The 57,407-nt window shown below is 39.4% G+C and overlaps 2 protein-coding genes across 2 annotated transcripts; one reads left to right on the forward strand and one right to left on the reverse strand.

Annotated features, from left to right (window-relative positions):
- Nucleotides 1–10,948: 10,948 nt before the first annotated feature.
- Nucleotides 10,949–25,456, reverse strand: BTNL2 (butyrophilin like 2). Its single transcript, XM_059399000.1, has 6 exons — nt 25,378–25,456; nt 23,346–23,693; nt 21,470–21,751; nt 20,062–20,082; nt 12,257–12,604; nt 10,949–11,238 (listed from the first exon to the last, which is right to left on the reverse strand). Exons 1-6 carry the CDS (start codon nt 25,454–25,456, stop codon nt 10,949–10,951), a joined length of 1,368 nt encoding a protein of 455 aa, XP_059254983.1.
- Nucleotides 25,457–49,106: 23,650 nt separating this feature from the next.
- LOC132017846 (HLA class II histocompatibility antigen, DR alpha chain) lies at nt 49,107–53,377 on the forward strand. The gene is made up of 5 exons (XM_059399957.1): nt 49,107–49,264; nt 51,113–51,358; nt 51,821–52,102; nt 52,409–52,573; nt 53,213–53,377. Exons 1-4 carry the CDS (start codon nt 49,183–49,185, stop codon nt 52,561–52,563), a joined length of 765 nt encoding a protein of 254 aa, XP_059255940.1. The 5' UTR covers nt 49,107–49,182; the 3' UTR covers nt 52,564–52,573; nt 53,213–53,377.
- The last annotated feature ends 4,030 nt before the right edge of the window (nt 53,378–57,407 follow it).

Genomic DNA, 57,407 nt, shown 5'->3' on the forward strand with positions numbered 1-57,407 from the left:
CCCTACTCTGTTCCACTGGTCTGTGTGTCTGTTTTTATGCCAGTACCATGCTGTCTTGCTGATCACAGCTTTGTAGTAAAGCTTGAAATCAGGTAATGTGATGCCCCCAGTTTTATTTTTGTTTTTCAACATTTCCTTAGCGATTCGGGGTCTCTTCTGATTCCATACAAATTTTTGGATTATTTGCTCCAGCTCTTTGAAAAATACCAGTGGAATTTTGATCGGAATGGTATGAAAAGTATAGATTGCTCTAGGCAGTATAGACATTTGAACAATGTTTATTCTTCTGATCCAAGAGCATGGAATGGTCTTCCATCTTTTTGTGTCTTCTTCAGTTTCTTTCATGAGTGTTCTGTAGTTCCTCGAGTACAGATCCTTTCCCTCTTTGGTTAGGTTTATTCCCAGGTATCTCATGGTTCTTGGTGCTATAGTAAATGGAATCAAATCTCTAATTTCCCTTTCTGTATTTTCATTGTTAGTGTATAAGAAAGCCACTGATTTCTGTACATTGACTTTGTATCCTGCCACGTTGCTGAATTGCTGTATGAGTTCTAGTAGTTTGGGGGTGGAGACTTTTGGGTTTTCCATATAAAGAATCATGTCATCTGTGAAAAGAGAGAGTTTGACTTCTTCATTGCCAATTTGGATACCTTTTATTTCTCTCTGTTGTCTGATGGCTGTCGCTTGGACTTTTAATACTATGTTGAACAAGAGTGGTGAGAGTGGGCATCCTTGTCGTGTTCCTGATCTCAACGGGAAGGATGCAAGCTTTTTTCCATTGAGGATGATATTTGCTGTGGGTCTTTCATAGATAAATTTGATGAAGTTCAGGAATGTTCCCTCTATACTTTGAAGTGTTTTAATCAGGAACAGATGCTGGATTTTGTCAAATGCTTTTTCTGCATTGATTGAGAGGACCATGTGCTTCTTCTCTCTTTTCTTATTAATTTGTTCTATCACATTGATTGATTCGTGAATGTTGAACCATCCTTGTATCTCAGGAATGAATCCCACCTGGTCATGGTGGATAATCTTTTTAATGTACTGCTGGACCCTGTTTGCTAGGATCCTTTTGAGAATCTTAGCATACATATTCATCAGTGATATTGATCTGAAATTCTCCTTTTTGGTAGTGTCTTTGCCTGGTTTGGGGATCAGGGTAATGCTGGCTTCATAGTAAGAGTCTGGAAGCTTTCCTTCTGCTTCCATTTTTTGAAACAGCTTCAGGAGAATAGGTGTTATTTCTTCTTTGAAAGTTTGGTAGAATTCCCCAGGGAATCCATCAGGTCCTGGGCTCTTGTTCCTTGGGAGGTTTTCGAACACTGCTTTAATCTCCTTACTAGATATCAGTCTATTCAGGTTGTCTTTTTCTTCCTGGTTCAATATTGGGAGTTTATAGTTTTCCAGGAATGCACCTATTTTATCTAGGTTGCTAAGCTTATTGGCATATAAATGTGATAATAACGTCTGATGATTGTTTCTACTTCCTTGATGTTAGTTGTGATCTCTCGCTTTTCATTCATAATTTTATGAATTTGGGCTTTCTCTCTTTTCTTTTGGATTAGTGTGGCCAATGGTTTATCAATCTTATTGATTTTTTCAAAAAACCAACTTCTAGTTTCATTGATATGTTCTACTGTATCTCTGGTTTCTACCTCATTGATCTCAGCTCTAATCTTGATTATTTCCCTTCTTATGTGTGGAGTTGGCTTGATTTGTTATTGATTCTCCAGTTCTTTAAGGTGCTGTGTTCTGGATTTTCAATTTTTTTGAGGGAGGCTTGGATGGCTATGTATCTCCCCCTTAGGACTGCCTTTGCTGTATCCCATAGGTTTTGGACTGAAGTGTCTTCATTCTCATTGGTTTCCATGAATTGTTTCAGTTCTTCTTTGATCTACTGGTTGATCCAAGCATTCTTAAGCAAAGTGGTCTTTAGCTTCCAGATGTTTGAGTTCCTTTGGAACTTTTCCTTGTTCCAGTTTCAAAGCATTGTGATCTGAGAATATGCAGGGAATAATATCAGTCATTTGGTATTGGTTGAGTGCTGATTTGTGACCCAGTATGTGGTCTATTCTGGAGAAGGTTCCATGTGCACTTGAGAAGAATGAGTATTCTGTTGTTTTAGGGTGGAATGTTCCGTATATATCTATGAGGTCCATCTGGTCCAGTGTGTCATTCAATGCTCTTGTTTCTTTATTGATTTTCTGCTTCAATGATCTATTTCCAAGAGAGGCATGTTAAGATCTCCAATGATTAATGTATTCATATCCATATGACTCTTTATCTTGATTAACAGTTTTCTTATGTAAATGGCTGCTCCCATATTGGGGGCATAGATATTTACAATTGTTAGATCATCTTGGTGGATAGTCCCTTTAAGGATTATGTAGTGTCCTTCTGTATCTCTGACTACAGTCTTTAGTTTAAAATCTAATTTATCTTTTATGAGAATCGCTACCCCAGCCTTCTTTTGAGGCCCATTGGCCTGAAAGATGCTTCTCCATCCCTTCATTTTCAGTCTGGGTGTATCTTTAGGTTCAAAATGGGTCTCTTATAGAACATATGGATGGGTCCTGTCATTTTATCCAATCTGCAACATTGTGCCATTTTATGGGTGCATTTAGGCCATTCACATTGAGAGTGAATATTGATAAATAGGTTGTTATTGACATCGTGTTACCTTTGAAGTCTTTCTTTCTGTAGATTGTCTCTATATTTCTGTTCAATGCTATTATTAGGATTTTTCCTCATTTATAGAACCCCCCCTTAATATTTCCTGCTGTGTTGTCTTGGTTGTTGCATAGTCTTTTAAGCCTTGCCAGTCTTGGAAACTCTTTATCTCTCCATCCATTTTGAATGTCAGTCTTGCTGGATAAAGTATTCTTGGCTGCATGTTCTTCTCATTTAATGCCCTAAATATATCTTGCCAACCCTTTCTGGCTTGCCAGGTCTCTGTGGACAGGTCTGACATTATTCTAATGGGCTTTCCTCTGTACGTAAGAAGACTCTTTTTCCTAGCGGCTTTCGAGAGATTATACCTACAATTATGATTCCTCAATTTGACTATCAGGTGTCTTGATTTTTTTCTGGAATCTATAATCTTGGGTGGAGACCTTCGGCCTCTAGTACATGAACGCTGGTTCCATTTGCGAGATTGGGAAAATTTTCATGAAGAAATTGTTCCACTATGTCTTCTAGACTTCTTTCTTTCTCCTCCCCTTTAGGGATTCCAATAATTCTGATGTTGGAATGTTTCATGGCATCATTTATTTCCCTGATTCTGTTTTTGTGGTTTCTAAGCTGTTTGTTCCAGGCTTTCTCTTGATCCTTTCTCTCTGTTTGTCCTCCAGATCACTAATTCTATCTTCTGTCTCACTTACCCTAGCTTTGAGAGAATTTAGATTAGATTGGAACTCATTGAGAGCATTGTGAACCTCAGCCCTGGTAGCTTTTAGCTCTGCCCTAACATTGTGAACATCCTGTCTGGTCACTTTCAGCTCTGCCTTAATCAATCCTGTTCGGTCATCCATGGCTTTCTCCAACCTAGCTATTTTCTGGATAATTTTAGCCTGAATTCTCTTTCCGACATATTGTCTATGTTGATAGCCATTAGCTCTGTTGCAGAAGGCCCATCCTCTGTATTTTTCTTATGTTGGGCATTCCTCCTCCTAGTCATTTTGGTGAGAGTTCACTGAACGGATGTAGCTGGTTGTATTGACCGTGGTGCAGTCAAGATGCACCCTGGAACGCTTCTGAGCAATCAAAATTCCCCACCCAAATGAGAGAAAAAAGAAAAGAAAAAGAAAAAAAGAGAGAGAGAGAAAGACAGGGAAAAAAGGGAAGATAAAAGAGAAGGTTCAGCCCAAATGGGCCCCTAGGTAAGATTTAGAAAGTATACAAACAAAAACAGACTGACTAACAAAAAGACTGATAAAAGTAAATGACAAGAGAGAGAATATATATATATATATATATATATATATATATATATGGAAATAAAGAAAGAACCTTGTCGAAAAGAACCCCAAATGTAAGATTTATATACTATCAGGACAAACACAAAAACACAGAAACACTGGTGGAAGAAAAAGATGGGAGAGTGGTTATAAATTCTCAGTGTGGGTGAGGAAGGTTGTTTTGATTCTTCCTGGATGTATCTTGATATCTTTGTTAAAGGACTCAACTTTCCTAGGATAAAGGGGGATTAAAAATTGATTTACCTATAGGGGTAGTATTGATTGAGGAAAGGGGGTTACTTTGAAGTTTAACTCTATATGAATATTAGAAAATAAAAATAAAAAAGGAATAAACTAGACTAAACTAAACCTAATTTTTAAAAAAAATCAAAAAATAGAAATGCAAAAGAAAAACACAGGTGTATGTATCAAAAAGTTCAGGTTAGAAGGTTATTATGAAATTTGATGTACTGGACAGCTCGCTGTGATGGTAAATAGGTTAAAAAGTTATCTATATTTTAAAAATGAGCCAGAATAGTGGGAACAAATTAAAAATAAAAGTTGTCCTATGAAATCGTGGTGGTGGTTCTCTTGTAGTCTTTTGTAGTCTTTTTTTTTTTTTCTTTCCTGGTTGGTTTTCTGGGGGAGGGGCCTGCCACGTGGGTTTGCACTCAATGATGTTCCCTGAGTTAAGTCCTCCAGTCCCCCTCAAAGGGGTGGGCTCTGAGGAAACCGTTTTTTTCAGGCTTTTGTTCTCTGGAGGCTTTTATGTTTGTTCACCTTTTTTTCCCCCCTCTCCTCTTGACCGCTTTTGATGGTTTTTGTAGGTTTAGAGGAAAGCAAACTGCACCCTGACCTCCCTCTCAGAGAGAAGCCTCAGTCTGTTCTTTTGTGGGTGTTGCAGAGCCCAGATAAATTTCTGCTTGGCCTCTGGCAGAGCAGGTTCTGAGTTGCGGTCCCTGGGGATGCAGGATCTTCTGCTTGTACCCAAAACCACAGCAGCGGCAGCTGTCTGGGAGCTCCAGCCCTCCAGAGAGGTTCCAAGCAGTGATTGCACACTGAGATTTTCCCGCTGGCCCAGTCTGGGAGTGCCTGGTCTTTCTGGGTCTAAGAGCCCCCAGCTAGCGCGTACCTCTTTCAGGGAAGGCTGTGGGTTGCTCGCGCGTCTCAGGCTCTGAGAACGGGCCGCAAGTCTGAAAGCACCAGGTTGGGCCTTCACGCACTTCTCTCAGGGGAGAGTTTGAGGTGAACGTCTTAGGATCTGAAACAATGGCGTGTATCAAAGAGCGCCGGCTGGGCCTTTATACCTCTCTCAGGGGAGGATGAGGGGCACCCGCATCTCAGGCTCTGTAGCAGGGCTCGCATGTTCTGCCGTCTGGCGTGGCTCCCATCCCCTCACAGGAGCCAGAACCCACGTGATCTCGGTCGTGCTGTCGGTTCAGGGACCAAGACCTGGTTTTTCCACCACACTCTCTCTGGCTTAGCGCCAGGGGAGGCTGTCCTGGGACTGGGCACTTAAGCCCCTGTCCCTAGCCACTCCAATTCCCACAATTTCCTCCCCCCCCAAGATCCTTTGCTCTTTTGGAGTGCTTTCAAACAGTCTCCAAGTTAATGCTGGTCCCCAGACACAGGGCACTCTCACTCCTATTGGGGTATTACTTTCCAACTGGTCATCTCTGGTGTCTCCCTCCCCCTTTTGTTTATCTTCAGGTATCAGTCCCCATTCCCACTCTGCTTTACCTGCCCACTGGCGTCTTCTGCCCCTGTCGAGATTCAGATGTGTATAATTCTTATCTCAGGCTGTTTTCATGGGTGATTGGAGTTCTTTGGTAGATAATCAGCTCACTTTAGGGTACAGGTTGAAAAGGTGCTTCCTCCTACTTCCCCGCCATCTTGTCCCCTCTATAGTTCAGGATTTAATCAGAGATGTGGGGAAAAGTTTACATACAAAATTTGGACATTACCTCTCTGGGTCTGTTTATTCCAAGATTCCCTTCTCATTTTATGGTGGCTATGGTTACACTGAATCCTGTTCTTTGACTCCTCAGGCCATAAAGAATGCAGGTTTTCTAACACAGTTTTAGCTGCTTTGGACCCATGCTACCTGACTTTGGTCATCCTTTAGGCCAGAAGCCGCTCTGGATTTTTCACTCAATTTTGCATGAATCTAACACAACTCTTAAAAAACTTGTCAATTTAAAAAAAAGAATGAAGTATTGGTACATTCTATAACATGGATGAACCCTAAAAATACTATATTAAGTAAAAAAAAAAAAAAAAAAAAAAGCCAGATACTAAAAACTCCATATGTTTTGTGACATATGGAATGAAATATATTATATGAAATATCTAGCATAGGAAAGTTCATAGAGACAGAAAATAGATCAGTGATTGCCAGGAGCTGGGGTAAAGAAAAAAAGAGTAGTGACTGCTTAATAGTATGGAGTTTTCTTCCAGAGTAATAATCTAGAACTGCGTGCTGATGATGTTTGGACAATATTGTGAAGGTATAAATACCACTTAATTGTATACTTTAAGATGGCTAAAATACCCATTTTTTAACTTGATTATCTGTTTTTTTGTTTCTTGGTTTTGCGGGGGAGGGGGCACTGGGAGGGTGTTGTTCATCATTAGCCAGCAGGGAAATTCAAATCAAAACCACATCGAGATACCACCTTACACCAGTTAGAATGGCAAAAATTAACAAGGCAAGAAACAATAAACGTTGGGAGAGGATGTGGACAAAGGGGAACCCTCTTACACTGTTGGTGGGAATCCAAGTTGGTGCAGCCACTTTGGAAAACAGTATGGAGATTCCTCAAAAAATTAAAAATAGAGCTACCCTATGACCCAGCAATTGCATTACTGTGTATTTACCCCAAAGATACAGATGCAGTGAAAAGAAGGGCCACATACCCCTCAAGGTTCATAACAGCAATGTCCACAATAGTTAAACTGTAGAAAGAGCCGAGATGCTCTTCAACAGATGAATGGATAAAGATGAGGGCCATATATACAATGGAATATTAATTACTCAACCATTGGAAAGGATGAATACCCAAATTTGCATCAACATGGATTGTACTGGAGGAGATTATGCTGAGTGAAATAAGTCAAGCAGTGAAAATCAATTATCATATGGCTTCCCTTACTTGTGGAACATAAGAAATAACATGGAGGATATTAGGAGAAGAAAAGGAAAAATAATTGGGGTAAATCATGGGGACAGACGAACCATGAGAGACTGTGGACTCTGAGAAACTGAGAGTTTTAAAGGGGAGTGGGAGGGGTGAGCCTGGTGGTAGATATTAAGGAGGGCATGTATTGCATTGAGCACTGGGTGTTATACATAAACAATGAATCTTGTAACACTACATCAAAAACTAATGATGTATGATGACTAACATAACACAATTAAAAAAAAACAATATAAAAAAATAAATAAATGGCTATAATAATGAGTTTTATGCATTATGTTTAAAAATTTAAAAACTAAGTTAAAAAAATATGTAAATACTAGTGGGAAAATAATACTTAGTTTCAAACATAAACATATGAGTCTTTAAAAAAGAAAAAATACTAGGAGCCAAAAGAGACACTCCAGGATGTGATATATGAGTGACTATGATGGCTGCCGTCCTAGAAAGTAGCAGATTGTCATTAGTAGGTATTCCTCATTCTCATTCAAAATACTTCAAGACTTTTTCCAAGTCTTTCTTTTCCCATATTCTTTCTTCTTCCACTTATAGTTTCTCTTAATTTGTTATAGCTTTAAAATATTTTTACCTATGTTGTATTAATTGCTTCTATTTATTTATTTTGTAATTATTGATTTTAATTGTATACTTTTTTGTTTTAAAAATAAAATTGACATCTCATATATACAATATGTTATTTTTTCTCTTTTTCCAATTTTATTGTGAAACAATTGACATATATAATCCCTATGTAAATTTAAGGTATACAGGATGATGGTTCAATTTGTATATATTGTGATTGATTACCACAATCGATTTAGTTAACATCTATCATCTCATATAGATACAATGTAAAGAAATTAATTTTCTTCTGGGACCAGAATTTCTTTTTCTTTAAATTTTTTTTCATATGTGTGAAGTAAACACACAATGTTACATTAGTTTCAAGTGTGCAACGTGGATTTGACAAGTCTATAGGTATGTAGTGCTCACAAGAGTAGCTACCATCTGTTACCATACAACATTATTACAATGTTATTGATTATATTCCCTATGCTGTACTTTTATTCTCGTGACTTATTCATTCCATAACGTGAAGGCTTCACCCCTTCACCCATTTTGCCCATACCCCTACCCTCTCCCTTCTGGCAACCATCAATTTGTTCTCGATACTTATAGGTCTGATTCTGGCTTTTGTTTGTTTATTCATTTGTTTTGCTTTTAGGGTCCACATGTAAATGAGATCATATGGTATTTGTCTTGGAATAGAATTTCTAAATTTTTTTCCACTCTAAATAGCCACTTTCTTAAAAAGGACTGGAATAGGAATTCCACATTTCATATGATATTCAAGATTATATCTCAGTGATCAGATTTCATCCTTCTATTCAGCTGTATTTTCTTTTACTCTTTAACTGTATTTCTTATTTCCTCAGCCCCACCTTCATAAAGAAACTTATGAATAAACTTCCTTGCATTTCCTTCTCTATGCCTAATTTCATTTCCCATTGGATTTTCTTTGGTCTCACATATCAGGGTGTGATCAGTGGCAGGATATCAGAGAACCTGGGATAAGAGTTCTTTGAAGGGATCAGCCTCCAGATCAAATTTGAAGCCAGAGTGACATTAAAGCATCTTGATTTGGTAGCTGAATGATAGTGTGAGCCCCTTCAAGCAGCTGGGTAAAGAAGACTCAGAGTTGGAATATAATCTTTGTTTCCAGAATCCCAGGTTGTTTTTTTCTCTTTTGGTGTTGTAAAAACTCCTGGGTGTAGGAAAGATATCAGGAGAACCCACATTAAAGAATGAAGAAGGCATAAAGATTATGAGAAGAAAAGTATAGATAGGACACTTGTTGGTCATATTATAAGGAGAGGTGTCCAGAGACTAGTCAAGGAAGATTTTGACCCTTTCTGGAGTCATCATTAGGGAAAGGAGGCTTGGAGGAAATGTAGTTTGCCCATACCCCTACCCTCTCCCTTCTGGCAACCATCAATTTGTTCTCGATACTTATAGGTCTGATTCTGGTTTTTGTTTGTTTATTCATTTGTTTTGCTTTTAGGTTCCACATATAAATGAGATCCTATGGTATTTGTCTTGGAATAGAATTTCTAAATTTTTTTCCACTCTAAATAGCCACTTTCTTAAAAAGGACTTATAAATAAACTGGCTTCTATAGCAACTCATTGTCTGAACACATTCTCAGGTGACAGAGGGATGACTCCCTCCCTATATTGCTCTTGGCAACACCTGGGACAAGATCTATACTGTCTTGTCCCCAACCTCCATTTCTCAGCACCATATCCCTCATATGAGCCCCTCCTGGCCTGGTCCTTTGAGTAAGCTGTTGAATCACCATCAGATGTATTGCTGTATGAATGTTCATGGTTCACATGCTTGTATCCCTCAGAAAGGATAAGTCCTGGGTGAGCTGTATTTGGATCCAATGTCACATTTGCTATAGAGAAAAAAAATAAATTCTGATCATAACCAATGTGTGGAGCATTTTAAAATATAAATTCCATGATAACAACATCTAAACAGGCAAACCAAAGTTTTTGGCGACATAAGAAATTTGAAGTGAAGGGAGTTTATAGGGCACACAAAACAACCTATTGACACATAGAAGTCCTTCATCCACAGAGCAAGAATCATCAATAAGCAAGTCACCATATTTTTAAAGATCTTAGTGAAATGTTCATGCCAACAGAATCTCAATCAGTTCTCATCTCTCAGCTGAGAAAGCATGGATGGCTCTGCTACCTTTTTCTTCATCCCCTTTAAGTAGATAACCTGGGAATGTTCACAGCAGGAACAAATTACTGTCTTTTAATCCTTTTGCTCCTCTTATCACTATAAATTCTGGTATCATTCAGCACAGATCCTCCATTACATGAATGTAAGCCATGGAATCTCATGTTTCATTAATGACTGAATGTTCACTGCATGCCTCCCCCATGTGACTGCTCAAAAAAGAGGCTAGGGAAGGTGCACAGCAAGGTTCCCCCTACAAAGGATGCTCCATACCTGACTATTTACCTGACTTACCTTTTTTACAGCTCTTCCACTTGACCGGGACTACAGTTGCGGCAAGAGATAATACCAAAATAAGCACTATCTTCCATGAAAAACTCATCATGGGCTCTAAAATGGAAAACCCAGAATCCTGTTAAATCATGAAACTGGGAAAATTCCAAGATCATTATTTTTATCTGAGCAGCTCTTGAGTTAGAGAAGACAGTGAGAAGTGGGTCTCTTAAGGAAGAAGCTGATCTGTTCCTCTCTACTCTGCAGAAGTTGAGGGGAGACCCAAAGTTTATGCTAACTTTATTGTTTGCTCCTGTCAGAAACACACACACACACAAACACACACACATTTCTTTCTTGTCTCTTTTCCAATTATATCACTGCCATCGCTGAAATAACAAGGATAGGAAAAGGATAAAATTACCTAATCCACAGGCATGAAGATGGTATTAAGGAAAACTAGTTTTGAATCACAAAGAGAATCCACAATAAGGAAAAGAAAAAGTGATACTGGTTTCACATCAGAAGAAGAGAGTTTGTCCTTGCAGTGATGGTAGAGTCAAGTCTTAGAAGTTAGTGTATATGTAACAATATAACCTTAGGGCTTTAGTCAAGGGATGTCAGTAGGATCTCCACATGTCCTGAAGTGATAGCAGGTGATTTTATAAGAAAGGAGAAATAAAAATTTAAAAATAATTGAGTGTTAAAATAAATAAGTCTTGTTTTACTTTCATATGTATTTCCCAAAGTTGAGAGGAACACATAGAGTCACCAACCTGAGAGAGAAAAAGTTGCCTTTTTCTCCTCGTCAAGAAGGGTGTTGCGAATGGAACAAGTTATGTTCACAATAGAGTTGTTCATGACCAGTAGAGATGTCTCCACATGGAACAGTCCATGGCTGCCTTTAGTCAGAACCTCTGAAAATGATGGTATTATTTTTCCTTCCATGTCCTTCCATTGCGCATGGGGCTCTGGGTACCACCCTTCTGAACTGCATGTCAGTTCTATTTCTCCATCCTTCTGTTCCTTTACAGTGATGAGTGGGGAAGACCCCAGACCTGGAGAATAGAAATCAAGGAACAAAACCTAGAGCATCTGCAAGTGGTTATATCATCAGTAACTTCACTGAGAGGAAAGATGGGAAAGCCCTGGCTGAAAGAACAATGTTTATAGTGGAATTATACTCCATCTAAGGATGAGAGAGACTAGCTGGCATGGCTTCTAGTTTTGTTATGTTAGGCTTATTTTTATTTTTTGTATTCCTAAAGTCATCCTCAATTAAAGTCACAGGAATGATAAATTTTAAATCCAATCTTTTCTCTTCTGTATCTGAAAACAAAATAGCTTTGACCAAGATATGAATCACATGGACAGGATTAAAGAAAGTGAGTAAAAGAATATCCTCAAATATCAGCATTATATAAACATGTTCATCCAGTGGCAGAAAATAAGAGTCCATTTAATTTCTCAATATGTACCCCTGTGGATATTTTATGATTATGTTTATGAATTAAGACCCAAAATCAATGGGACAAACAAACCAATTATCCAAGATGTTGGCCTGTGCCTTCAATGGCATTTGCTGATCTTGAAAAATCAATTCTTACTCACAAATATAAACAGTGGGAAATTATGATGCAAGGAATGATTTTGTCTTTCTTCTTCCATCCTGCCAGTTCTGTTGATGCTTTTACTTTTTCTTTTATATGGATATAGTTTAGTCTTCACATAACTATACTTCCCAGTAACTGTACATTGTTCAGAATTTTAAGAACACTCTATGAAACAATGAGCTTTGTGTATAGTTGTGGAATAAAATTCTCAAATTTTACTAAATGTGTGGTCATTTTACAGAGATCGTGGGAAGTACACAGTTTTTACACCCAGAGAATTATATCTGGTCCATTTGAGTTTGTGAACTTTAAGTATGTACTACAGTTCTTATCCATCAGAGGGTTGAGTATAAATTTGACAAGTGAAAATCCAAAAATTTCAGGTCCCTGGGAAAATTTCTAAAAACTAGAATGTTAAAGCAGTAGGAACAGAGGTTGAATCCAAAACATCTGGAATCCTTACCTACTATCTTCAGATCCAAACTGGCCTCCTGATACACACCGTCTTTTTCAAAAAGGCACCGGTACTGCCCATTATCTGATGTTGTAGCATTGTATATCTGCAGTGTCAGTCTCCCTTCATCAATGGCGTCACTCACCAACAATGTCCTCCCTCTATATTCTGCCATCTGCTCTTCAGTCACATGTTCCCCATCCACATATGTGTAAACAGCAGGATAACGGCGTGATTGGACCCATCTCACCTCCATGCTCTGTGCATTAGTCTTGGGGGACAGGTAACAAGTTAATTGTATGTCTTCTCCCACTCTGACAAGAATGGGCTGGGACGGTCCAATCACTTTTAAGGAAGCTGTGAAATACAATAGACAAAACACAATGAAAGACAAAAAATGGAGCAAATAGTGTCATCAGTAGGAACATCTCCAGTGGGTTTAGAACCCATAGGCATCTCAGTGGAGTTGTGAGGCACAAGGTCATCCTTCAGAGAGGGGGAGGTTTGGTGGAATCAGGATAGTGCTTGTCCCTGGAAAAAAAGAACGATTAACAGAACCCACACCCGTCTCAACCTATTTTATTCAGATTGTAACTCAAAAAATAATTTTGTAATAAATACTCCTGGAATAAAAATATTTTATCACTCCATATCTGTATGACCTCCTTTAACTACTTCTCAATACGTGTATGCCTCAGTTTCTTAAATTGTGAAATAAATAAATATATCACTATCAAAATCCTAAGATTGCTCTGACTGTGCACTGTGAGTGGAGGCATGCAGACTGTGAAACCTGAGGACACTGAAGCCAATCCCTTTGCCTTGATAATGATAAGGATAAAAATGAGTTTCAGGTGGATTTTTAGTAATTAAATGTGAAGAAAGCTTCCCCTGGTTTGATTTTTATAACACCTTATATGTCAGATCCAACCACCATATTTTAGTTCTGTGAGGTCCAACATATGTGGAGCTCTAAACACCCACCAGGTTCAATATCCTGATTATTTTAAGAAACATTATAAGACCAAGAATTGGGGAGGTTGGCAAAATGCAAAACACACAAAAAATGGATACACAAAAAGTCTAATTCTCCCATTGTGAAAAATTGGAGATTTTATCTGATGGCTTTCCTGGACCCAAGCTATGTTTCACAGCCAGTTCATCAGGCTCTAGCCATACCAGTTTTTCTCTGTTCTAAATTGAGAATCATCCTTTCCTATCGAATGGCAAAAATACTTTCACATAAGTTATGGTCATTTATAATAGAAATAAAGGCATAAATGTGTATATTGTTGGATGAGAGTCAATGATCAAAGGCAAAAATGTCCTCATTATGTAGTTAGCTACAATCTGCTAGGTATTTCTTTAGAAAGGAAACTTACCATCAATCAACATGATCCTAATTTTTAGATTAATATCTCCTATACTAGCTAAAATTTGACTCCCGATTACCTCTAGCATTTTGTTTGCTTTATCCTTCAATTTTACCTAAAATAATATATCTGTTAAAATACGAAGACAAAAGTAGGAGTCAGTGCAATTGCCCCTCAGAACAATGTATTACTTAAAATATGAACCCCAGGAAATTTTACTAGTTACCAAGCGCATTTAGATACAGCCTTAAAAAAAACAAATACTGCAACAGGCCTCTGGGGGAGAGGACGATATATGGCCTTGAAGCTGAGCAGCTGGGGATGCCTGGCTTGCTCAGGGCAGAACGTTGCCTGCTTCATGGAAGCCAAGAAGCTGGGAACGCCTGGCCCGCTCAGAGCAGAACGCCACCTGCTTCGTTTTTCCCTTATCTCCCTTTTCTCCCAGAGAGCACCTGTGGCTACTTAGATAAGTCCTTTGAATGAGCTTGTTCAACAATAAACTTTATATTGTACAGACATATTCTGCCCTCCTTCTTGTTTATCTACATGACATATTACTAACGTTTGACCTTCATCGACTCTACTGCTGGTTCCTGTTTCTATCTAATAAAAGCGAGACTGTGGAGTTGCTTGGTGCAGCAGTCTTTTCGACTGTTGTCCCCTGCTCCCAATCTCTTGCAGCTGACTTGTTTGTGCCTCATTCTTCTCCCGTTCGCCAACTGGAAGCGGCAAGTCAGAAAAAATAAACTAGGGATTTGTCTGCTGCTATTTCTTCTTCCATGTATTTTACAGTAAATTACTTAATAAAAAGACAATTTCCTTATCTCCATTACCCATATGAGTAGGTGCGTGATAGATATATGAAGCCCCTGTTATTCCAGAATCCAAGTAAAAAATAAAGTTGAAAGTACAGGGAAAAAATCATGCAGCCCAATCTGTTAATAAGTGATATTCTTCTAGAATACAAGCTCCTTGAGAGAAGCTCTGCATAATCCCCTTTCTTTATATACTTTTATATACACTGTGTGCCTTCTACACAATTTGTGCCCACATTTATTGTTTTGTTATATTTTTGGTGTATTATATGTATGTCGCTAAAATGGCTTCTGAATATTCACCAAAAATTAAATCTTCTCTGGAGTGTGCAGTTTACTGAATAATACACCAATTCCTTAAAACATAATAATCCCATCATCATGTCATATAATCCTTTTTCAATCAGCATATTCAATTTAGTGGACTATCTCATTTCCTCAATATCTTATATTTTTATATTTTTTAATATAATATTAATTATATCATATCATATTCTCACTCTTAAAGTTTGACACTAAATCAAAGATTTAGTCTTTCAAACATACTCATTTTGAAGATGAGAAAAATAGAGACAATGATTTACAATGATTTACAAAAATCTCACATAAGTAATTAAGAACTTGCACTCTTAAGTCAGATGAGATGACAAATAATCACAACTTCTCAGTGGTTTCCTACAAACCACAAATGTCTACAAAATTGTTGCCAGCTATAAAATGAGGGTAAATCTATTAACTTTTATACATATTTTCATCATGTTTTGCTGTGGGCCCAGAAGGTCAGCACAACTAGGAACAGCACAATCAGCACAATACAAGATTGTATTCTGTGCACTGGGTCTCCAATGGACATGTCAACATGGTTCGAATTACTCAGAGGAGTGTCTCATCACCTAAAGTCTTCCTGAAGATGATATTTGCTGTGGGTTTTTCATAGATGACTTCTATGCTATAATAAAAAGAAATAATCTCTGTAAAGCATTTAGCATCAGACTTGGCATATAATTAATATTTTTAAAAACTACTCATTCTTATTTTTTTTATTTTTCTGTTTATTTTTGCAACTTCAGAATGCTTTTTTAAATATAATTAACATATAATGTATTATTTGTGTGAATCATCAGTCTTACACAATTCACAGCACTCACCATAGCACATACCCTCTCCAGTGTCCATCACCCAGTCCTATATCTTCTCCCTCTCCCAGAAGCCCTTAGTTTGTTTCCTGAGATTGAAAGTCTCTTATAGTTTGTCTCCCTCCACAGTCACATCTTGTTTCATTTTTCCCTCCCTTCCCCCATGAACCCCTGCCCTGCCTCTCAAATTCCTCATATCAGACAATCATATGATAGTTGTCTTTCTCTGATTGACTTATTTCACTTAGCTTAATACTCTCTAGTTTCTCACTGCGAATGGCAAGATTTGGGGTTTTTTGATGCCTGCATAGTACTCCATTATATGTGGTATATATATTCCATTAGATGTGGTATACATACCACATCTTCTTTATCCATTCATCTGTTGATGAACATTTAGGTTCTTTCCATAGTCTGGCTATTGTGCATATTGCTGCTGTAAACATTCAGAAGCATGAAAACTAGTCGTTAATTTTATAAGATTATTTGATGAGTGGGCACTTAAAGAGGGCACTTGTTGTGATGAGCTCTGGGTGTTGTATGTAAGTGAATCACTGAATTCTACTCCAGAAATCAATATTGTACTGTATGTTAACTAACTAAAATTTAAATTATTTTTTTAAAAAAGATTATTTGCCAGAATGGGAACTGGAATTCCAGGCCTTGGACTTCTACAGCAAGCTCAGTTTGCCAGCAGCCAACTGCAGTGTGTCCTTGTCTCTGAGTTCTAATTAATGAGGAAAATATAGAGGTAGCTGTGAAACTTCTGGTATCTCAATCAACAGCCCTCAAAGCTCCTAAGGGTGCAGACCTCTAAACGCCACCTAAGAGGGAGCCAGGCAGAGCTCCATATTTTCATCATGTTTTACTGTGGGCCCAGAAGGTCAGCACAACTAGGAACAAAACAATCAGCACAATACAAGATTGTATTCTGTGCACTGGGTCTCCAATGGACATGTCAACATGGTTCGAATTACTCAGAGGAGTATCTCATCACCTAAAGTCTTCCTGAAGATGATATTTGCTGTGGGTTTTTCATAGATGACTTCTATGCTATTGAGGTATGTACTCTCTATCCCTACACTGTGACGAAGGTTTTTTGTTGTTGTTATTTTTAAAAGATTTTATTTGTTTGTTTGAGAGAGACACACACAATGAGAATTGGAACACAAGGAGGGAGAGTAGGAAATGGGGAAGTAGGCTTCCTGCTAAGCATGGAGCCCAATGTAGGCCTTGATCCAGGACTCTGGGATCATCACCTGAGCCAAAGGCAAATGCTTAACAACTGAGCCACCCAGATGCCCCTGTGAAGAGTTTTAATCAAGAAAGGATGCTATATTTTGTCAAATGCTTTTTCTGCACCTACTGAGAGGATCATATAGTTCTTGTCCTTTCTTTTATTATGTAATGTATCACATTGATTAATTTACGGATGTCAAACCAACCTTGTAGCCCAGGAATAAATCTCACTTAGTTGTGGTCAATAATCCTTTTAATGTACTGTTAGATCCTATTGGCTAGGATTTTGGTGAGAATTTTTGCATCCACATTTATCAGGGATATTGGTCTGTAATTCTCCTTTTTGTTGGAGAGCTTTTGTACAACAAAGGAAACAGTCAACAAAACCAAAAGACAGCCAACAAAATGAGAGAAGATATTTGCAAATGACATATCAGATAAAAGGCTGGTATCCAAAATCTACAAAGAACTTCTCAAACTCAACACCAAACGAACAAATAATCCAGTCAAGAAATGGGCAGGTGTGAACAGACATTTCTGCAAAGAAGATATCTAAATGGCCAACAGACCCATGAAAAAGTGTTCAACATCACTCAGTTTCAGGAAAATATAAATCAAAACCACAATGAGATAGCACTCACACCAGTCAGAATGGCTAAAATTAACAAGCCAGGAAATGACAAGATATTGGCCAGGATCCAGAGAAAGGGGAACCCTCCTACACTGTTGATGGGAATGCAAATGGGTACGGCCACTCTGGAAAACAGTATGGATGCTCCTCAAAGAGTTGAAAATAGAGCTACTTTATGACCCAGCAATTGCCCTGCTAGGTATTTACCCCAAAGATAGAAATGTAGTGATCTGAATGGCACCTGCTCCCCAATGTTTACAGCAGCAAAGTCTACAATAGCCAAACTATGGAAAGAGCCCAAATGTCCATCAACAGATGAATGGATAAAGAAGATGTTGTAATGTACATACAATGGAATGTTATGCAGCCATCAAAAAATTTGAAATCTTGCAATTTTTAACAATGTTGGTGTAACTAGAGGGTATTATGCTAAGTGAAATAAGTCAATCAGGGAAAGACAATTATATGATCTCACTGACATGTGGAATTTGAGAAACAAGGCAGAAGATCATAGGGGAAGAGAGGAAAAAAATGAAACAAGATGAAACCTGAAACGTAGACAAACCATAAGAGATCTTAATCTCAGGAAACAAAGTGAGGGTTGCTGAAATGGAGTGGGGTGAAAGATGGAGTGGCTGGGTGATGGACATTGAGGAGGGTATGTGTTGTGATGAGCACTGTGAATTGTGTAAGACTGATGAATCACAGACCTGTACCCTTGAAACAAATAATACATTGTATGTTAATAATTTTTAAAAGTAGGGGAAACATATTGCATGAAAAAACAAAACAAAAAATAAATGGATTTTAGAAGTAAAAAAATAATAATAAATAAATAAAAATTTAAAAATACAAAGTCTTCCCGAGGGACAGAGACATGTGTCAACCTGCCCAAAACACTGGCTTGACTTTCTGACATGTAACTAACAAGTTCTGCCAGTTAAGGTTGCAACTGCCCCTCAGAACAATGTATTACTTAAAATTAACCCCCAGGAAATTTTACTAGTTACCAAGCACATTTAGATACAGCCTTAAGAACAATAGATACTGCAACAGGCCTCTGGGGGAGAGGACAATATATGGCCTTGAAGCTGAGCAGCTGGCAACGCCCAGCCCACTCAGGGCTGAACACCACCTGCTTCGTTTTTCCCTTATCTCCTCTTTCTCCCCAGAGAGCACCTGTGGCTACTTAGATAAGTCCTTTGAATGTGCTTGTTCAACTATAAACTTTATACTACTTGACAGACATATTCTGCCCTCCTTCTTGTCTATCTACATGACATATGACTAACGTTTGACCTTCATCGACTCTTCTGTTGGTTACTGTTTCTATCTAATAAAAGCGAGACTGTAGAGTTGCTTGAGGCAACAGTCTTTTTGACTGTTGTCCTCTGCTCCCAATCTCTTGCAGCTGACTTTTTTGTGCCTCATTCTTCTCCCGTTTGCAGACTGGAAGCGTCAAAGGTTTCTGTCTGATCATAAGCAGATGCTGCGCAGGCAGAAGGGAATCTGACTTGAAAGGTATGGTTTACAGTGGTATAGGCCTCCTCAGTTTATGGATTTACCTTTGACCTTCCTGAGGCTGTTCCCTTTATCTTTATGGCCTGATGGGGTTGAAAGTATCACACTAGACCCTGCCTAGACTAGACTAGATTGGGGTGTGTTTTCCACCCTGATTTTCCTCACAAATTCCTACACAGGCTGAAAAGTATGCTCAGTTTCACCTAATCTGCAATAGGCAAGTGTACACACACATTCCTGTAACCAGTGTCTTGAGAGTGAGAAGGATATTGATGGAAAATGAATGATGCAAGGTCATATGCACGTGGGCAGGCAGCAAGCTGGTTATCATGGGCTGGGAGAAGAGGTCACAGAAAAGAGGAAGATGGTAAGGGAGTAAAGGAGAAACTCAAAGTGGCTCAAATATCAGTTGGTTACTTTTTAAACCATTTATCTATATCTTAGGTACAATAAAATAATACTACAGTTCAACCGTTAAGTTAAAAAAAAAAAAAAAGACCAAAGAAAGAAAGAAAGAAAGAAAAAGAGGAAAAACAGGAAAATGGCTGATCCACCCAGACAGTATCCCAGGCTACATCTGAGAAAAGTAATGGCTCCCGCCCAGTAGTGATGAGGTCAGGATCCACTGGCATGAGGAGAAAGTGCAGAAACCACAGCAAGGCCAGAGGGTTGAGATGGTGGGTGGTGACCTCCAGTTACCATGATACTGTCTTTATGCTGGAAAGATTTTAAAAGGGCCTCCAGAGACCCACCAGTTGTCCTATACCATCCCTTACACACAAAGGCAGCACTCTTTTTCTCCAGCCAGATAGAGCAGAGATTGTCTTCGCCCCTCACAGGCATCCATCTGAGGTTCAGTGGGATCCCTGTGAACACTTAAAGTCATAGGCTACACAGTGCAAATATGCCTGAAGGAAGCTGTGCTTTGCCAGTCCCCTCTAGTACTAAATGAACTTGAGACTTGGTAAGGTCATACCTCTGTTTCTCATCTGGATTACGAATTGTCATGTTAGCTCCCACTGGCTTTGTCCATAGATTACCAATTCCCTTTGGGGCAAGCAGTATCTCTTTTATACTAATGCATCCAATGTCTACTTACCTAGCTCACTCTGGAGTTTCTCTGGAAAAAGAAAAAGAAAAATATATTAAGGAATTTGACCTAAAGAAAATGAGAGAAAATATTTTAAAAGAAAAGAAAGCTCTATATGTTACTAAAAACTCAATTCATCACCAGGCTATGGGTACTAAGGAGGGCATGTATAGCATGAAGCACTGTGTGTTATACAGAAAAAATGAATCATGGAACACTATATCAAGAACTAATGATGTACTGTATGGTTACTGATATAATAAAATAAATAAACAAACAAACAAATAAATAAATCTCAACTCATAAAAAAGAAATTAAATACAGAAAAATATTCCTTCCTGTAGATCATCCAGTGATCCAACTGTTTTTCCTTTTGTTTGTACAACAGAAAGTCTCCCAGTTCTTTACCTCATGATAGCTTATTTATGCTGATATTTAACATACTGATATTTAACATCTTGTAAAAATTATATATATTCTTCCTATAAGTACATGGTAAGTATAAAAGTATATGGACATAGACAGTTATCCCCTATAATCCCAAACTGAGAGGTAAAACATATAAGCATTTATAATATGCATTCAGATATATATTACATAATATATATCCATATTATATAATATATACTCAGTTCCTTTTAACTTTCACATGTGACATTTACTTTAAATTCTTTCATATATCAATTTATATGAATAAGAATACCTATATTCTTATATCTAAATATAGAAGGTGTCCCAAAAATCTTAGTGCAATTTTAAGTTATTTAAAGTCATTATTCTTTCCATGACTGGAAATGTTTATAGATAGATAAGCACATAGGTAGGTGGGTAGATAGATGTAATCTTTATAAAATAGCCCTGATGGATTTTTTCAGCCATTAAAATAATTTAGAGATATCATTTTTCATCAATGCTATAATTTATAGTCACATTAGGTACTTAACACTCACTCCACTGTTGTATTGTGCCCTTTTTTATTATTGTTTTATTACTATTTATAAATGAGGCTATAGTTAAGATGCTACTATATAAATAGTTGTCTCCATCTCTGATTATCTTCACAATGCAGGTTGCTAGAAGCAACTGGCACAATGTGGTATAGGACAACATTTTAATTGAAAGACTATAGTTTTATTTTCTTTATCATGTGATGCATACTTGTGAGTAAAGAAAATTAGTACAGAAAGAATTGAAGGTGGAACTTGAAAATAACTGGAATACCATTAACAATAGCCATTTAATCAAAATATAGTATATATTTCCAGACATAAATAGTTTATATTTTTTAATACATAGGACTAAATTTTAGATATTTTCCTTAATAAAAAAATATTAGGTGCTATGGAACAGTCCTTTGAACCTTTCCTGTTAATCACATTGTGTATTAGCATATTGGTCCTAGAAGCAGAGCTCTGACCTGGAATGGAGATGACAGAGCTCTTCTCCTCATTGAGGATGGGATTGCGGATGAAGCAGGACACAGTTTGCACAGAATCGTTCCTAACCACAAGAGTCGTTTCCACATAGAACAGGCCATTGACATCTTGGATGAAATGCTCAGAGACAGCCAGGAACTTCTCTCCTGTGGTATCCGTCCAATAAACCTGGGGCTCTGGGAACCAGCCTTTTGCAGTGCACACAAGCTGGACTCCACTTTCCACAACTCCCCCAACGTGGATGTAAGGGACAGACCCCAGACCTGTGGAGGGAAGACACATCCCTAAGGCCTGGATCCCATGGAGGCACAAACCATAGACACCAAGATCCCAGTGACATTGCATGTAGGGAGAAAGCAGAAGTTTGTGGGTCCAAAGTCCTCTTCCCCTTCAAATTGGAGTTCATACACACTTTGCTTGTTCCTCATTCTGGATCTTTAAACTTTAGCATATGAGCAGTATTTTTCTTCAGATCCAGACAGGAGGAAACTAAGAGAAAGGGACATAGTGACATTTTGCTTATGTCACTAGTGCTGCCAACAAAGATGTGTTATAATTTATTCATTGAGCTTCCCCAGGCCACAAACTCTGTCTGACAATTTAGATGATATCTAGACTCTGATTAATTAAAAAGTTTAATATAAGCCAGAAATCATCTCCAGGAAATACTCTTCACATTTTTTCTGTTGGTGGTTATGACCTTGGGGGAGCAATTAGATAACCTGGGTATATAGAATGAAGAGCTCTGGTTTCTAAACATTCCCTACAGTCAATGGGAAAATGTTTTTGAGAAATCCTAGTTTTATGTAGTCATGAGATTCTTTCTTCAACCAACACTGCTCTCAAACCAAAACAAAGGGACTCTGTTTCCCATAGATGATAATTTTCTATCATTTGGTGGAGAAAGAGACTCACTCCCTTCACCTACAGCCTTAGAAAACGTGTGACTTATTTTCAAAGGTTCCTGATAATGAACAGCTGCCTTCCTCTCTCCATATCTCAGAAATACATAGGTTCTTTCATCCATCTTCGATTACCTATAACATAAAAATAATAATCATAGTCATGGGTGTTAAGAAAAAATGATGTTAGGAAACAGCCTTAGTGTGTGTCAGAGATGGTGACAACTCCAGAGAACTATGTCCCTGAGAAGGTAAGTGGATTTGCTTGATTTTGTCTTTGGCATATGGGGGGAGTTATTCTTGCCAGGGGAATAGATGATAATTTACTTTTCAGATACATGTTTTTTCCCTAGGACAGATCCCCTTTTCTCAACTGTTCCTCACTTTGTCACTACAAAAGCATCAGGCAAAACCCTGCCATTCACAAATGCATCTGGAGTCCCCAAATCATTGAACACTAATATTTAATAATCTCCATAAAAGCACAGTTCTTATCCTCTTTCTTCCTAGCACTAGATTTCAAACTGGAGGCACTCCACAAAGAAACAAAATTTTCATATTTACTTATTGCATGTTGGAGGTTGGGTAGAGGACAATGCGTTCCACTGAGATATGGCTGCTGGGCAGTCTGCTAGATACAGCGATTGGCTTGTTGTATCACACCAGCCTGATACACCAGCCTCATTTGTGCCTCAGTGAAATTGCTAATGACCAGATGTCATGGATTGCAATTAGTGGTCACAAATAGTCAAAACTGGTTAAGTTAAATTTGAGAAGATTTTTTAAGTGAGCTTGCTTTGAAGACTTCAGGTTTACTTGCCTTCGGATGAGTCAGGACAGAGGACTGGCATTTAGGAACTGCCTTGAGGATTAGAAAGGAATTTTTCAACTGGCAATAGGCTTACCATGAATTAATATATTCTCCCTCCAAGACTGTCTATTCCAAAATATTCACCTGCTACTTGAAGCAGCAAGCTTGTTTCTCCACAGTAGTTATTCTCTTGGAAATGGCACCAGTATTGCCCATTATCAGATGGTTGGATGTTGTTTATCTTCAGAGTCACATTTCCCTCATGATTGCCATCCTTTATCCACTCTACCCGGCCTCTGTATTCCTCCATCTGCTTCTCGGTCATATCGGCTCCATCCCAGTGTGCAAACACAGGTGTGCTGGGCTCTGAGGAGTACCATATCACCTTCATGTGCATTGTGGTCCTCTTTGGGAGGAGCTGACAGGTTAGTAGGACATCTTCCCCAATCCTGGCTAGGATAGGGTATGCAGGACCAATCACTCTCCAAGTATCTACAAAACAGAGTGAAAAAGAAGAACCAGGAAATGCCAATTAGAAGACTAATATACTTGTTTTGGGATGTCCAGCCTATCAAAATAGACGCACCTGGAGGAGGGAAAGCTTTATTTTCAATAATTTAGAGAAATCTGACATGATGGTTTGCACATTTGGTTGTTCAAAAAAGAATTCTGCGTACTGAAAATAAGATGCAGTTCAAAAATTTGAGGGTTAGTGCTAAATCTATCACCACTGTGCGATTTGTGGGGGGCAAACTCATTATTTTCAATGAGATTTGAGATTTGGAATCTCAAGTTCTTCATCTTTAAGATACTAAAGCCACCATCTGTGGGTTGTTTTTATTCTCAAATAAGTTAATGTGTAAGTTGATTTTTTACACTGGGAACTTTGTTAGCGATTTGTTTTGTATTTTATAATAATTCATTTTATAGTTAGTGATCCCATTTTAAATTGTTAGTGACTGATTTCATAATCATTTTTCCTAAAATTTAGGTAATAAATTAATTCATTAGATTTTTCAGCTTTTCGGGATTTCTCTGGTTCGAGGGAAGGAACGGGGATTATTTTTTAACTTTAAAATATTTTTGGTTTGGAGTACCCTCAATAACTGGAGCTTTGTATGCACAATGCACTTCTGTACAAGGACATTTTGTGGTAGATTAAGGGCAGTGGTGTGTCTAAAGAGTTTGAGACTTTTAATCAAATTTTGAATCACATCTGACCTCTTGTCATTATCTGCAGATCGAAGGGATATTTAATAATTCCACATGTTATTATGTTTAATAATCTCATAAGTCATATATATCACATTCTTCCTTATCCTAAAATGCTCTAGGGCCATTTGTATTTTCTCTGCCACATCCAATCATCCCAAGAAGGAAGGAACCTCAACTTGCTCACTTGCTGATGAATATCAAATAGACGCTAGTCAAAAGCTCACTGCAGAGCTTAAGTGGAGATCTGCTTGCATTCTTCATTTATGGAATCCAAATATAAAGTCATTCCATCTGGCTAACTTCTTTTACAGGTTAGGAAATTGCATTATACAGAGGTCAGGACAGCTGCACATCACATCACATAGTTTCTACAGCCCTTGGTTTGGAGCCTGAGCCTTCTGGCACCCTGTCTAATGTTTTTTGTTTTGTTTTGTTTTCTACTTTTGCATGCTGAATTCTCCTCGGGACTCTGGAATTTCCCCCAACACTGAATTTTCATAATCCCTTTTAAAGGTACAATTCAGCCACTGAGATTCCCAAATCCATTTATTGGAAATCTTCTAATTTCTTAATTTCCAAATATTTTTATGATGTTTAATTTGTGGTAAGAAGCAGCCATTTTTCTTGCACCCAAAGTGCTGTCCTGTGTGGAAGCAGGAAAATGGATAAATAACTTAATGTGTTCCAGGTACTTCTTCCTGGGCAGCCTCATTTAATCTTAAAGCCTGTCCTAGACTTTAAGACATAGGTATGTTGTTATTATCATAAAGATGAGAAAACTATAAGGCAGAAGGCACTCAAGTAGCTTTTCAAAGGTAAGCCAGCTGGAAGTGGAGGACCCTTTCCAGAACACAGATGCATTGGTTCCTGGTCCCTCAGTCCTACTATTGTCCTAGTGCTGTTGATTTAGAATTCTGCTGGGACATTTAGGTGTACAGTAAAGGGAAGCAGGGCACCCTACCTGGCTCCCTTAGGGTGAGCAGTACAAAGAAGAAAGAGGCAACTGCACCAAACACACTATATCCTGGTAAATCCACCATTCTCCCTGCAGGCAATACAAAAGAAAAATATGAGTACACCCAACCGTACTGCAATGGAGCAAGTCGCTCTGTGGTTTCCAGCAGGTACATAGTTACAACAAGGAATCAACATCAACCCCTCCACAATCAAACAAGGAAATGGCCTTGGCTCAATTTCTCCACAGTTTCTCTGATCATTTCTGACCCCTCACCTCATGTGTTGTACTTCAAGCTATTTTTTTTTAGGCCTAAGGGAAGATTTCTAAATGAAATGAAAAGTCCTCTTGAGTTAAAGGAATAATATTCTTTTATTCTGAAAAATCTCTTAAGGTCCATTTATTCGGAGCCTGCAGAAATTTTATAGTAGGATTCAAATATTTTTTCTTGCCCGCCTCCCAGCCCCTCCTGCAAATTTCTTCATCACTACCTTCTCCTAAGTGTACAGGAAAGAGCAGGAAGTTTCTGCATCCTCACTCTTCAGCCAGGAAGCCATCGCGAGTGCCTTGGGAGAACCCAAAGCCCAGGGCACATCTTGGAAAGTGAATGGAAGAGTGGTGGAAATGGTGCTACAGGAAAAGATTACCAAGGAAACCACCCTAAATTGCCTTTCGTGCCATTTTGAAACACAAAGTGTTGAGTAAAAGAAATAGCCCAACTACAGAGATCCGCAAACCCAACATGCCATTATACCAGCACTATAAAAATGCTTCCAGGGGCACCTGGGTGACTCAGTGGGTTAAAGCCTCTGCCTTCAGCTCGGGTCATGATCCCAGGGTCCTGAGATCAAGCCCCGCATCTGGCTCTCTGCTTAGAAGGGAGCCTGCTTCCCTTCCTCTCTCTGCTTGCCTCTCTGCCTACTTGTGATCTCTGTCTATCAAATTAAAAAAAAAAAAAAAAATGCTTCCACACAGCTAAAAAGTTTTAAAAACTACCAGAACAAAAATCGAATGCCAGCTTTAGTTTTGAAAACTGAAAAATTCAGAGTGAAAGATGCCCAAGACTCATTCCATCTAACATGTCCGGCTTCTTACTGCTTCACACCAACTAGAAGAACCTGTTTGGGAGCAATAATAAGCTGGCGATTGCTTCTTTTTCCCCAGAAACTAATACCAGTAAGATTCTATAGGACAGGGGGAAAGCAACAGTCACTGAAATACAGATTATAAACCAAATGGTTCAGGAGATGATTTATACTCCATTATAACTGCTTTTTAAAATGATGCATACGTTCATCTAAAATGCCCTAGGAAGATGATACAAACCCAGTCACAACACGTAGATATACATGAGACTCAAATATCAATATGAAAATGGGGCTGAGCATTAACAGAAAGCATCGACAATCCATAGTTCACCACTAGAGACATCAGTCACTTCCCTTCTGAACGAAGGAGGTTGCAGATGCCTCCTCTTGTGAAAAGCAGAAACATTTCGTTTGAACAAGTAAGAGCAAATAACAAGCGGTAAAACCCATGCCAAGCAGCATCCTTCAGTCCTGTGAACTAAAAGGACTCACATTTGCTATAAACAGTTTACAGATACATGTTCCTTTAGGTCTTTCATTTTAAAGCAGAGGGAGAACCTTCAAATGCAACTAGAAAAAAAATTGCCCAAATTAATGAAGCTTTTGCAGAAAGTTGTGAAAATGCATCTTAACCTTCACTGGTGCTCAGAGAAATTCATGAGCCAGTATAAACAGGGGGTGTAACTGCCTTAGACTAGGGTTATGAAAGGGGAAAGGGAGAATCTTGCCCCTGGGGGGTATTTGGCAAAGTCTGCAGAAATTTTCTGTGGTCACAACTGGGGAAAGGGGACATCCGATGAGTTGCTACACATCCTACAATTCACAGGAGAGCCTCTAGAGCAAAGAATTATCCAGCTTAAAGTGTCATTAATGCCAAAGGAAAACACTACCATAGACCATCTGCTGTCAGTATGCTGAAAATGCTTGGCAGATTTTTACTAAATAAACAACTGAACTTACATTGCAAACTTGAAAACATTTTCATTATCAGGTTTTTGACCTGATAATTTTTACCATTTGTACCTACTATAGGCCTAGACTCTTCTGAAACTGCCATTGCTACTAAGTATAGTAAACTTTGGTATCAAGAGATGTGACCTCATATAGATATGCCCTATCGAATATTCAAAAACCCACGTTTCATTTAATCTTCTGGATAAAATGTACGCCTTAAGATGGGATGATAAATGAGGGATAAGTAGTGATTTGTGTTGAGGTATTAGGTGAATAACAATTCTGAATTCCAAGGTCTATGCATGCACTGTTAAAATTCACAGCAAAGAAAAATTACAAATTACTCATGGATGTAACTAGAGGGTATTATGCTTAGCAAAATAAGTCAATCAGAGAAAGACAATTATCATATGATCCCCCTGATATGAGGAAGTTGAGAGGTAACGTGGGAGCTTTGGGTGGGGGGCAGGAAAGGAATAAATGGAACAAGATGGGATCTGGAGGGAGACAAACTGTAAGAGAATCTTAATCTCACAAAACAAACTGAGGGTTGCTGGGGGGAGGGGGGTTGGGAGAGGGTGGTAGGTTTATGGACATTGGGGAGGGTATGTGTTGTGGTGAGTGCTGTGAAGTGTGTGAACCTGGCGATTCACAGACCTGTACCCCCGGGGCTAATAATACATTATATGTTAATTTAAAAAATTACAAATTACTACGTTTCACAGGTCATTAGAGGTGTTTTTTTTTTTTCCAGTAAAAACCCTCGAATGTTAAATTCTCAAAATGCCAAGTGACCACGGTAATTAACTGGTGAGAACAAATTTATTCCTGTCACAAAGTTTGAAGTTGATAAATCTATATTAATTTTAAAAAAATAGATATAACTGATCATAGGTTAACACAATTTTATAGACAGAAAGCAACGTAAACTAAAAATTCTAGGAGACAAGGTAACTTTGTGTTTACTTCTGGGACCCCAAGAGTCTCACTCTGTTTTCTTGAACCTCTCCTGTCTCTCTTCTCTGACAGAGACATTCATCCATAACATTTTTTCAGCTGCATCATCACCACATGACAGACTAGCGAGGCCCAGAGACACAAGCACAACATCACGCATGACAAACGAGTAACGTGATCCTGCTGCTCTGCGCTGTAATCTAGGACTCTCACCCGGCCCATTGCACAGCAATACTATGAGGATCACATAAGCTATGGTAGACCTTGAAAAACATGGAGTGGGGTACGAGTATCAGAGACAAGTAGAAGGCATTATGGCAAGTGGCAGAGTTTCCCTGTGGATGCCGACTGTCTACATGCCCCACCTCCTCATCTTAGTCGCCTTCTCTAACTTCCCTGATCATCCTCCACCAAGGACTCGTCAAGCCACTCACGTGTCTCCTTTCTCCTTCAGCGTAAAACTGTGGGCTGCTGGGTCTTCTCCTCATTGGGTCTCAGGTATACCCTTCATCACGCAGCAGGAGTCCAAAGGCAGGTCAGAGTCCTGGGGTGCTGACTGGAGTGAGAACTGTGGGACAACCCAACAGTATGAGATAGCCCCCTGAGACCCCCAGCTTTGGGTGAAGGGAGATTGTGCTGCTTCACCCAAACTGAAGGGACAGCCTAGTCCTGGAGGCCGCCCCTAAACATGAGATTCCAGTCAGAATAGCACAGTCACCACCCACCAGCTGTAATCTTTAGAAAAGTGGAACTCCAAGAAGTGGACTTTGACTGGGCTTAGTTATGAGTAATCTTCAGGCTTGCAGACAGACTGGTGACATTAGCACTCCTCACCAACCTCAGAAAGCCAGGGCACTACTGCTGGGCTCCATTTGACAGCCAGTTTGTGCCATCTCCAGTCAGGTCCTCACAGAGCACCTGGTACTGGAGATCTGTCCTCACCCTTCTCTCCACCTCTTACACATCAAGGGTCCCCTCCATCTACTGTCAAGTTTGCATCTGAATGCTGTTTGCTTGCTCAGAGTTGGAAGCAAGATTGAAAAGCAAATGCCCCATCCCTGCTTTTACTAGTGAGAAAACAGAGGCCAGAGAAAAGGATTACCCTCCCAGCATCACACACCCAGTCAAAGTCTCATATGTGCAAGTTAATTCTCTTTTTATCTTGGTTCTTTATCCCCCTTTGCTGACTTAGATATCAACTCTCAGATACTATGGAAATTTAAAATGCTTCTTAACAAACTGGGCACAAAAATTATAATGATTAAGGCTATAGGCACGTGTGTGTGTGTGTGTGTGTGTGTGTGTGTGTTCTTGTTTAGGTTAGATTTACCCTTAAAAAATCTCCTTAAGTCAATTTTCTTGAATCAGAGAGCACGTCCCCCTGGGGTTCTGCAGAGATACTCTCAGGGATTCAAGAGTTCTCCAGAATAATTTAAAATTTAATGTTAGGGGGCCTGGGAGTCTCTGTCAGTTAAGTGTCTGCTTTCAACTCAGGTCATGATCCCAGAGTCTTGGGATTGAGTCCAGAGTCAGGCTTCCTGCTCAGCAGGGAGTCTGCTTCTCTCTGCCCCTTTCCCCACTCTGGTTCTCTCTCTCTCTGTCTCTCTCAAATAAATAAATAAAATCTTAAAAAATAATAAAATAAAATTTAATTTAGTTGTCCATTTCAATATAAAATATAAACATTTGTGATATTTTGATGTGATATGGCTTGAGCTGATTTTTTTCCTCTAAAGTGTCTTCCCTCCCCTGTTATGATAAGCCCATTATTGGGCACCTAACTTGAAATTGCTATTCTTGATGTAAGATTTTTTACCCTTTATCCTTCAGCGTAGACAAAGACCCTTCCCACTGTGGAGAAAGAGGACTTTGACTCTTTATACTTTCTCTCAATTAGGTAGATGGGAGAAGTGCCCCCACTTTACCTCTGGTTCCCAGAATGGCTGCAGTGCCACACACTGCCCTCTCCCATAATAACATGGAAGCAGCAAAGAAAAGGCACCCAAGGCAAGAAAACCTTATAAGGTTCAAATACGGAGGGAAAGTTTGCTAATTAGAACGCTGGTGTGGAATGATACGGCAAGAAGGGAGTGATGTTGTGAAAAGAATAGCCATCACCAGTGTGGGATGGACAATGACCACCAGGACACAAGATGTGACCAAGATGTATGGCATCGTGGTGGAAATACGAGGACAGCCGTCCATACCAACCCTGAATCATCTCTACCTCAGGACTTAGAAATAACCCTAGGCAGAGGGCTGCTTCTAAATTATTAATTGTTGTGAATGCCACTGAGCTTCCCCAGCAGTTACTAGCTTAATTAATCTTCTGTAAGACATTACAGTGCTTGCTATAAAAATTGGAATCCATAATAGGAAACTACAGAATTATTTTTACACCTAAATTTGTAGTGTGAAAATATTCTACCCATTGCAGATATTCTGCATCACCTCAATTATAAAACATGTTGGGATTCCCCTGGGAGTCTTTAATACTTATTTTCGCATTTTGTTTGTGGTCAGTTACAGTAGTAGCAAATGTCCACTTAAGGAAGCTCCTTTCAATTTTTGTACATCTCTTCTCAAAAAGCCCTTACATCTACTTTCTCAAGGGTCTTCTACTTTGGAAATAAGAACTGTGTCCTGAATTATGCTATGAATTACAGACGTCCATTTATCTGTAGGGACATGTTGACATGTGGGGGCGGGGAAAGGCAGGAAACACTGAGGAAGACAAGGCAGAACAAGGATCTCAGAGAAGGCAGGGGGGAGAACAGAAGGGAAGGCAAGTCATGCATCTACATGGTCACCAGAGGGCAGCAGAGACATGCTCTCCATTCCACCTTCACAGGCTTTTCTTCAAGACCTTATTCACTCAGACGTTTCCTCCTTCAAATGCTGCTGTCATGTGGGACCCACATTAATGACTTCCTCAGCCAGTATGACAAAAGGAACCCTGAGATTATGATGTCTGAGATTGTATATATTTATAATTTTGCTATAAATTTGGGTAAGTTTTATTTTGGATAAGTCTATTTCTGGGGCTTCAATTTCCTTAGCTTTAAGGTAAGAATAAGGATAATATGTGTGCTCCTCATATTAAAACATTTCTAAAAGGGTAGTGTGAGAATATAATCATGACACAAAATTCCTATTTAGGTATAGATTTCATTATTGGGAGTGGCATTGTGCAAAGAAGGGAGAATAAGACAACAGAGGAGTTAAGAAATGACAAGAAAACAGTAACACAAGAGAAGTACAGAGCCTTGTTAAAAATTTGGAGAAATTGGGACGCCTCGGTGGCTCAGTTGGTTAAGCAGCTGCCTTCGGCTCAGGTCATGATCCCAGCGTCCTGGGATCGAGCCCTGCATCAGGCTCCTTGCTCAGCTGGGAGCCTGCTTCTCCCTCTGCCTCTGCTGCCCCTCTGCGTGCCTGTGCGCTCGCTCTCTCTCTCTCTCTCTCTCTCTCTGACAAATAAATAAATAAATAAAATCTTTTTAAAAAAATTGGAGAAATTTAGGTGATGGCCTGATAGAAATCTTTTTTGAGAATTGTCAGTTCAATTCACCAGAAAGATAATAATTATTTATTTCCTGGAGTCCCATAACAATGGGTCTTATAACTATAGAGTTCTCTCAGGGAAAAGAAAGAAAAATGATCAACTCTCATAACCTGGTGATACAGCAATATGTCATTTCATAGTCTTCTTGGTTTGTTTTCTGACAGGAGGAGAGACAGCACTGGCAGAGCCCTGAGATCCCACCCAGATGCTGGGTTCCCTGAGGGAGCACTCAGGAGAACTGAGGGAGGGCGGCTGCTGGGAACTGGATGATGGCTTCTCTTCACAAGTACCACCGCAGTTCAGTGCGCACTTTGGGGAGGGGATCATGCCCTTCTCTTTCTCCCTCCTCCACCACCCTTTATGCTTCGGAACAACAGACAAGAAAGCCTGACTCTCATTGTTGCTATTTAGAAGTCTGAGGCTTTGAAATACTGTTTAAAAATATTTCTTATATTTGTTCTTCTTGCAAGTGTATTTTTTTCTGACACAGGATAGAAGATAGTTGGCTTTGAGAAAGGGAATGATTCCCTCACTTTAAAGTAATATTTGAGGCTTAAATGGTGAGTTCAGGCTGCCCATTATAGGACCAGCAAGGACAGAGGTCAAATTAGGGTTAGGGTTGGGGTTAGGGTGCAGGGGAAAGCTGACTGAATCCAGTCAACAACCCTGACCTCTGGGATCTTACACCCCAGAGCACTGTATTCCAAGATATAAAGAGCCTGAAGATCAACTCAAGCCCTGCTGGGATAGAAACAAGTTCTTTTGTATCCATGACTATATTGGAGACCTTCTGCTGTATCTCTGGGCCATCAAGATGGGGGGTGATCTGAGAATAAACTCTTGGGAAAGAGCTATGAGTTCTCCTTGGTGTGTACATCTCCTCATCCTACCTACCTTACCCAGTGTCACCTTGGCCTCATCAGGGGACACAATGGACGTGGAACTGGGCTTCCCCTCCTAAGACCTCCAGGGCTTAAGACTGTGACAATGTTCCTTCAGATCAAAGGGAAGCACAGCATTGCCATCTGGCCAAAGAAGACAAAGAGTCAGTGACAAAGGGATATCCTATGGACTGAGGAGGTATTAAGAGAGGAATGAAGATTGTGATTTCTAAGTTCATGCCAGAAGAAAAGGTAACTGCAGTGTCCTCAAGGACACTCCTCCAGACTTAACTTTCTTAGCAAAATCTCCCCACATTATAGATTTGTTACTAGAAGTCAGTAGAATTCTTTCTAAATTTTTTATTTAAATTCAGTTTAATTAACATATAGTGTATTATTAGTTTCAGAGGTAAAATTTAGTGATTCATCAGTTGCATATGACACCCAGTGCTCATCACATCACATGTTCTCCTTAACGCCCAGTTACCATCTTCCACTCACCTGCCCTCTGGCAACCCTCAATTTGTTTCCTAGGGTTAAGAGTCTCTTATGGTCTGTCTCCCTCTCTGACTTCATCTTTTTTATTTCCCCTTCCCTTCCCCTATGTTCATCTGCTTCATTTCTGAAATTCCACATATGAGTGAAATCACATGGTATTTGTCTTTCTCTGACTGACTTATTTCACTTAGCATAATACCCTCTAGTCCCATCCATGTTGCTGTAAATGGCAAAGTTTCATTCTTTATGATGGCTGAGTAATATTCTACTCTGTGTGTGTGTGTGTGTGTGTGTGTGTGTGTGTGTATCACATCTTCTTAATCCATTCATCTGTCAATGAACATATTTTATGATGATGTTGAGACCTATTCCCTTTATCCTTACATGCTGGAGGATTTTTATTTAAAAAGGATTCCAGATTTTGTCACATGCTTGTTCTGCATCTATTGAGAGGATTATATGGTTCTTGTCTTTTCTTTTGTTAATGTAGTGTATCACACTGATTGATTTGCAAATGTTGAATTATTGCTACAACCCAGGAATAAATCCCAGTTGACTGTCATGGATCATCGTGTTTTTGTTTTGTTTTGTTTTGTTTTGTTTTAGATTTTTTAACTTATTTTACAGAGAGTACAAATGGGGATCAGCAGGCAGAAGGAGAGGGAGAAGCAGGTTCTCCACTGAGCAGGGATCTTGATGCAGGGCTCATTCTCTGGACTATGGGATCATGACCTGAGCCAAAGACAGATGCTTAACTCACTGAGCCACACAAGTGCCACAATAATCCCGCTAATGTACAATTGGATCCTATTGGCTAGTATCTTACTAGAATTTTGGCACCCATGTTCATCAGGGATATTGGTCTGTACTTCTCCTTTTAAGTGGGGTCTTTGGTTTTGGAATCAAGGTAATGCTGGCTTCATAGAAACAGTTTGGAAATTTTCCTTCTATTTTTATTTTTTGGAAAAGTTTCAGAAGACTAGGTATTAATTCTTCTTTAAATGTTTGGTAAAATTCCCCTAGGAAGCCAACCAGACCTAAACTCTTATTTGTTGGGAGATTTTTGATTACTGATTCAATTTCTTTTCTGGTTATGGGTCTGTTAAGCTTTTCTATTTCTCCATGTTTCAGTTTTGATAGTTTATATGTCTCTAAGAATGCATCCATTTCTTCCAGATTGCCTAAGTTTGTTGGCATATAACACTCATAATATTCTCTTAATAATTCTATTTTGTCAGTGTTGGTTGTGATCTCTCCTCTTTCATTCATGATTGCATTTATCTGGGTTATTTCTTTTTGACAAGTCTGGGTAAGTATTTATCAATTTTATTCTTTCAAAGAATCAGCTCCTACTTTCACTGATCTGTTCTGTTTTTGTTTTTTTGTTTTTTAATTTCTACGGTCACTGACTTCTGCTCTAGTCTTTACTATTTCTCTTCTTCTGCTGGGATTAGGCTTTATTTGCTGTTCTCTTCCCAGCTCCTTCAGGTGTACATTTAGCTTGTATATTTGAGAACCTTCTTGTTTCTTGAGAAAGGCCTGTATAGCTATATATATCCTTACTAGGACGGCCTTTGCTGCATCCAAAGGTTTTGAAATGTCATGTTTTCATTTTCATTTGAGAAGTCAGTAGAATTTCTCAAAAAGGCAATAGAACTTCTGCATAGTGGTACTTGAAAGACCCAGACATTTAGGGATGGGGGACTGAGGTATATCCTTGTTCTGACAGACTTACAGTCTGAAAAGAAGAGGTACTGTCCCATCCATCACTGCTCAGAATCCAAAACATCTCTGAAAAACCAATTCCTCTCAAATTTAAAAAATTTTATATACTTTTAAGTTAAAATTTTACTTCTAATTTTACTTTTATAAAAAAGTGGCAGAAGTTTAAAAAAAAAATCACTAATACCAACCATGATTTTTTGAAAATGGCAAAATTAAAATAAATGGATTCCACTGTGGGTTTTAGTCTGTAGGAGTCAGGTCCTGAGAAGAGCTACAAGTATGGATGAAACTCGCACCAGTCAACTACCAGACCAGCACAGATGCCTCACTTGGAGGATTAGGAAAATCATGAATGTGTGTTAATGCCTTTCCACCCTTTCCTGCACCCAGAAAATGCATCCCCAGAGATAACAAGGCATGTCCTCCACTGGAAAGAGGAGAACCTTCTAAAGACTGAGAGAAAGAGGGCTAAGAAAAGCACATCAACCTACCAAATCCCTCTAACGTGCACCCACTTGCCCTGCCAAACTTCTAGGTTTCCGCACTCCACCCTCTACGCCACGTTCTAGCGGGCTATTGCAGTTCCTCATATTACCAGTAGATGGCGAGCATGCCAAGAACATGAACTAGGTTTCAAGTAGGCACAATGACTTCAAAGTGATGGAGAGGAACCAAGTTATGTCCTAAAATGTCCCAGATCTTCACTTCCATACTCTTCTTTTCATATATTGTGAGGAATGAGGCAAGTATAGGAGAATTGCTGCTGTCCAATATGCTTCAGTCTCAGCAGAATTGGCAACCTGGAGATGAGGATGAGGATCAGGAAGAAACATCTAGATTAGCAGAGATTAACAATGGACAGAAATCCAAGAATGGCTGGAGAAATTAGGCAGCTCTCCTCAGTAATATATATTTTGCTCCAGTGCCCAGTCAGACTTTCTGGAACCAGTTCTAGCTTCTGACTTCTGTTGCCGCTTTGGCTGCTCCAATCACCAGTAGCTGCACAGCCCGGCCCAAAGTCTTCTATTTGAAGACCTCTCTGCTTCCCCTCCCTTCCTTTATTGGTTACTTTAACAGCTGCACTATGCTGCATTGTGGGGCTACATTTGCTCAGCCAGTCACTCGTAATGGGCATCGGACTGTTTTTAGTCTTTTCCTGTTACGCATAATTTTGCATTAATAGCTCCACGTACACCTTGGGCAGCTTTCACTGTGGGACTGAGAAGCAATAAAACAAAATGAGGAAGAAGTATTGCAGAAACTTTCATCAAGAAAATACTGGAGCCCCCTCAAACCCTAGCATGAACCCTAGCACAATCTTAGAGCCATTTTTTTATGGATTTATGGACTGACTTTCTGCACCAGTATTGCTCCAACTTGCCAAAGCCCTTCACCTTAATGTTGCTGAGCATGTGGGTATTGCCATGTTCCTTCTCCGATTTTCAAGGGTGAGAGATGCTTCTAGAACTGGAATACTATCCAAAGAACAGGATTCTCTCTCAGGGAAACTCACCATAAAGTACCAAATTCTTCACAAAAGAATAAAAAAAGGAATATATGTCTGAGTCTCCTACCTCTTCTCCAGTGTCTCTTGCATTGTGGTACTGGATCTCTGGTAAGGATGGGGGCCACTGGCAACCTTATCACCTACCCTCCATCCTCATTTCACCACCAGTCACTGCACATTCATCCTGGTTGACACCTTATGTTTACACCTTCACTAGGTGGGAGCCAGCATAAAGCAGACACTCTGACTCTGTGCAGTTTGACTAAGGACCTAATTTTCACCATCGGCTTTCCCTTTTAGTCTCCAGACACAGATACAAAGCTCTGCATAAAAGCAGGTATGGGTTTCCAGCTGCTGGCCGTGACCATCCATTGCTTTGCTGTCTCATCCATTGTAAAACATGGTGTTGTAGCTGGATGTATTGACTTATTTTACCACACATGACATCAGTCTCACAGAAGTCTGACAGAAAGTCTGCCTAAATGAGACAGGAAAGGAGTGTCTGGTACGCATGGGGACAGTGTCATCATCCGGTGCCTAATTGTTCAATGATGCACTAGTTGTTTAACAAGTACACTTCTGCATGATCCATTGTCACATGGTACGAGCAGAAATAAATGGAGCACATCTCTGCCATTCATATGAGGTCACCATCAGGGACTCCTGATGCTACTGAAGATCCTCTCAAGACTAGACCTTCTGAATGATGGACAAGATGTGCCCAAAGGGATTAGATATTAACCCTTCTTTCACTTTTTCATAGAAGACTCACTGCTCGCTGTATCCTTACCTCTTTCCCCAGAATCTCAGGAATAGCCACAGAACCCAAGTGAAAATCAAGCCATGTAAGACGTGGGGGTCCCTTTGCCAATGTCTTGCTAACTGAAGTCCAGAGGGCCCTTTAGGGAAACTCATAGCTTTGTACTGGGATAAGAGGCTGCAGGAGCACATCTCCCTGGCACTGGGCATCAAAACATTACAGACAGGATAGCACCAGAGGAGCAGGTGCTATGAGCACTTACAGAGTAAAGATAATCAGTGTTTCTTCAATCCACATATATTCAAAACTTAAATTACCCACCCAATCAGGAGCAAAACAAAGTAGTAGGATTTCTTGATTCCAAAAGCAGCATTCATAGGCAGTAGGAGTGACTTTCAGCAAAGAAATAAAATTTATAAGACAGTTTAAAGACTAGAAATATCACCCTAAGGCAATTACATGTATTTTTAACAACTAATTCTCTCTTTCTTTATCTCTCTCTCTCTCTCTCTTTTTCAGTGTTTTCTGTAATAGAGATTGGGATAAGTCAGAAGAAATACAAGTATTAAATGACACATGGAAGTTAAACCCATCGATTGGTTGGACTTAATTATGAACATACGGGGGAACTAGCCACCCCCAAATTTACTGCCACTTTGATGAATCACCAAATAGTGATGATATGGAGACTTGGCTTTGGTTACAATATTACTATGGGAAAATGAGGAAGAAGTGATCAAAGTAAGAGTATACATTAGTATACTCTTTATTTGTATAAATGTGGAAACAGACATTTTATGGAGCCTTTTAATGACACTGAAAATCTAGATAGTGAGACCAGAAGCCATTTGGAAGGCATGACAGAGCCAATCCAGTCTCAGAGAGCCCAGGGGATGTTTAGAGCTGGAGACATAGACTTGGGTGTCTTCAAGAGACACACAGATGTCACAGCACTTGCAACCCTCTACTAAAGGGGAGCAGGGAACTTTCTTATACTACTGGCCTCAAATGTTATTGACTTTCCTTTGCTAGTATCTGCAGGGAGGCTGAAATCACTGAGGATGGCAGGATGGGGATTTACAGCTTAAACAAAAGTAATTCCCTGTCCAAAGTCATGTCCCTCCAGCTGACAAGACCATCATAGCTCTGGGGCCCCCGGGCTCCAGGCCATGAACCCCTATATCTTAGATCCTGAGTGTAGTTCCCTGCACATATGGATACTCTGAGAGGTGACCTGCTTCTGGAACTGAGACCTGTCCAGTAAGCATCTCTTAGGCTTAAGTCTAAGAACAAATACTAGAAAAAAAAAGTTTCCATTAGGAATAGATGTGACAGAAAATGACATTGTCTGTTGAGGCAGTAAATAGAGGTTGGTAAACCCTGCACTAAATCAGGGATTTTTGCTCTAGAAATATGGGAGTAACATGGTCATTTCTGAGACCTCCTTCAATTCCCCTTTAATCGAAACATGTGTAACTTGTTTAAAATCAGCTCTTTTTGCCCATTTAGCTGAAGTTTTCTGTTTGTTTCATTCCTACTGCATGTCTCCACCACTTCCCCTCTCTTACTTGTTCCTTCTGATACTAAAGCTATTTAAGGATGGTCTCTCTTCCATTGGCCTAAGAGCTTTACTTCTCAGTCTGTACTATCCATCATTGGGCCATTTCAATTCTCTGGCCAGGATAAAGATGGGGTAGGAAAGAGGATTCTGTGGGGATCCCCAAATGTGACCCAGATGGTGGTCTGTGCCCATGGTTGGTGCCATCCCCAGGCTGCCATGCATGAATCCATGACAAGAGTCATCAGGTAGATTTGAGCCCTGCCTAGGAAGTGAGCTGTATAAACTTTCCTTGTCTGTAGAAAAATTTCCATTCCATGTTGACAAACAAATTTGTGTGGTTGAGTTTTAATTATCATTAACAAAAATTCATCCTGTGTGAATTATGTCATACACAATGTTTTCCACCTGCTATTTATTTGTAGGTAATGAATTAAAGAGATGGAGATTTTTAGGGAAAGCAGGTTATGGAATAAAGAGATCACCGGTCTCTGGGGGAATATTTACTTTTTATAGCAAGTTGTTCTGGATTTAGGCTGGATGCTTCCCATTTCTTTCCACACTGAATCGATGGGTGATTGCAGCTCTTTCAGTACTGTGTTCTCTGACTAGTTTCTAAGCATCACGTACATTTCCCCTGCCTTCTGAAATGGTCATCTAAACAAGACCTTTAATTAAACAAATGAAGCAATTACAGAAAAGAGTGTGTAGAGTAAAAGAAAGAAGAAAAGTAGAGAGAAGGGAAGGAAGGAAGGAAGGGAAAGAGGGAGAAGAGAGGGAGGAAGGGGTGAGGGAGGGAAGAAAGGAAGAAAGAAAGGGGGGAGGGAAGGGGGAAGGGAAGGGGAAATGAGGAAGGGAGGAAAAGTAAAAGGAATCAAAAGGAGAAAGAAAGGGAATGGGGAATAAAATAAAACAATTCTTATATTTAATGATTTTCAAAAAATTCTTATAATGGTGCCTATTTTCATACATAATATGAAATTATACCAATTCCTTGCAAACTCCTACTCCTATGACATCAGAAATATCATTCATATCTGCTCATCAGATGAATGTGTCCTTTACTGTCTGATCATCTGCCATCTTCAACATCCTAGCTATCCTATCCAGGGTGGATTGTGCAGTATGACCCTATTGTAATAAAGAATCCAAGGACACAAACCCCTACCAAATTTGTTGGAGATCATGATTATGCAGACTTATTGACCCAGACGATGGTCCAGTGCCAGCCATGAAGCTAAGGCCACTGGGTTTGCCTCACTATTTAGGTTAAAAGTCCGGTTAATTAAACCAAATTCATTGGAATATTTGTAGAAGATTGAAATTATAGTTCCAGGACCCACTAGTGGAACTGTGTGGATCTCAGAGAGAAAAATAAGCACCTAGGGCAGGCCAGCCACATTAGAAAGTGAACTTTATATAAGAACCTTGGAATTTAGCAGCTGCTCTCAGCAGAGGTGGGTCAGGCCCCTAGGGATCCTTAGAGAAAGAAGTAAAGGGGCTCTTGCTCCAGAGGAGATATGCCTCGTCCCCATTCAGTATCCACACTGCTCACCCGGAAGGAGGCCCCCACAAAGAACTCAAGTGCAAGCAAAACCAAGGAACTCACCATATGTCATTCCTCAGTCCCAAGGACTACAGTTAATCTGCCTCCTTCTCTCTACCTTTTGGAGTCTCCTTTTGCTTGTCTTTAGCTGTACTTAATAAAAAGAATAGGTAGAAATGTATCTACTCCGTCTTGTCCTAATACCAGAAATCTCTCACCATAAAATTTTGACATCTTTCATTTTTTCTCCAACCATAAGTAAATTTAGTTGTTCATAAAATGTTGGTAAAGTCATACTTTTCCCATTAAAAAATGGTACACAACCCATCAACATGAGGCATAAACACAGTACCACATACCAAGGGATAAATAAATATGCTAAAAAAAAATTCCCCCAAACTCTCTAGAGTGCCAGGCTGATGTATCACACACAGACTAGATGAGCTGAGTTGTTGAACATCACAATGCAAGACAGTTTAGAACAGACCTAAATAAACTTTTTAGGGCTGGAATGAACTAAGCACCAACCTGGGGAAGAAAAAAGGTAATATTAGAAACAGTCCAACCTCCATGAGATAACGCACTTCACAAAAGCAAAAGACATCCAGCAAGCAGCTACCATTTTCAGAAAAATAGCGCAGTGACTTGCAATGCTAACAGAGAAACTAGTGATAAAGAAGCGGCATCCTACTATTAAAATGGCCACAGAAAAGAAGAGTAGATCCATAGTTTTACTCCCAGTCATTTCTTTTTTTTTTTTTTAAGAATTTATTTATTCATTTGACAGAGATCACAAGTAGGCAGAGGGGCAGGCAGAGACTGATGTGGGGCTTGAGATCATGACTTGAGCTGACGGCAGAGGCTTTAACCCACTGAGCCACTCAGGTGGCCCCCAGTCATTTCCATAAAACTTATTTTGATCACCCAGCTAGATAGAAGCTCTCTTTCCTTTGCTATTCTGTAAGATTTCTTTCTTTTTTGGGGGGGAAGGGGAGTTGCTTTTTTTAAACTATATTAATTCAATTAATTAACATTTAATGTAATATTGGTTTCAGAGGTACAGGTCTGTGATTTACCAGTCTTACATAATACCCAGTGCTCATTACATCACATGCCTTCCTTAATGTTCATCACCCAGTTACTCCATCCTCCCACCCCTACCCATCCAGCAACCCTCAGTTTGTTTCCTATGGTTAAGAGTCTCTTACAGTTTGTCTCCCTCTCTGGTTTCCTCTTGTTTTATTTTTGCCTCTCTTCCTCTGTGATCCTTCCCCTGGTTCCTTAACTTCCACACATCAGTGAGGTCATTGCTTTCTCTGATTGACTTACTTCACTTAGCATAATACTCTCTAGTTCCATCCACATCATTGCAAATGGCAAGATTTCATTTTGACATCTTTTAAAACATACGTTAAAATTCTACACACTTATCCCTAGATAAGTATGTTATGTTTATTTAATGTAAATTGTTTATTAACAAAAAGAAAGCTAATCTAAAACAGCAGATGTGAGATTATGTCAAAGTTATGAAAATATGCATATTTCAAAATATCATAGGAAACTATATTTATAAGATAACATCATTTGTATGTTATATATATACATTTTCATGGATATCATGAAAATACGAGTCTCTGTCTTTTTATTCTGAAAAGCACACAAACAATATGGAATATGCTGCTTTCAAATAATTTGAAGAATGAAACAATGTCTAAAAAAGAAAAAAATAACTGTAAATCACTTTGATTCTTCTGGGTAAATGCTCAACACTCCTTCTACTTCTCCATGACAAATTTAACCTGAGGTTAATTTTCTAGCTATTTTCTGGAAATCTCATAAAGAATCAGTGTCACACACACACATATATGGACAAAAATAAAAGAAATAAACTCAAAACTCTCATATATCAAGACCCAGGGGATCTTCTTACACTGAATATTCAGATCACATGATAACCCTAGGCCATACTTGGCCCTCAGATTCACTTAGTAGGATGACAGGCAGGAATCAAAGCATGCCAAGGGGGGAGCAGCAGATGTTTCTCTTGGGTAGGAGATATTCTTGAGAAAGTCCAAAATGCAGTCCAGGTGCTGGTCTCTGCCCATCCATCCACAAGTGACAGTTTAGAATTTACACCTATGGGAGTGGATTCTGCCCTGGCTTAGCACCCTATTTCCCTTGGAACCAGTCCCTCTGATAGCACCTCCACGGGCGTACCTTTCCATCCCCCTGCAGGGGCACGCCCACTACAACAGTCACTGCATTCAGTGATGCTCAGACTCTGGGTTCCCACCATTCGTTGCAGTTCAGCAAGTGTTCCAAGACAAGATACAATTTACCAAGCAAAGGCCCTTTTTACCACAAGCAATTTTGTCTATAAATCCAGCTGACACTGATCCTTCATCAGATTTCCAGAAAATAGCTAGAAAATTAGCTGAAGGTAAAATTTGCCGTGGAGAAGTAGAAAGAGTGTTGAGCATTTACCCAGAAGAATCAAAGTTATTTACAGTTGATTTTTTTTCTTTTTTAGACATTGTTTCATTCTTCAAATTATTTGAAAGCAGCATATTCCATATTGTTTGCGTGCTTTTCAAAAAACAAAAAACAAGACAGAGACTCATAGAGGAAGGGAGGGGAAAAAGGAAACAAGACAAAACCAGAGAGGGAGAGAAACCACAAGAGACTCTTAATCTCAGGAAACAGAGGGTTGCTGGAGGGGAGGGGTTTTGGAGGGAGGGGGTGTCTGGGAGCTGGACATTGGGGAGGGTATGTGCTATGGTGAGTGCTGTGAATTGTGTAAGACTGATGAATCACAGACCTGTACACCTGAAACAAATAATATATGCTAATTTTAAAAATAGATTAAAATAAGTATATAAATAAAATAAATAAATAAAAGATGAATTTTTTTAAAAGCGTGGTGATAATTAGTATAAACAGACTTTAAATTTTTAAAGTTTCATTTAAGCAATTAAGTTGCATTTAATTAGGTCAACACACCTGGGTATTTTTGAATATGTACATGAGGAATAAAAGTTAAAGAATCCAGAATTATTATCGTTGACCTTTCATAAGCTGCCTGAATACTAAATGCTTATATGAAGAAATATATGCCATTGGCCACAAGAGAGAAGCCTGGTGCCACTTTTAAGGTGGCTTAGAAAAACCACGGAAAGATGTTTCCTGAGAACCTTTGAAATATTCACCTGTAAGTACAGTGTACAAGAGAAAAGAACCCCCACAACAAGACTGTGTTGGGGGTTGAAGTGGTTTCAGTGTTTTGAATAGACTTGTTCTTGGTGCCACACGTTACTTGTTACACAATTAGAGACTCAATTTATTTTTTGCACATTTAATTTTTATCTTTAATTAATCCTTTTTTAGGAGATGTATCACTGAAGAATGTGTACTTTGGATCCATCCAAACCCAGGGTGCAATAGCACTGTGCCTACTTCCTACGTGGGACCTTGAACAAAAGACTAGATTTCTTTAAAACTCGGGTTTCTCAGAATAAATTAGAAATATAATTATTATCTAGCAAATAAAATAGTAAGATTTAATATAGCTATTATTAGTAATATTTTCAATTGGTGAGGAAGAGTGCACCAAAAAGAAGAATTCTAATAAAATTATGAACAATCCTCTAGCCTATTTCTGTCCTTTCTTTTTTCTTTAAAAATTTCAAAGTTAAGAAAAACCCTCAGAAATCTAAAATATAAGTTATTCTCTATCATTACTCTAAGTTTTTCTAACACCTTCTTCAGCAGTAACCACTTTTCATGTATTAATCCTAACTCTTAAAATGATCTGTTCTTGAGATGCCATTTACCCACTCGTGCTATCCCCCATCCTATTGTGTTCACTAACATTTCCCCTCACGCTCTGTGCTGAACCCATGCCCCATCCAGGGCTAACAAGGGCCACCTCCTTCTTATGACTTCTGTTTTTGTGTAAAAATTTTTCTTCGTTCATTCACAACACGTAGACTTGAAGCTTTAACTAGTTGTTTTGTCGTTGTTGTTTGTTTGTTTTGGTTTAGCTTGTTTGTTTTTTGTCATTTTCTACCACTTTCCCCTAAACCAGTAGGTCAGGGGCCTAATGATTCATTCTTCATACTTCCTTTTTTTTTTTTTTTTTAAGATTTTATTTATTTGACAAAGAGAGATTGCGCACTGTTAGGGTGCGTAGTCAACCACCCCTCAATTAGACAGAGAACACTCTCAATAATGCAAGTCACACAGCGAGGTTTATTTCCAGCTAGCTGGGGTCCAATTAACCGCCCTGCGCAGCGGGTTTCAACAAGGACCCCAAGCACTCAAAGCCAAGGGTTTATATAGCATTTTCAAGGCACTTCTTCATAGCTACATACATATCTTGTGCCCCACTTTGACAGGTTAACTTTGTTTAACCTTTTGCCACCCCTGCATCACCCTGGCGGTTAAGTGAGATTTAGGTTTAGAAGAACTTTCACCTTAACTACATTTCCTTCTGCCTCAGCCTCCCACAGTTTCGTGGTGGGGAGGGCGACCTTTGGCCTCGAGGCACTGAGGAAAGTTACCTGCGTGTGTGGGCTGGTTAGGGACACTCAGTAAAATGGCTTCCTGGCCTTCAGGATGGCCATCCTTATACTAACCCACTCTTATACGAACAAGCACGGGGGCAGCAGGCAGAGGGAGAAGCAGGCTCCCTGCTGGCAGGGAGCCCGATGGGGGCATTATCCCAGGACCCTGGGATCATGACCTGAGCTGAAGGCAGAGGCTTAACCCACTGAGCCACCCAAGAGCCCCTCATTCTTCATATTTCTTAACTTCTTACCTTCACACTCTCTGTCTTCTTAAATTCTGAGTGTTTTGCATGTTTAGAATCTAACTCCTTGGCTATGATTGCTGACCAAACTCATCCATAAAATATCTTCAAGAATTAGTTGTTAAACAAAAATTATATAAATGTGATTGGTCAAAAATGCAGACTTTTCCAGCTCTCCTCACCCCCAAACACATGCATACAATATAGGTGTCTGCATACAACCACATTATCTGTGTCCTATAAAATCATTCAGACCTAGATGAGATTCTGCACTTTAGACCTCACACAATAGAATATAATATTACTATATCATGCTCTATTGTATCATATTATACTCTATTATATATAATATATATTATATTATACTCTATTATACTCTATTGCCATTTCTTGACTCTGTCTTACGTGTCTTGACTCTGTCTCCCTATTTCTGGAAGAATAGCTGAAAAGAGGATTCGCAGGTGAAGCAGGCACATCTTCAGAAGATGAAAACTTTGCATTGCAAAACAGCATTTGTATTGCAAATGGAATGTCCTGTATTTGTGCTGGATTTGGAGCCCCAAAGATGATATGTGGAGTTAGAAGTGACCCTGAAAACAAGTTTCCAGTATGTGTAAAATACAGGAACTGGTACTGAGTGAATGAGTCAAATCATTAATTGGCCAGATGGGGGCAGCTATTGGAAGCAATGGCTCTTGGGCTTCTGTGGTGATTTTCCAACCTAATCTATTCCTTCACAATCTCTCAGTTACTGAATTCAGCTTGTGCCTTTTAGAACAGACAAAAACTTGGGGAGTTATAAAACAGCCTGACTGTATTTGCTCAAATCATAACAATGGAACCTGTGGTCGGCTAACCAGAAAATATTCTGAAATGTAGATTCCAAATTACCAACTTCCCCCTGCTGCAACACACACACGTGTGTGCATGCACACTTGTGGCTTTAGGTTCCATGTGAAAGCTATCTCATTTCCAAGGCTTAACCTATCACCCATAAATACCCCTCTGGTTCTAGGTTTGGTACTGTGGGAGGAGCAAGAGTGAGGTATCCATATTTGCATTTAATAATTTCAAAAATTCCCATTAGCTTTTATGTCTTGTCTACACCACAGGGAATAGAGTCTAAGAGTATTACATTCCCCAGATTCTCTTGCTCAGGATCGGGACGTGGCCTACACACTACCAGTGAAAGTATTATGAGATTTGGGAGGTGGCAGGTAGGCTGAAGCCATCTCATGCAGTGGACACAAGGGTGTCACAGAAAGGACTCTTGGCAGCAGCCTTGTGTTGCCAACACAGTCCTTTCCCTGGGGCTCTAGAGGAGCTGTGATGTCGGTAGTGCCTTCCTACAGACTCCTGACCTCTTGGAGTTAGGGTTCTGCACTGACCAGTGCTCCTCCAGCTTTCTAACACTTTAAAGGTGTAATTCCCTGTAATATAGACAGATTGTAGTAAAGAATTCTGCTTAGAGTGTCTATAGGACCTTCTATTCTTAGACTAAATTCGGACTAATAATTTGATTTGACATCAAATTCTGTTGGATTCCAATCCAGGTTCTAGAAAGGGATGTACTTCAAGCACATTAGTGCTTATTATTTATTCTCACATTAGTGAGAATAAAATCAATAGAAACACCCTACATGACAGTTAGTGACCAATTATGCCCCTGTATTATGACAACTGAGGAGTTTATTTAAGGGACAACAAATCATCTAAAGAAAAGTTAAATTGTCATACTATGGAGAATGTCTTATTCTTGGCAGCAGTGGATGACAGAGTTACATGCCAGAAAATTCTTAACACTCTAAGTTTGTCTTCCAATTTAGTCCACCCTATTCATCAATCTGAGTCCTCAAATAAGGGTCCCCAGCAGTCTCCCCCAATCTTTGGTCATATTTAAGATGGTAGGGATTGTAGTCCACTGTTTCCAGTAAACACTACCTATAGCATCTCTACTATCTTTCTCCAGCTTTAGGAGTGTTGGCATTCAGAGTTCTCTCAATATAATGTTCTCTCAATATAGCACAGTGCCAGGGATACCCAGCTCTTGGGCTAAGTTAGCCCAAATTTGATGTCAATGAGAAGACCTCACTCAGGTGCCCTCAGAAATCCCCTCAGACGTAGGAAGCTAGAGTACAGGGACAGGGGACCACGAGCAGTGTCTGGATAGGAACTTCTCTACTGTCTGTCACAGGGAAAGGGAAATGAAAGTATTTTCTAAAGATTCCCAAATTTGGTAATCTCATGAAGAGAACCAATCAGTGTTTTAAAACTAAGCCATATCATAAGTTGCTGAGCAACACCTTGGGTTGAAGATGCTGTTATGACAAGTAAAATATTCTTCTCTAAAGTGTCTCTGAGTTTACCATATATTCAATGAGCCACTTATAAGAACCAAGCAGTATAGTAACAAGCAAAGGGCAAGCATAGAGAAATTATACTTGTTTTTTCCTATGAAAGAGGAGAGGGCAAGCCTAAATCATAGGACCAGACTCTCAGCAGGGAGTGTTACTGTAGAGCTCTCATCTGCCCCACACTTTGTCTCTAAGAAGTGTATTCCTTAACAATCTTAGGGCAAAACTGTTCTGCGTGGGTCTCTTCCAAGTGATCTAGAAGTCTCGTCAGAGAATCTTCAAAGCTCTTAGAGGTGATCAGATAATCGGTAATGTGTAGAGTTTTTTCCCTCATGATTTGTGAGGGGAGCTGTGGAGCAGGATAAGATCTCAGCAAAAGAGCACAGAAAATCCACCCTGAGCATATGTGTCATGACTGATATTAAGCAGTGAACTCATCATCTGATGGGCTGACTCGCTGCCAGGTCTTTCTTCATTGGAAGTATTCAGATTCCAGCCCTGTCTATGTATGGTTTAATTTTTCTTTCTACTGCACTGTACCTTCAGAAACATGAGGGTCAGAGTATCTTAACTTTCAGTTTTCTGAATGGTGAACATTAGAATAAATTCTTAGGATTGAAACTTCAATAATTTATGACATGAGAGCTTTCATAATGTTATGACATGAGAAAAATTATGATAAAGCCCTCCTGCGGGTTATTTTCTCTAACCTTCCCAGTAAAGTGAGCTCTGCCCAATTTAGTCCACCCTATTCATCAATCTGAGTCCTCAAATAAGGGTCCCCAGCAGTCTCCCCCAATCTTTGGTCATATTTAAGATGGTAGGGATTGTAGTCCACTGTTTCCAGTAAACACTACCTATAGCATCTCTACCATCTTTCTCCAGCTTTAGGAGTGTTGGCATTCAGAGTTCTCTCAATATAATGTTCTCTCAATATAGCACAGTGCCAGGGATACCCAGCTCTTGGGCTAAGTTAGCCATCTGGGAGTCTAGGACACTGGAAGACAAACTTAGAGTGTTAAGAATTTTCTGGCGTGTAACTCTGTCATCCACTGCTGCCAAGAATAAGACATTCTCCATAGCATGACAATTTAACTTTTCTTTAGATGATTTGTTGTCCCTTAAATAAACTCCTCAGTTGTCATAATACAGGGGCATAATTGGTCACTAACTGTCATGTAGGGTGTTTCTATTGATTTTATTCTCACTAATGTGAGAATAAATAATAAGCACTAATGTGCTTGAAGTACATCCCTTTCTAGAACCTGGATTGGAATCCAACAGTCTGTGGGTGAATTTTATTTTCAAAAACTTGATTTTTTGCTGTTTCTGTTTAGTTGTGTGTGATTTATTTTTGTTTTGATTGATTGATTGATTAAGAGCTTTACTTGTTTATCTAAGGAATGAAGTGTTTCCTTTACTGACCCTTTACAAGAGCTCTTCCCTTAGCAACAGATGTGTCATCTCAAAACTTTTTCTGATTGGTTTCAGCTCAACCTATTTGAATTTTAATCAATGACCCTACCATACCCTATATTCTCTTTTCTTTTATTCTTGTCAGTTCTACCCTACTCTTAAGCTCTTCTGAGCCCCAACAAATCTCCAAAGAAGAAAATGGCCATAAATGGAGTCCCAGTGCTAGGATTTTTCATCATGACTTTACTGATGGGTCCTCAAGAATCACAGGCTATCAAAGGTAAGTCCTGAGCATAGCAAAACTTGGGATATAAGCTATGAGAGCATTGGAGAAATAGGCTATAAATACTTGCAAGAGTCTTTGGAGTGAAGGAAAATTGTGGCAGGCATCATGTAGTCTAAATCTGAAAGTATTTTTTAAAATGTAGTTTGGAGGATTTCTGCTCTTTTCATAAATTGAAGTCAGTCACATTTAGTTAAGAGGGGAAATGGTATTGATTAATACCATCGACTTTGAGGTAAGTTGACTTAAAGTAGAAATGTTTTCTGAGAGGCAAGCTATTCTCTGTGCTTTAATTTCTTTTTCTGGAAAATTAGTAAATTTTGAAATCTCACATCATTTTGTGGGAATTCAATGAGAAAAAATTTGAGAAGCCCTTGCAACTAGTTCTTAGCCAAATGTATGGTAGTTATTTTTTGGCAAGTGAATCCTGTCAACATATTTTAAGCACAGACATTGTATTGAAGATCACCAGAAAGGGAAATTACCAAAAGCAACATTCTACCCAACAGAGAGCAAGGGCAGGTATGCTGATACCAATTGCATTTAATTTACTTCCTCTTGGGAGAATATCTCCTTCACCACTTCAGTGAATCTATGATCTGTGGTCACGGCTACTTAGTGATTTTCTCAAAAAGGTAGAACTGTGAGTAAGGATGGAGATTCTATTATTATTCTCTGCTATCTTCAGAGCAACTGTTTACTGCTGTGAAGATATATTGAGAAAAAAATATCTTTACCTAGACCAGACTGAACCCCACAAAGTTGTCAGGTACACTGAAAATAGGTAATGCAATAATCCAGCTCCAAAACCCATGACAGCAATTGTAGGTTTCTGTTGCCTAGAAAGAGCCACAAATGGGAACGCATACCTGAAAAAATAGAGGCTCTTCCCTTGGGCTGGAAGGGGAAGCTAGAGATGGCTTTGTTCCTTAAATGCAAAGCAGTTTTTAACATAAAATGCTGATTATAAGCCTGGTGATATCCTAAGAAATTACTTACCTCATCTCATTTAATTCTTTTTAAGAGACAGCATGAATGCACAAGCTGGGTGGGGAGGGGCAAGGAAAGAAGGAGAGAGGGAATCGGGCAGGCTACACACTCAGGGTGGAGACTAACTTGGGGCTTGAACTCAGTATCCTGAGATTATGACCTTAGCTGAAATCAAGAGCTGGACACTTAACTGACTGAGCCACACAGGTACCCCTCATTTAATTCTAAAGATAAATCCAAGCTAGAAGCAAAACCACAAAAGGATATAATGGGAAATATAAGAATATAACAGGAAAACAATATAAGAATATAAAATAATCAATTCAAGAACACTAGGTAAGTAAATAAATACCTAAATAAGAATTAAAGATTTAAGTAGATCCAGAGCTCAAAACCCAGACTTTTAAACAGTGTTTCCCTCCTCTTAATATTACAGTGCTCTGAGAGATGCCCTAGAATTCTTGTTTAACTCTATTTAATACCTGGGAAAATACAGTGAGTGAGCAATACTCTTTTAGGAGCTGCTGCTGGATTTCCAAAGAGGAAAGCATTTCTCAGCTAGTAACATGGAACCTAACAACAGCTTCAAAAGACTCTGGGATTTTTCAGACCCCATTTCCTTCAGTCCACCCTAGTTCCACCCCTTTACTTCTCCCGCCGCACCCCCAGCTCTGTTCAACATGGATATCCTGCACCTGAGCCTTGTCTTCCAGCTTATCCTTGCTCTCCATCACTCTTCCCCTCCATATGGGCATCCCCTTCTACTGCCCCCACCTACATGCTTGTCTCACATCCTGGGTTCTTCTTCCTCTCCCTTCCTGGTTTTCATCCTAACTCTCCTTCTGGCCTTTTCAGAGGACCATGTGATCATCCAGGCTGAGTTCTATCTGACCCCTGACCAATCAGGCGAGTTTATGTTTGACTTCGATGGTGATGAGATTTTCCATGTGGATATGGAAAAGAAGGAGACAGTGTGGCGGCTGGAAGAATTTGGACGCTTTGCCAGCTTTGAGGCGCAGGGTGCCTTGGCCAACATAGCTGTGGACAAAGCTAACCTGGACATCATGATAAAGCTCTCCAACCACACCCCAAACACCAATGGTACCTCCTGCACTCCTAGACTAGGGAATCCTAACTTAGAAATAGATGCTTCAGCTGCTTGTGTTACTTTATTATAACTGACTTCTCCTCCTAGGGGCCTAGGCTCTCCATAAGCAAGTGCCTACTTGTCATGTCACAGACTCAAGAACTTTATATGAATTTATTCCTTTCCTGATGGGCTCACATCTTGTCCCTGCCACCAACAGTCACTCACACAGTCATTGCCCCTAATCGATGCCGGGGGAACCAGGAATGAAATCATCTCCAGTACCTAAAATAACCTTCTATCTCTTATACCATAACACTGGTTCCAGTTCATGTGAGAGAGCATCAGAGATAGGCCTCTGAGACCATGGATGGCACAGATTCTCAGGGCAGAGTTTCCACTGCTTTTTCTGCTTCAGTGGGAGGGAGAGGGACTAGCCTAAGCAGGGAAGGCTAATTGCTGTCCTCTGTCCCCAGTACCTCCAGAGGTGACTGTGCTCTCAAACACCCCTGTGGAACTGGGAGAGCCCAACACCCTCATCTGCTTCATCGACAAGTTCTCCCCACCAGTGATCAATGTCACGTGGCTCCGAAATGGAAACCCTGTCACCACAGGAGTGTCCGAGACAGTCTTCCTGCCTAGGGAAGACCACCTTTTCCGCAAGTTCCACTATCTCCCCTTCCTGCCCTCAGCCAACGATGTCTATGACTGCAAGGTGGAGCACTGGGGTTTGGAGGAGCCTCTTCTCAAGCACTGGGGTATGGACCGTTCTTCGTTCTCCTTTCTTTTATGATTTCCTCCTGTGACGCATGGGTCTGATGCTTTAGGACCCAGAGTCCCCTAACTTGTCCATAACAATTGCTATAATTTCTATTCCTTGTCTTCTCCCATTATTCAGATCTCCTGCTTTTTAATCAGTGTTCCCTTAAGGCATCATTCTGTCTTCCTCTTATTTAATTGATGAATGACTATTCTTTTGACTATGTACTCTACATTTGGTTCTAAGTGCTACTCCATACCACAGTCATTACTTCCATACTATGGTCTGTATTATTTTTCCCCAGAGTTTGAACCACCAACCCCTCTCCCAGAGACAACTGAGAATGTGGTGTGTGCCCTGGGCCTGGTTGTGGGTTTGGTGGGTATCATTGTCGGGACCATCTTCATCATCAAGGGCATGCGCAAGGCCAATGCTGGCGAACGCCGAGGGCCTCTGTGAGGCACTGCAGGTGGGTTTGATGTGGTCAGAGGAAAACATGGATGGAATTACCCAAAGGAAGGAAACAAAGTGGGAAGAAGGATGTGTGATATCTTTAAAGGAAAGTGATAGGAAGGTCATGACTCTTGATTTATCTTTGCTAGGGCAGAATCAGACATTGGAGTCATCTGGTATCCCAAAGCTTTTAGGTCCCAAATTCTTTCCCATACATATGAACTTACACCACAACCTCAGTCTTGGAAATTATCTCCACTACCTAAGGTCATTGTTTCACATCCGATTAGTGAATCAGATGATCTACAAAAGATGTGGGCACTTCCCGGTTTGAAATTCTAGAGGCAGGCCTTCAACTCCAAAATATTACCAGAATTTGACTCATTTGGGTTTAGGGCAGATTCGGTGCATGAAATGAAAATCCCTTGAAGGTCAAGTCCTGCTTTTTGCTTCTCCAATCTGAAAAGTAGCTAAAACTTATAAGGGAAGGTTAAGTCATGGTCTGCTCATTCATACTCACATGGAGAGTAGAGGATGCAATTCATGTGGAAAGGTTGTATTTTCTAGGCAGAGGTCAGATGAATATTTAGAGACTTTTCCCAAGTCTTAAAATAATCATCTTAACTCTTTAGTATCTATGTGTTTCCCATTACAGGCAATGATGTTTCCTAGAGAGAAGATCAAAGAAGAAATCTGCATCAATAGCTTTGTAAACATGGCAATATTCCAACCATTTACCTCGCTGAAGACAACTATTCTTCTACATTGTCCAGATGGTTAGCTATTCTAAGAATAATGATGCCTTCCTTCTCTGTCCAGATTCTGATATCTAGTTATTCCTTGTTTGTTGCCCCTTCTTGGGTCTGTTTGCTTCCATTTTCTACCATCATTTTAATATCACCAGGTAATGCTTCTGGAATAGACCACCCTCCCCAATAGGATCCTGTCTCTGCTATGGAGCCTTGTGAATGTTCAATACAGACATCCCTTCTACACTTATTGCTTGGGTTTCTTCAAACTGTGATTGTGACTTTTTTTAAAACAATAAACTATTTGATGGGTCTGAGATGAAGTTTTGGTGTCTAAGCCAGTTCTTCACAGGGACTAGGGCATATATGTGATTCTTTCACCCTGAAATGTGTGAATGTTGAATGTATGTAGTAAGTTCAGTAAGCAATCTAAAATATCTAGGTTAAGGGCACCTGGAGGGGCTCAGTCAGTTAAATGTTTGACTCCTGATTTTGGTTCAGGTCATGATCCCAGCATAGTGAGATCAAGCCCCATGCAGATTCTGCACTCAGATCTGAGTCTGCTTGAAATTTTATCCCTCTACCCTCCCCCTGCTCATGCTTTCTAAATAATAAATAAATAAATAAATAAATAAATAAATAAATAAATATCCCCCCTCAAAAAGAAATATCTATGTTCATTAAGGCCATGCCTCATTCAGAGCATCTGCAAGTAATCGAGTTGTTATGGTCCAGACCCCCTTTGGAAAACCCTAAAACCCTAGAGTAGAGTTTTTTTTTTTTTGAGAGAGCTCTACTTAGGAATGGTTTCAGAATGTGGTTTTGGTTATTGACCCTCAAGTCAATGATATATCTGGATATTTGATAGAATGAATGACAAAGCCTGGTGTTTAGCCTAAAATACTGAATGAAACCAATAATGGGGAACAAATAGGGGTGGAAAGGGGAGCAGAAGAGAGGAGGATTCATATATGTTACAGGATTTACATATCAGTGGCACCCATTCAGGTTTATTGAAAAATAGGATTGGACACTGTGGATCATCATTACCCATTTTATTAACATGGTCTTTGGTACCTGTTTCATTAACAGAAGAATGGTCTGACTTATTCCTGAATAACCTTGAATTGAATGTGTATCCCTGAGAAGAAAAATCAAGTAAAAAGTGGGAAGTTGGGTGGAATATAACAGTAAAATTGAATGAAAAAATGTTTGCAACATAATGGGTTGTTGTCCATTTTTCTGTGAAACTATTACTTGATATTTATTTTTAACTTATTACCAGAGCTTAACCCAAACCTTGAAGATCAATTATCCTGACAGTTTTGTAGAATGGCAAATAAGGGTTGTTGAACAGGCATAAAATTGGGCTTCATCTTACTCTACATACCTAACAACTCAAACTACCTGATTCCTTTCATGAAAATACTGATGGTAGTTTTTACCGCACTGGGTTATTATAAGGGCAAATGCAAGAAGAGTAATTAAGTACCATGCTTAGTGAACAAAAATATTTATAAATTCCATTATTTTTTCTTAAAATTTTTACTCCTGGATAATAAAAAAATCTCAGAAAGCAGAAACCAAAGCAAGAGGACTTTGAAGGATAACAGAATATGTCATCCCAAAGTACACCATTCTGGCATAAGGATTGTTTTGAGTGGATAAGGTGTTCTCAGGTAATAAAATTGCTGTAGATCGCTTGGTGGTCAAAGAAGGAGTCTATGCTATACCAAATACCTTCTGCTGCTCCTGGATCCACACTGGCTGATATTATAGAGACTCAAATAAGAGAAATTAACAAACAAACCTTTTGGTTCAAACACACAAGTAAGAACTGGTCTGGTTCATGGGAGTCCTGACTAAGAAGCATACTTCTGCCCCCAGTATTCTCCTGATAGTGTTCACTCAAGGGTCTCAAACAAACCCTCACAGCCATTAGCAGTATTTCAGATGGTCTCACTGAGCTTGGAGAGTTAAATATGACATGAACAGTGAGGTGCAAACACCTTTTTTTTTCCTTACTGAGCATATATACAATAATATTTAATAAAATATTAGCAAATTAAACCTACAGTACATAGAAAAGAATAGTAAGTACATCATGACAAAATAGGCTTTATGCCATGAGTGCAATATTGGTTCAACATATGAAAATCTAATATAGTTTGACATATTAAGAATATAAAGATTAAGCCTGATGATTCATAGACCTGTACCCCTAGAGCAAATAATACATTATATGTCAACAAAAATAATTTTAAAAATATACATAAAGATGAAAAACAATATAGTCATGTCAATACAGGCAGAAAATGAATTTCTCAAAATTCATTTTTAAAAGAACAACTAGGAAAGCCTGGGTGGCTCAGTGGGTTAAAGCTTCTGCTTTCAGCTCAGGTCATAATCCCAGGGTCCTGGGATTGAGTCCCACATCGGGCTCTCTGCTCAGCAGGGAGCCTGCTTCCCTCCTGTCTCTCTCTGCCTGCCTCTCTGCCTACTTAAGAGCTCTCTCTGTCAAATAAATAAATAAAATCTTTTTAGAAAAGAACAACCAGTGGAACACCTGGGTAGCTTTGTCATTAGGTGTCTGCCTTCAGCTTAGGTCGTGATCCCAGGGTTCTGGAATCAAGACCTGCATCGGGCTCCCTGTTCAGCGGGAAGCCTGCTTCTCCCTCTACCACTCCCCCTGCTTGTGTTCCCTCTCTCACTGTCTCTCTCTCTGTCAAATAAATAAATAAAACCTTTTAAAAAATAAAAATAAAAGAACTACCAGCAACCAAAAGTAGAAGGTGACTTCCTCACTTTAATAAAGACATCTGTGTCAGTTTATTTCTAGATTTTCTAATCTGTTCCATTGGTCTATATATCAGGAAGTATGATGTCTCCCATTATGTTCTTCTTAAGGTTGTTCTGCATATTTAGGTTCATTGTGATTTCTATGAAAAATCCACAGCAAACATCATTATCAATGGGGAAAAGCTGGAGATTCCCTTAAGATCAGGAACATGACAGGGATGCCCACTCTCACCACAACTGTTTAACATAGTACTAGAAGTCCTAACCTCAGCAATCAGACAATGAAAAGAAATAAAAGAATATAAAAGAAAGAAAGAAGAAATAAATAAAAGAAATAAAAGGCATCCAAATTGGCAAAGAAGAAATCAAACCTTCCCTCTTCACAGATGACATGATACTTTATGTGGAGAACCTAAAAGTAACCCCCAAATTACTGGAACTCATACAGCAGTTTGCTGTGGGTTTGTCATAGATGGCTTTTATGATATTAAGGTATATACCCTATCCCTACACTGTGAAATTTTAATCAAGAAAGGATGTTGCACTTTATCAAATGCTTTTTCTGCATCTATTGAGAGGATCATATGGTCCTCGTCCTTTCTTTTATTAAATGTTGTGTATCACAATGATTGATTTGTGGATTTTGAGCCAATCTTGCAGCCTAGGAATAAATCCCTCTTGGTTGTGGTGAATAACCCTTTTAATGTACTGTTGGATCCTATTGACATACAACAACACAACAATCCTATTGTTGGTAGGAATTTTTGCATCCATGTTCATCAGCGATATTGGTCTGTAGTTCTCCGTTTTGGTGGGGTCTTTGTCTGGTTTTGGGATCAAGGTAATGCTGGCTTCACAAAACGAATTTGGAAGTTCTCCTCCCATTTCTATGTTTTGAAACCATTTCAGAAGAAATATTAATTCTTCTTTAAATGTTTGGTAGAATTCCCCTGGGAAGCCATTTGGCTCTGAGATCCTTTTTTTTTTTTTTTAATAAACATGTAGTGTATTATTAGCACCAGGGGTACAGGTCTGTGAATCGCCAGGTTTACACACTCCACAGCACTCACCTTAGCACATACCCTCCCCAATGTCCATAACCCCATCATGCTCTCCCTACACCCCTTCCCCCTTCCCCCCTCAGTTTGTTTTGTGATATTAAGAGTCTCTTTCGGTTTGTCTCCCTCCTGATCCCATCTTGTTTCATTTATTCTTTTCCTACCCCCCATGTTGCATTTCCATTTCCTCATATCATGGAGATCATATGATAGTTGTTTTTCTCTGATTGACTTATTTCACTAA

The sequence above is a fragment of the Mustela nigripes genome, chromosome 5 (assembly GCF_022355385.1).
Source record: "Mustela nigripes isolate SB6536 chromosome 5, MUSNIG.SB6536, whole genome shotgun sequence".
Taxonomy (NCBI): Eukaryota; Metazoa; Chordata; class Mammalia; order Carnivora; family Mustelidae; genus Mustela; species Mustela nigripes.

What these genes read in the sequence shown, in the direction of transcription:
- BTNL2 (XM_059399000.1), bottom strand. Translation starts at nt 25,456, where the DNA reads ATGGTGGATTTACCAGGATATAGTGTGTTTGGTGCAGTTGCCTCTTTC. An exon ending in GCTCACCCTAAGGGAGCCAG is followed by an intron (nt 23,694 to 25,377) that starts GTAGGGTGCCCT and finishes TCTGTTTTGTAG; the next exon opens with ATACTTGGAGAGTGATTGGT. An exon ending in CTTGCTGCTTCAAGTAGCAG is followed by an intron (nt 21,752 to 23,345) that starts GTGAATATTTTG and finishes TTCCCTCCACAG; the next exon opens with GTCTGGGGTCTGTCCCTTAC.
- LOC132017846 (XM_059399957.1), top strand. Translation starts at nt 49,183, where the DNA reads ATGGCCATAAATGGAGTCCCAGTGCTAGGATTTTTCATCATGACTTTA. An exon ending in CCACACCCCAAACACCAATG is followed by an intron (nt 51,359 to 51,820) that starts GTACCTCCTGCA and finishes CTCTGTCCCCAG; the next exon opens with TACCTCCAGAGGTGACTGTG. An exon ending in GCCTCTTCTCAAGCACTGGG is followed by an intron (nt 52,103 to 52,408) that starts GTATGGACCGTT and finishes ATTTTTCCCCAG; the next exon opens with AGTTTGAACCACCAACCCCT.